Source organism: Hordeum vulgare, chromosome 3H (genome assembly GCF_904849725.1).
Source record: "Hordeum vulgare subsp. vulgare chromosome 3H, MorexV3_pseudomolecules_assembly, whole genome shotgun sequence".
Classification (NCBI taxonomy): Eukaryota; Viridiplantae; Streptophyta; class Magnoliopsida; order Poales; family Poaceae; genus Hordeum; species Hordeum vulgare.
The window spans coordinates 316,595,214-316,667,302 of NC_058520.1; the positions used below are offsets into that span (position 1 = coordinate 316,595,214).

Genomic DNA, 72,089 nt, shown 5'->3' on the forward strand with positions numbered 1-72,089 from the left:
TCTCGTTCAATCCTCTCATATCCCAGTTTCACCTAAGTCTCGAAAAACTTCATCCACACAAAACTTGAAAAGAACTCGTGAGATAGGTTAGTACATATAAGAATAAATCAACACTTGAAGTACTGCGAATACAAGTTGCATAATAATTTAAAAATATTAGGTACTATATACTATCATTTCCAAAATTTATATCCACTAATACAAGCGATGAAAACTCTAGGATAAGTAGATAACAAAACTATGACACCAACTGTCCAAACAGAATAGTGTGTAGCAATAGATTTAAACAATGTACTTCTGTAACACCCAAAATTTGAAACTTTAGGATGTGAAAAAAAATTGTATGAAAGTACTGTGATAAAATTTCAGATTCTTTCCATGTTCCAGTAAAGTCTGATAATTCAAATACTACTACAAAAGTTTATGTTTTGGTACAACACACATCACACATGCAATTCAAGCACTCTAAAGGCGATTCTTGGAACTTTTTATTTAAAAATATATTATAACTAATATCTAACAGAGAAAACAAAATAAAATGATGATCCAAGAAAAACACATATCATGTGACGAATAAAAATATAGCTCCAACTAAGATATACCGATAATGTTTGAGACGTAAGAGGGGGTGCCTTCGAGGGCATCCCCGAAATTGGATGCTTGATTCTTCCTTGAATACTACCTTATGGGTGCCTTGGGCATCCATGAGATTAGGTTATTTATGCCACTTATTCACCTCATATCTGTATCTCACCCAAAACATGAAAACCTCAATCACACGAAACATAACGGAACTTCATGAGATGGCTTAATTTAATAAAGAGAGATTATTCACTTAGGCAATGTCAAGATAAGATTCATAATTGTTATTGCATGATACATACTGTATTTTATCATTACCATAATTTATATCACTAAATATAATCTATGGAAACTCAAAAAGAGGCAAACTATGCATTCAAAACAAAAATTGTCAAAAACAGAACACTCTGTGAAGATCCGAATGAACTCCATACTTTCATGACTCTACAATTCCGAACAATTAGGACAATAGATAGAATTTTCATACCAAAACTGTGTACAAAAATTCAGAATTTTTGGACGTTCCAGTAAAATTCGAGAAATTCGGGGAAGTGAGCCTAGCTCACTTGGCTAGTGGAGTGGATGTACAACCCAGCCACCCAAGTTCAAGTCCCCACGGGCGCGAATTTGGGTTCTTATTATTTCAAAAAAAACTCGCTGTGGGGGGTTTCCCTTACATTTTTCCTTCAAAAAAAATAGAGAAATTCAGCACTCGACGTATAAGTCTCTGTTTTTGCACATAATCAAACAAACAAGTATCGACACTATCCCAAAGGCTTTACCTAGTACCTTATTGTAATAACAGACACAAACACGATTAATACAGTAGCGTAATCATGGGATAACACAAAAACAGGAAGTAAAAGTGGTTGGTTGTGTCCTAATAAGCGCTTTTCTTTAATGTCTTCTGCTAGGCATGATGATTTCAATGATGCTCACATAAAAACTCGGAACTGAAACATGCAAGAGAGCATCATGAAGCACACGACAAACACATTTAAGTCAAACCCACTTCCTATACATAGACATTTTTCAAGAAAACAATTTACTGTATCAATAACCAACTTGCAAAGGAAAACAAAAACAAGCATGACTTCAAAATTTTGAACATATAGGGAAGAAACTTGATATTATTGCAATTCCTACAAGCATATGTTCCTCCCTCATAATACTTTTTAGTAGCATAATGAATAAATTCACCGACATAACTGTCACATAAAGCATTATTTCCATGATGCACAAGCATAGAATTTTTATTACTACCCACACAAGCAAAATTGTTATCATTCATAGTAGTGGGAGCAAACTCAACAAAATAAGTATCAGGAGATGCTTGATTGATATAATCCATGTGAAAATTAAAATCATGATGACAAGTTTCATGGTTACCCTTATTCTTTATACCATAATTTCATCACAATAATCATCCTAGATAGGAGGCGTGATTTCAAAATAATAAATTTTCTGGTCAAAACTTGGGGGAATAAAAATAACATCTTCATTAAACATAGCATCCCCAAGCTTGTGGCTTTGCATATAATTAGCACCATGGGTATTCAGAGAATTCATTCTAATTATATTACTATCATGCTTATCATTCAGGGAATTCACATTAAACAATTTCATATATTCTTCCTCTAACAAGTGAGCACAATTTTCCGAACCATCATTTTCACGAAAGACATTATAGAGACGAAGAAAATGAGGCAACCTAAATTCCTTTTTTGTATATTTATTTTATAAAATCAAACTAGTGAAAAACAAGACACCAAAATATTTAACTGCAAGATCTCAAGATATACCTTCAAGAACTCACCTCCCCGACAACGACATGAGAAAAGAGGGTTTAAGCTTCTGTCACTCTAGCGACCCATCATCTAATAACTACTCCACAATGCATTCCCTTAGGTCCAAATATGGTGAAGTGTCATGTAGTCGACGTGCACATGACACCACTAAGGGAATCACAACATACATACCATCAAAATATTGAACACATATCAAGTTCACATGATTACTTGCAACACGATTTGTCCCATGGCCTCAAGAACAATAGTAACTAATCACAAATGATAAACATGCTCAAGATCAGAGGAGTATTAATTTGCATAAAGGATCTGACATTTTGTCTTCCACCAAATAAATCATATAGTATTCAACTAAAAGATATAATCAACACTACTAGCCCTTCACAAGCAAGAATATAAGGTTTCGGTGCAAAGATTGAACACAAGAGATGAACTAGGGTTTGAGAGGAGATGGTGTTGTTGAAGATGTTGATGAATATCGGCCTCCCCAAGATGAGAGGGTTGTTGGTGATGATGATGACGATGATTTGTGTCACATCCCTGGAACCCTAACCAAAGTATACCATTGTGCTCATATCTTCTTTGCATTGCATCCAAGAAAATTGCAACAAGATCAAAGCAAGTGGTGAAGAAAAACTCAAAAACCCTAGCCACTTCTCAATTTAAAGGAAATTTCAAACTAGTTAAAATCAATGAACCCAAAATGGCCTCAAGAAAAGTTCAAATTTTCTGATAATTCTTGAAAGCAAATAAGCAGTGAAGAAAACTATTTTCATAACCCTTTTGGCATTTTATTTAAATGCAAAAAAGCCACTGGATTCAAGTTTAAATTTGAATTCAAAAACTTTAAGTTTTCAAAAATGTTGAAAACTTCAGGAATGGTTGGATATATTCCAACTAATATTCTCGTGTGTTCAAATAAATTTTATAAACTATTTTGGAGCTGAAATAAATAGCAAATCAAAATAGTTAGTAAATCAGAAAAGAAACAATAAAAGAAAGGCAAAACACTTACCTGTCGCTTACCTGGCCCAGGCCCAGCTCCCGTGTCGTCTTCCTCCTCGCTAGTAGGCAGCAGGAGGTGGCCGCCGCGACGCCCGGCGCCTCCACGCAGCTCCCTGCCTGCCTGGCCGCCGCTTCGTGCTAGCACGCGAGGGATAACCCTCCCGAGACGTGCCCGAGCTCATCCTCTCCTCATTCTTCCCTCTGCTTCGTTCCCCACTGCCGCCATTGGAGCCCGAGCCGAGGTCGAGCTCGCCGTCGTTCTAGCCTACCTCTTTCCCTCTTGAGCCGCGCAATAGATCCGCCGCAGCTCCCTGAAGCTTTCTAGCCACGAGCCCGATGCCGACACGCAGTGAATCGACGAGACGCATTCTTCTTCTCCCTCGGGTCACCGAAGTTAATCGTCGGTGTTCTCCCTCTCCAGGCCGTCCCTGAGCAAGCTAGCGCCACCACTGCACTCCCTGTGAGCCTAGCAAACTTTCCCCCAAGCTTCCCCCTTCAATCTCTTCCTCTAGCCCTGATTTCACCGGAGCCCGACGAGATCCGCCGCGGGAGCTCATCGTCGGTAGCTCTCCGGTGAACGGCTCGTCCTTCTGAGGCCACCAGCAGCTTCAGGCCATCGAGTAGTTGCCGTAGGTGCTCAGCCCCGTGCCTATCTCCTTCGGATTCGCCTAGCCCGACGATGCCTGAGCTTCGGCTGCCGCCATGCTCATCGCCGCCGTCATCTCCGGCCAGATCAGCCCCGACTAGGTGCAAAAATGAACATGCGGGAGACGTGTCATTCCTGTGGTGCACTCCGCGCAGAGTTTGGTCGCCTGTGCACCGTTTCCGAGCCCCTCCGCCATTCTGGTGGTCGCCCGAGGCTCACCGCCGGCGAGGACGACCTCGCCGCCGGTGGATCTCAGCTGACCTGAGCCATTGATGCGTGGGGCCAGCCTCTGAAGATTATAGTTAATAAAAATAAAATTAATTAAACTAATAAGTCACTGACATGTGGGTCCAGTGCTGTTAATTAGCTAATTAAGTTTAAAACTAATCTAAAACTGACCAGCGTCACTGACCAATGGGTCCCACTGGTCAGGTTTGACTTTCAACGGCCAGTTGGAACTGTTGATGCCATGCTGATGCAATAAGTAGCTTTTCTGATTTAAAAGAATTCCAGAAAATGCCCAAAAATTCTAAAAATCATAGAAATTAATCTGTAACTCCAATGGAAATAATTTATATATGAAAAAGTATCAGAAAATCCAAGGAATCTGAATATGTCATTTGCAAACATGTTTGAAAATGTTACTGGACCAAACATGTAGAATAATGAATAGGTTAAATTTAATAAATGCTTTGGAGTTCGAATTTGAAAATCATTTGGATTCCACTTCAAATGTTATGATCAAACATTGTGCATTCACAACCATCAAGTTAACATATCATTCCCATGCATGTTAAAAACAAGTTGATCTGAGCATCAGGTCAAATCAATTAAAATGGTATTCGAGAATACCTCGTTTGAAGTGATATTTGAATCTGATTCAAATCAACTCCAAACTTAATAAATGATAGCTATATTAGCATACCACCATGCATCCTCATGCCATGCTCATGCATCATTTTGTTGCATATGATTGTTATTGATTGATGTCATTTCTATCGGTAGGCTCCGCTCCTCCGGATTCCACCGAATATCCGACTGACGAATATTGTCCCTCCTCTGAGCAACAAGGCAAGGAACCATTTTGATCATCCCAATAAATCCCATGTTCTCGCTGCTGCACTTACTTATTGCATTAGGATCAAATGCTTCAAATGCTTTTGCCACGTTAGTTGAACCCACTTCCTTTGCATGACCTATCTTTGTCACAGTAAATAGCTGAACCTTGCAACCTAGCATACCTGGTAGATGCTTGAGCCATGATGTGCCTTATCCTGCTATGCATGCTATGCTTAGAGTTGTGTATGGTCTGTCATTTGGGAGATGAACAGAATTGTGAGAATGTGTTCAGTAAGTAAAGGTTGTGTGTTGAACCTGATTTGGTAAAGGTACCGGTGAAAGGCTATGTAGGAGTACATAGCGGGTTGTTTCATTGGAACCGTCCTTAGGAACTGAATTCCGTGTATGTAATCCAAGACGAGATACTACCACATGTTGGGCCCTAAAATATGACCCCGCTCGACTTATTAATCGCCTAGTACTCGGTCCAGGAGTTGCAAGTAGTTTCTGGTGTTTATAGTCATGATGGAGGCCGTGCATAGCGCTGATCTGAGAGGTGGGCTGTGATGCGGTAGGCAGTGGCACGGTGTACCAAGTGGCACCCGGATGGTGGGCTTGGGAACCCTGCGCACATCGTTTGGGGCTGTGGCGGAAACATCGGCCGGACTTCCGTGCGGGTTACCCTCAGATAGGCGATAGACCTGGACTAAGTACTAGTGTGGTTAACGGTCGTGGCCAACTCCCTCGCTGGGCTTCCGCTTGAAGGTTGCCGAGATGCATGACGTGCACATGGCAATAAGTGGTGAGAGCGTGTGTGAAGAAGTACACCCCTGCAGGGTTATGATCTATTCGAATAGCTACGCCTGCGGATATGGACTACTTGGAGACATATGTTGTTCATAGATAACTTCAATGGCTACTCATAAAATTGTCAAGATAAGCGTGAGTGTCGTGGACGGCATTCCCGTGTGGAGACGGAATGATTCCACGATGGAGTATTGTTGTGGTGTTAGTGGACTCGTGTGCGAGAAATCAATGTTGTCAAAATTATTTAAAAATGCAAGTTGTCTAGCCACGAGTCAAATGCTGGCTTTCCGCATGAAACCCAACAATTCCTTATTGATACTTTGCATGAGTAGATAGTTATCCTAAAGTCTTGCGAAGTACTCTTGTACTCATCTTTGCTTAATAATTTGTTGCAGAGGTTGTTAATGACCCTAATCGAGGGTTCTTCCTAGACATCGATGACGACGAGTAGCTGGTATCCCAGCTACGATCTGGCCCTAAGGTGGGTCTGTAGTATAGTCAGGCCATGTGCCTTCTAGTTTCATCTGACTGTACCCAGACAGTTTATCTACTTCCGTTGGCTTGTAACTTGAATGACTGTTATGATGGGTCGTGAGACCCCTACTGTGTAATATTATGTGTGAGGCTCTTCCGAGCCTTTTAAATAAAGCTTGTATGTTCATGGTTAGGTTATGATGCCATCGATGTATCTATACATATCAGTAGGCCATGCGTACGTGTGTTGTACTTGATATGTATGGGGTTCGATTACCTAGCCGTAGGCTTTAGTAGCATTCCTTACAGGAAAATGCCCCTTTGTGATCCAACGAGCCATGGTGGTTCGCTACTGCTCCGGACACATTGGTTGACCGGCATGTGTCCTTCTTAGCTGCTGTGTCTGTCCCCTTTGGGGAAATGTCACGCGATGTAATGGAGTCCCTGTAGCTTGCTACGACTCGTCAACATTCGTTGGTGACCAACACCTGCTTTGCTGGGTCATGTATGCCTGTCCCTGTGCGGAACTGCCGCTTTGGTTTATGACTAGACATGTCGATCCGGGTTCTCTGTCACTGGATTGCTAGCGACACAATTGCATATGCGAGTCAAAAGGCGCAGATGGTCCCGGCTAAGGAAAGGCTGCAGCCGTGGGGATAACCGTGCATGAGACCGCAAAGAGATGCGATGTGTTACAGGCTGGATTCCTATGACTTAGGATCGGGGTCCCGACAATTTGCCCCTCCGGGAGGGAAGTTCCCCTGGCGGAATCGCACCGCCGGAGTGCAAAAGATCTCCTGTCCAAGTTCCGCCTCAATATGGTGGTGCTTCGTCCCAAAAGTCCTCCTCTATATTTTTTAGGTCAACACCAAATATGTACGGGAAGTGGGGCACCGGAGGTGGGCTCGGCTGAGCACCACCCACCAGGGCGCACCTGAGGGGCCTGGTGTGCCCTAGTGTCTTGTGCTCACCAGGTGGCCCCCCTCTGGTAGCTCTTTGCTCCAGTATCTTTTATATATTCCACAAAAAGTATCCATGAAGTTTCAACTCATTTGGAGTTGTGCAGAATACGTAACTTTACGTGCCTTTTTCAGGTCCAGATTTCCAGCTGCCAGTATTCCTCCCTTTTGTGCAAACTTTGCATATTATGAAACAAAATGCATTAAAAATACTCCCAAAAGCATTATTATGCATAAAACATTATAAATAACATTAGGAAAACATGATGCAACATGGACATATAAACTCCCTAAGCTTAGACCTCGTTTGTCCTCAAACGAAAAACCAAAATCAAAAAACATGTACGCATGCTTAGAGAGAGGTGTCGATAAATACAGAATATGGGCATAGAAGCATCATCCATATTATCATAGCAGAAATAAACTTATTCATAATACTTCATAACAAAACTTTATCATATGAATTCTCATGAACAAGTAACAATTCATCACAATATCAGAGTAGAAGCATAAACTTTATTGAAAACCAACAAACCATGTTCTGAGTCAACTTTGCAACTACAATTCATCATCTTTTTAGGAAGGGTCTCATGTCGGACCGTTTTGGAATGTCCAGATGCTCAACCATCATATAATCTTGTATGATTGCTAACAGTCACCGCATACACATGAGCAACAAGATTAAACCGGACATATATTTTTGCCTCCCAACATATTCACCTCAAGGGTGATGGCAACAATAATAACTCGTGCTCACCCATATTGAACTGCATATATGTGCCTAGATCTTTGCTCACCACATGATTCTTGCAAAAAGATAAGAATAAAAAGGAATAGAAGAAAATACTTTGACTCTTTGCATGAGAATAAAAGATATGCCCTTCGCAGAGGGAAGCACAGGTTGTCATGTGCTTATTTGTTTGTATGCTAAATTCCTTAATGCAAAAGAACATCACGTTATATTGCCTCTTGTGATAGCAACCTTTATTGTGCAGTCCGTCGCTTTTATAACTTTGCCATCACAAGTTCGTACAATGCTCAATTTTCTCTTACACTAAATGATCCAACACATTTAGAAGCAATTTTTATTTACTTATTGCACCAATGACAACTTACTTGAAGGATCTTACTAAATCCATAGGTAGGTATGGTGGACTCTTTCGAATAAGATTTGGGTTTAAGGGTTCTTGGATGCACAAGTAGTATCTCTACATAGTGCGGAATGTTTGGCTAGAAAATATATTGAGCAAGCACCACATGTTAAAGGATCCATGACAATATAACTTCAGTGTGAATATAAGCAAGCATAAATAATTAAGTCTTCCTTGTCCAACGTCAACCGTTTTGGCATACAATATTTTGATGGGGCTCACAATCATAAAAGATGTCCAAGATAATATATTTGCATGTGACTCTTCTCTTCCCATATTAACCGTTTCATGAGTTGCATTATTGACCAATTCTATGTTTGTCGATCCCCAACAGATTTTACTACTTATATTCTTCCTTATGTAATGCCATTACTCTACATAAGACTAGCATATGATCTTATGTTATTTACTTTCCTTTATTTTGATTGCAACATAGAATTAAAGAAGGTAAAACTTGAACTAACCTTATTATATCTCGCACACGATCACAAAGATAGATCACTAAGCAAATACTCGAAAAAAAGGATCGAACTAAACTTTTTATTCAACTAAATCATAGGAAAACTAAGGATCAAACTAAAGTAGATAAAAATAAAGATAGTGGTGTGATACGATACCGGGGGAACTCCCCCAAGCTTGGCGCAAGCCAAGGGGAGTGCCAATACCTGATACTCAATCCTCCTTGGGTGCTGAAGTTGGAGTAAGATTGCACTTCACTTCCAAGCGGTATTGTAGTCTAAGAATGATGCTTCGGAGGGCGTTGTTGTACTTCTGTAGCGTATCACGTACCTCCTATTTTTCACGATTCTGGAGTGTTCGGGAAGGTTTCCCTTATGTTTTCCTCCGGTGTCATGGTTTGAATAAATTTGTTTCAACATTAATGGGCGTACCTAAGATGTAGTGTTTAATTCTTTGACCATTGACCACCTTTGGGTTATTACCTTCGGCATTATTTATTTTGATAGCTCCAGAACGATAAACTTCTTTGATGATATAAGGTCCTTCCCATTTAGAGAGAAGTATTCCTGCAAAGAATCTTAAACAAGAGTTGTACAAAACAACATATTCTCTCACTTTAAATTCCCTCTTTTGAATTATTTTATCATGCCATATTTTAACTTTTTCTTTAATTTTTTTGGCATTTTCATAAGATTGGGCTCTCCATTCATCTAGCAAGCTAATATCAAATAACATCTTTTCACCAACAAGTTTGAAATTGTAGTTGAGTTCTTTGATTTCCTAAAATACTTTGTGTTCTAACTCAAGAGACAAATAACGAGCTTTTCCATAGACCATTTTATAGGGAGACATACCCATAGGATTTTTATAAGTTGCTTTGTAGGCCCAAATTGCATCATCCAATTTCTTAGACCAATTCTTTCGAGACCTATTGACAGTTTTTTGAAATATCAATTTTATTTCTCTATTGCTAAGTTCAACTTGTCCACTATATTGAGGATGATAGGGTGATGCAATTCTGTGGTCAACATCATACTTAGCAAGCATTTTATGGAAGGCACCATGAATAAAGTGTGAATCACCATGAGTCATTAGATATCTAGGGACTCCAAACCTAGGGAAAATAACTTCTTTAAGCATTTTAATGGAAGTGTTATGATCAACACTACTAGTTGGAATAGCCTCTACCCATTTAGTAACATAATCACCAACAACGAAAATATGAGTATACCTATTAGAGGAAGGAAATGGTCCCATATAACAAAAAACCCAAAAATCAAATGGTTCAATAGAAAGTGAATAATTCATAGGCATTTCTTGATTCTTACCGATATTACCAATTCTCTGACATTCATCACAAGATAAAACAAACTTACGCGCATCCTTGAAGAGAGTAGGCCAATAAAAACCAGATTGCAATACCTTGTGAGCAATTCTATCTCCCGCATGATGTCCTCCATAAGCTTGAGAGTGACATTTCCATAGGATTTGTTCCTCATCATGCTCGGGTACAAAATGTCTAATAATACCATCTACTCCTTCTCTATAAAGAAGTGGGTCATCCCAAAAGTAATGTCTTAAATCATAGAAGAAAATTTTGTTTTGTTGGTATGTGAAACTAGGTGGTATATATTTGGAAACAATAAAATTAGCATAGTCAGCATACCGAGGTGTGTAGTGAGAAACATTTATTGCGGCTAATTGTTCATCAGGGAAACTATCATTGATAGGTAGTGGGTAATCAAGAACATTTCCTAACCTAGATCAGTTATCAGCAATGGAGTTCTCAACTCCTTTCCTATTAGTGATGTGCAAATCAAATTCTTGTAGCAAGAGAACCCACCTAATGAGTCTAGGTTTAGCATCTTCCTTTTCCATGAGATATTTTATAGAAGGATGGTCGGTGTGAACAATTACTTGGGAATCAACAATATAAGATCTGAATTTATCACAAGCAAACACAACTGCTAAAAATTCCTTTTAAGTTGTAGCATAATTCCTTTGAGCACTGTCTAGAGTTTTACTAGCACAATATATGACACTTATTTTTTTATCAACTCTTTGTCCTAGAACAGCACCAACCGGATAGTCGCTAGCATCACACATAATTTCAAAAGGAAAGTTGGAGTCAGGTAGTTGAACAATGGGTGTAGTGGTCAAGGATTTCTTAAGTGTTTCAAAGGCTTCTACACAATCATCATCAAAAACAAATGGAACATCCTTTTGTAAAAGATTTGTAAGAGGCCCAGAAATTTTAGAGAAGTATTTAATAAATCTCCTATAGAAACCAGCATGACCTAGGAAACTACGAATAACTTTGATATCTTTAGGACATGGCATTTTCTCAACTGCATCAACTTTAGCTTTATCCACCTCAATGCCTCGTTCGGAAATTTTATGAACCAATACAATACCTTCATTAACCATGAAGTGGCACTTCTCCCAATTCAAGACAAGATTAGTTTGCTCACATCTCTACAAAACTAGATGAAGGTTCCTCAAGAAATCATCAAAAGAAGTCCATAAATAAAAAAATCATCCATGAAAATCTCAATAATCTTTTCACAAAAATCAAAGAATACCACAGTCTTATATCTTCGAAAGGTAGCAGGTGCATTGCATAAACCAAAAGGCATGCGTCTATAAGCATAACTTCCAAAAGGACAAGTAAAAGTGGTTTTATCTTGATCATATTATGAAATAGGTATTTGAGAGAAACCTGAATATCCATCTAGGAAGCAAAAAATGTGTGTTCTTAGAGAGTCTTTCTAGCATTGGATCGATAAAAGGTAGAGGGTAATGATCCTTTCTAGTTGCTTTGTTTAATTTTCTGAAATCAATTACCGTTCTATATCTAGTGAAAATTCTTTGTGGAATAAGTTCATTCTTATCATTAGGAACAATAGTAATACCTCCTTCCTTAGGGACACAATGAATGGGGCTTACCCATTTACTATTAGCTATGTGATATATTGTACTTGCTTCTCGAAGCTTTAATATTTCAGTTCTTGCCACTTCTTTCATTTTAGGATTCAACCAACCTTTGGTGATCAACAACAGCTCGGTGGTTCTTCAGAACATTCAATAATATTTCTTCTTCATGTTCTCAAAGGTTAGCACTAATAAGAACATGATATATCTTCTTTTCATCAAGATAAGTATATTTCAAAGTATGAGGAAATTTTATCAGTTCAAACAAAGGGTCACCTTTAGGTGGAGGAGGACCTCCTAGAGTTTCAATAGGAAAATTGTGTTTAAGCAGAGGTTGTTGCTCAAAGAAGATGTTATGTATTTCATTTCTTTCACGCATATGCATATCATTTTCATGGTCTAGAAAGTATTGTTCTAAAGGATCAGTAGGAGGCACGACAATATAAGCAAGACCAATTATATCATCTTTATTAGGCAACTCTTTCTTATGATGTTTTCTATTAAACATGGAAAAATTAAACTCACGAGAATCACCACGAAAATTAAGACCGACAATTTGTTTATGAGAATCTATAGTAGCATTAACGGTGTTCAAGCAAGGTCTACCAAAGATAATGGGACAAAAGTCATCTTGTGGGGAACCCTCCACAAGAAAATCAGTAGGATATTTTGTTTTCCCACATAAGACTTCAACATCTCTAACAATCCCAAGTTTTGCGATGGTGTCTCTATTAGCAAGTTTAATAGGAACATCTATGTCTTCTATTTCAATGGGTGCTATTTCATCCATAATTTATTGATACAAAGTAAAGGGAATAAGACTTACTCTAGCACCTATATAATAAACTGTGGTAACGATGATCTCCTATTTTAACTAAAACGACAGGCATGCCAACAACTGGTGTATGTTTATCTTTCCCATGAAGGTTAGCAATTCTAGCAGTTTCACCACATAAGTAGATAACATGCACATCAATATCTTATTCCAAGAGATCTTTAACCATAGCAACATTAGGTTCGACCTGAAGTTGTTCAGAAGGTTTAGGTGCTTTAATATGACTTTTTCGAACAATAGTTGAAACCTTAGCATGTTCTTTTATCTTAACAGGAAAAGGAGGTTTTTCAATGTAAGCGGTAGGGACAACTGGGTCAACATTAAAAATGATAGTTTCTTCTTTGTCTATTATTGGTTCTTTAATTTCTTATTTAATAGGGGATGATATTTTATCCACTTATCCTTAGGGAGATCAACATGAGTAGCAAATGATTCACAAAAAGAGGCTACCATCTCAGAGTCAAGTCCATATTTAGTGCTAAACTTTTGAAAAGCATCGGTATCCATAAAAATTTAATACAATCATACTTAAGCTTAATACATGAATCTTTAAATTTCTTGAGTTCTCAATCTTCAGAGTTGCGTTTAATTCATTCTAAGAGAACCCACCTGAATCCAATAGTCTTCTTGATAAAAGAACCAGTACAAGAAGCGTCGAGCATGGTTTGATTATCACGAGAAAGCCGAGCATAAAGGTTTTGAATAATTATTTATATTGAGAGATCATGATTGGGGCATGAATATAACATTGAATTAAGACTCCCCCAAGCTAGAGCGATACTTTCTCCTTCACGAGTCCATATATTATATATATAATTCCGATCACGGTGAACCATATGCATAGGATAATGTTTTTTGACGAAATTACATTTGTAATCGATTCCAGTTCAATAATCCAATATCATCACATAGCCTATACCATGCCAAAGATTTTCCCTTTAAAGATAAAGGGAAAACCTTCCTATTAACATCATCTTCGGGTAGACCTACAAGCTTAAATAGTCCACAAATTTCATCCACATATATCAAGTGCTTAACAGGATGTTCAGTTCCATCTCCTGTATAAGGATTAGCTAGCAGTTGTTCTATCATACCCAAAAGATTTTCATAACTAATATTTTTAGTACGTGTAGTAGGTTGAGGGGCAACTAATTGTGCCTCCAGTCGAGGTGAATATACCCCGAACAAACCCCTCAAAGGATTGTTTTCCATAGTAGCAAGTGACAATAAATTTCAGCACGTAGCAATACATTTTCCTTAACGATTTCCACTTACCAAGAGCGCTTCACTCCCCGGCAATGGTCCTAGAAAATATTCTTGATGACCCACAAGTATAGGGGATCAATCGTAGTACTTTTGATAAGTAAGACTGTTGAACCCAACGAGGAACTGAAGGAAATGACCAGTGGTTTTCAGGAAGATAATTTCAGTAAGCACTGAAATAGCGGTAACAAGTTGTTTGATAGCAAGACAGATGTAAGAAGTAACAAGTAGCAAGAGTAACAATAAGTGCAGCAAGGTAACCCAATCCTTCTGTTGCAAGGCACACGAAAAAGTGATTTCTTATAATAGGCAAAGCGTTCTTGAGGGCACGCGGGAATTCCATCTAGTCACTTTCACCAAGATAGCTTGATTCGTGTTCGATATTTTGATAATATCATATGTGGGTGGACCGGTGCTTCGGTGATGTTCTTACTTGAAAAAACCTCCTACTTATTATTAACTCCCTTGCAAGCATCCACAACTACGAGAAAAGTATTAATATAAATATCTAACCATAGCATTAAACTTTTGGATCCAAATCGGTCCCTTACGAAGTAGCGTATAAACTAGGGTTTAAGCTTCTGCCACTCTAGCAACCCATCATCTAATAAATACTCCACAATGCATTCCCTTAGGCCCTCATATGGCGAAGTGTCATGTAGTTGACGTTCACATGACACCACTAAGGGAATCACAACATACATACCATCAAAATATTGAACACGTATAAATTTCACATGATTACTTGCAAGAGGATTTCTCCCATGGCCTCAAGAACAATAGTAACTACCCACAAATGATAAACATGCTCAAGATCAGTGGATTATTAATTTGCATAAAGGAACTATAATTTTTTCTTCCACCAAATAAACCATAGAGTAATCAACTACAAGATGTAATCAACACTACTAGCCCTTCAGAAGCAACAATCTAAGGTTCTGGTGCAAAGATTTAACACAAGAGATGAGCTAGGGTTGTAGAGGAGATGGTGCTATTGAAGTTGTTTATGAAGATTGGCCTCCCCAAGATGAGAGGGTTGTTGGCCTCGAGACGGCGGCGCTTTGTCCTGAAATTCGTCCTCTATATTTTGTAGGTCAAAACCAAGTATATGCCAGAAGGGGGCACCGGAGGTGGTATGGATTGAGCACCACCCACCAGGGTGCACGTGAGGGTTCTGGTGTGCCCTGGTGTCTTGTGCACACTAGGTGGCCCCTGTCGGGAAGCTCTTTGCTCCAGTATTTTTTATATATTCCACAAAAAATCTCCGTGAAGTTTCGACTCATTTGGAGTAGTGGAGAATAGGTAACTTGACGTAGGTTTTTGTGGTCCAGATTGGTAGCCGCCGGTATTCTTCCCTTTTGTGAAAACCTTGCATATTATGAGAGAAAGTGCATTATTATGCATAAAACATACTAAATAGTAGTAAGAAAACATGATGCAAAATGGACGTATCTCGCCTCCAAGCGTAGAGTTCTGTAGGATAGTAGCATTTTTCTCTCATGTGGATGACCTAAGGTTTATCAATCCGTGGGAGATGTAGGATGAAGATGGTCTATCTCAAACAACCCTATAATCAAATACAAGAAAGCTCTTGTGTCCCCAGCACACATAATACAATGGCAAATTGTATAGGTGCACTAGTTTGGTGAAGAGATGGTGATACAACTATAGTATGGATAGTAGATATAGATTTTTGTAATCTAAAAATGAAAAAACAGCAAGGCAACAAGTCTAAGACAAAGAGAAAAACATTGTATAAATGCTTGGTAATAAGGCCTAGGGTTCATACTTTCACTAGTGCGGTCTCTCAATAATGCTGACATAATAGAATCATATGATCATCCCTCAACGTGCAACAAAAAATCACTCCAAAGTTCCTATCTAGCGGATAACAATAAGATGAAATTGGTGTAGGTAGTAGAACCACGTCAGAGTTATTCTTTGTGATGAATCTTTTGAGCTATTCCTATAAGTGTCAAAAACAGTCGTATAGTTCGTACAAGAATAACACCCATGATACTTATAAATCAACCCTATTGTCACCAAGATATTCCAATGTCACCACAAGTATCCGTGGATAAATTATGCGACATGCATCAAACAATTTTAGATCTATCATATTCAATCCAACACAAAGAACTTCAAGGAGCACCCCAAGATTTCTTTCAGAGAACATAGTATGAAAACGTGCAATCAACCCCTAAATAGATCCCAAGGTCACCGGAATCCTTAAGTTAATGCCTTAACATATATCAAGTGAATCACTAAAAAACCCCAATGTCACTAAGGGTATCCGCATGCAAGACATACAACAAGTGTTCTCAAACCAAAATATTCAATCCAACATAACGAGATCTTAAAGGGAAATATTATATACATCACATAAAGGTAGAAAGGGAATAACATCATATGATCCAACTAGATTAACAAGGCGTATGATATATTAAGATCATGCCATCTCAAGAACACGAGAGAGAGAGAGATTGAATACATAGCTACAAGTACAAACCTCCAAACACGAGCGTGAACTCCTCCTTGTCATGGCCTCCGCTAGGATGATGAAGATAGCCACCGGAGATGATTTCCCCTCTCTGGCAGGGTAGGGAAATGCTCTAGATGGGTTTTTCTTCGATACAAGGAGTTGCGCCCTGTTGGCTTTGTTGGAAATAGGGCGCGCCTAGGGGGGTTGCGCCCTAGAGGCAATAATAAATTGGTTATTATTATATTTACTTGTTCATGATAATCGTTTATTATCCATGCTAGAATTGTATTGATTGGAAACTCAAATACATGTGTGGATACATAAACAACACACTGTCCCTAGTGAGCCTCTAATGGACTAGCTCGTTGATAAAAGATGGCCAAGGTTTCCTGACCATAGACAAGATTTGTCATTTGATAACGGGGTCACATCATTAGGATAATGATGTGATGGACAAGACCCAAACTATCAACTTAGCATGTGATTGTCTCAGTTTATTGCTCCTATTTTCTGCATGTCAAGTATCTGTTCCTATGACCATAAGATCATGCAACTCCCAGACACAGGAAGAATACCTTGTGTGTATCAAACGTCGCAACGTAACTGGGTGACTATAAAGGTGCTCTACAGGTATCTGTGAAGGTATCTGCTGGGTTGGCGTGAATAAGGACTGGAATTTCTCACTCCGTATGACAAAGAGGTGTCTCCAGGGCCCACTCGGTAATACGACATCACAAAAAGCTTGCAAGCAATGTGACTAAGGAGTTACGCATGAGATCTTGTATTACGAAACGAGTAAAGAGACTTGCCGGTAACGAGATTGAACTAGGTATAGAGATACCGACGATCGAATCTCTGGCAAATAACATACCGATAGACAAAGCAAATAGTATACGTGATTGATTGAATCCTTGACATCGTGGTTCGACCGATAAATAACTTCGTAGAATATGTAGGAGCCAATACGTACATCCAGGTCCCGCTATTGGTTATTGGCCACAGAGTGACTCGGTCATGTATGCATAGTTCTCGAACCCGCACGGTGTGCACACTTAAGGTTTGGTGACGATTTGGTATTAATGAGTTATGTGTGGTAGTACCGAAAGGTTTTTGGAGTCCCGTATGAGATCCCGGATGTCACGAGGAGTTCCGAAATGGTCCGGAGGTAATGATTTCGATATGGGAAGTCATATTTTGGCTAGGAGAAAAGTTTTGGGTTTTTCTAGTATTGCATCGGGAAGCTTCTAGAAGGTTCCGAGAACTTCCGGAGGAGTCCGGAAGTCCACCAAGGGTTCTACGACGTCCCAAGGGTTTGCATGGGCTGATGGGAGACGTTGTTGACTTATTGGTCCAAGCACACAGGTCCCTCAAGGCCCATCCAGTCGGGAAAGGTGGAAAGTCCACCTTTGTATGGAAGGCAAGGAAGGGGACTAGGATTCCACCTCCTCCCCCCTTGGATGCGCCCTAGGGCTTGGAGGGGCTGTTCCCCACATCCTTCGCCTATATATAGAGAGAAGGGGGCGCCCCGAGATCACACACGAAGCCCTTGGCGCCCCTCTCTCTACCTATAGCATTTTCTCCTCCATTTACAGTTTCAGTAGCGCTAGGCGTAGCCCTGCCGGGATAGTACTCATGGGGAACGTTGCATGGGAAACAAAAAATTTCGTACGCACACGAAAGACCTATCATGGTAATGATCATCTATGAGCAGGGAGATCGGATCCACATACCCTTATATATCGCTAAGCGAGAAGCTTTAAGAAACGTGGTTGATGTAGCCGAACGTCTTCGCGATCCGAATCGCAAGCGTCCCACGAACTTCGTCCCAATCTAGTACCAAACGGACGACACATCCATGATCAGCACACATAGAGATCGATGACGATATGTGCCTTCTTGATACAACAAGAGAGATGAAAAGGTAGCCTGATTCTCCGGAAGCACGACGACGTGGCAGTGATGGTGGTGGAGCTACTCCGGCAGGGTTTCACCATGCCGTATCGAACTAGCTATGGGGTGTCACGAAGTGGTGCAGTGAGAGAGGGCCGCACAATAGCTTGGGGTGCAAAAATCCTCTCAAACCTCCACTATATATAGGAGGAAAAAGAGGGAGGGTTGGCTTGGCTCCTACTCCAAGGAGGAGCTTCGGCCGAGCCCAAGAGGGAGCAGTCCTCCTCCAATTCGTTTTGGTGGAGGACTCCTTCCATACTTGTCCACCTCCTTCCTTTTTTCCTTTTCCTATTTTTGTGTTCAGCCGAAATAGGTTTATTGGGCTGGCCTCACCAGCCCACTACGGGCTAGTGCGCCACCCATGGGCCTATTAGGTCCTCTACCGGGTGGGGGCCCTCCCGATAAAACCCCAGAACCCATTTGTCACTCCCGGTACTTTACCGGTAATGCCCGAAATCTTTCCGGAAGCCAAATGCAACATTCCTATATTTCAATCTTCGTTTCCGGACCATTCGGGAAACCCTCGTGACGCCCGGGATCTCATCTGGGACTCCAAACAAATTCGGTTACCAACATCAATAATTCAACAATACTGAAACGTCACCGAACCTTAAGTGTGCAAACCCTTCGGGTTCGAGAACTATGCAGACATGACCGAGACATTCTCTAATCAATATCCAATAGCAGGACTAGGATTACCATATTGGATCCTACATGTTCTACGAAGATCTTATCGGTTGAACCTCTATGTCAAGGATTTAGTTAATCTCGTATAATGTTCCCTTTATCCTTCGGTATGTTACTTGCCCGAGATTCGGTCGTCAGTATCCCCATACCTATTTCAATCTCGTTACCGACAAGTCTATTTACTCGTTCTGTAATACAAGATCATGTGGCTACCTCTTTGGCCACATTGCTTGCAAGGATTGTTTGTGATGTTGTATTGACGAGTGGGCGTCGACATACCTCTCCGTCATACGAAGTGACAAATCCCATTCTCGATCCATCCTAATTCAACGGATACCTTCGGACATACCTGTAGAGCACCTCTATAGTCACCCAGTAACGTTGCAACATTTCATACACATAAGGCATTCCTCCGGTGTCAGTGAGTTACATGATCTCATGGTCATAGGTATGTATACTTGACATGGAGAAAACAATAGCAACAAAATGACACGATCACATGCTACATCTATAGTTTGGGTCTTGTCCATCAAATCATTCCCCTAATGATGTGACCCCGTTATCAACTGACAACACTTGTCTATGGCCAGGAAACCTTAACCATCTTTGATCAACGAGCTTTCAACTAGAGGCTCACTAGGGACATTGTTTTGTCTATATATCCACACATGCAATTGTGTTTCCATTCAATACAATTATAGCATGGATAATAAACGATTATCTTGAAACAGGAAATATAATAATAACAATTTTATTATAGCCTCCAGGGAATATTTCCAACAGTCTCTCACTTGCACTAGAGTCAATGTAACAAATCTAACACCCCTACATTTCTGGTGTTGATAATGTTTTGCTCGTGGAAGAGGTTTAGTCACCGGATCTGCAACATTTAGATCCGTGTGCACTTTGCAAATATTGATGTCCTCTTTCTTGATGTAATCGTGGATGGCATTGAAGCGTCGTTTTATGTGTCTGTTCCTCTTGTGAAACCTTGATTCCTTGGCTAGAGCAATGGCACCAGTGTTGTCACACAACAGATTAATTGGAGCCAGTGCACTCGGCACAACTCCAAGATCTGACATGAACTAATTCATCCACACACCCTCCTTAGCCGTCTCCGAGGCAGCTATGTACTCCGCTTCACATGTAGAATTGATACGTCTCCATCATATCAATATTTCCAAACTCTTTTTCCCTTTTTTGGTGTGGGGACCCCAACTTACGAGTCGAGACCGCCGTGCTCAGTGATCCCAGAGATCAATGCTCACCGAACACAGATACCGAATAAAAGAGTCTTACATCCATACATACCGTTTGATACAATAAATGACCACTTCGGTCGAGTCTTACATATATAGGGCCTTATAGGCCAACACTCCAAACTGGACCAATAGCGGAATTATTGGTTGAAAGCGTGAACCCATGCCACCAGCCTTAACCTAGAGGCATTCTGACTGGGAAGCGTCCTAGCTCGCAAGAACGTCACCGAGTTAATCTTCACCAAATCCTGTTCTTTCATACCTGGTCAATGAAATAAGCAGTGGCAAGCCAATGAGTACTTTGAATGTACTCGCCAACAGCCCATGATATGAACAATGAAAGTGAAGGATAACAATACCATGCATCTCTAGTGTAACTCATCTGGGTGGAATGATCATGAATATGCATCAAGTTAAAGAATTACTCTTGAAGAACAGGTTACAGATATCAATATATCTGCCGAGGGCTGAACCATCCGGGTCACCCTTTATGCCAAGTCACCGAACTTGGTCATATCATTGCTATCATAGCAACACCTCTCTCATCACCACACACACACACAACTCACGCACACTTGGTTTATGCGGAAATACCAGGACGTAGTTTAAGCAGGATTACCCAACTGTCCTTGACCGTGGACACGACTATTCGAATAGTTTACACTCTGCAGAGGTAGTACGCTGGACCCACGAGATCCGGGAAACTTCCGTGTCATCCACGACTCGTGGTATATCACATACCCGAGGTAACTACCGATCAATGCCTTTCCCCTGACGATACTAGACAAAGAGGTCCGCTCGATTGGTACCAACCCACATGTTGTACGTCTTACGAGCACCAACTTTGGACAGTACCAACCATGCGGGGACCAACGGTGTGACTGGAACTCATAAAAATGGCATAGTCGTCCTACCCGGCACGACCCATCACGAGAGTGACCACACATCACTCCCGCCACTAGTAATGTGGCTCTTTGCTAGCACCGACCAGAGTAATTAATGTATCCCCGTCCCATAAGGGGTAACGTGGTCGTACTGGTAAGGTTGGGACGGTCGACACATCATAAATCTAATCTGATTTCCGAAACCTTACTCACACAAATACCGGGTGCATCACTTCACCGAAAGTGACCACCTAACTCATCATCACCCTCGGGCATTAGTGGCACCCGACGGTGTTTTCATAAACTCTTGCTTTATGACAACATCATGCTTATGATAATACTACTTCTATCTTTACTTGTCGACATGGTATTAGCATGACCCTCAAGGGGTAGGGTCAAGCTCAATGCATGTGCTCCGGGGGAGCCTTCGGTAAAATCATATCAAATGATTACCGGCACTTATGATCACATGCAACGGGAATACTTACTATTTAACATGCAAAGTAACATATGCTCAGTCATGGTCAAAGGGATGCTTGCCTTGCTCACGTAAGTCCTCGGGGTCTTCGAGGTCTTCCGCTCCAACTCCGAATACTCCGCCTACCCGTCAACTATCGTCGGAAACAACCACAGTAAGCCACACATCAAGCAGAATAAAAGTGTTCTATAAATAGAAGTTTTATTTTTCTTGGACCTCTCTGGTCATAACTAAAATACCTGAAGCTTGATATAGGAGAATTGGACCATCAGGGAATTTTGAATGGATGAAAGGAGCAATAAGTGATCATTGAAGAAGCCAACAGAATTCATTCTGTTAAAAATGAGTGAAGGCACCCATTTAACAGAGCATGATTTGAGAAACTTTTAGGAAGTGGTTTCACTTGATTTGGAGTTGGTATGAATATTCTAGGGGTTTTATAACACGGAATAAATAGCAAAGGGGACTATTTATTTTATGCAACAGAAATATGGCAAGCAAAAATATTTAATAAAGTTAGACATTTAGAACAATACTCTAGGAGTCTCTGGAATTTTGAATCACTCCATTTGGAGTTGATTTGAATCTTCTAGGAATTTGCAAAGATGGTTTTAAAATATCTAAATGGGAATTTAGATATTAATAACACAAGGAAGTATTTTGGAAAAAGGTGCAATGCTCAAATCTGGATAGAACGGGATTTTAGAAACCTGTAGAATTTTGAATCATCAAGTTTGGAGTTAGTATGAATTTATGAGGGAATTTACAACTTAAGGAGAAAATGAAAATAAGAAGAGCTCAGCCTCTGGGGGGGTTATCTTGCGCCACCAGCGCCAGATAGGTCTTCGGGCCGGCCCAGTGGCTCGGGCCACCAGCGAGGGGCCACGCAGGAGGTGCCTTGCGGGAAATGCGCTTTCTATGCGGGGTGACGGCATCCCACCGAGGCGCGGCCACTTAAGTGGCACGGCCCACTTGGCGGCCTTGCCATCCGGCTGACGCGCGGGCCCGCGGCCTTCTTCAACCTCCCGTCGCGGGAGAGAGCAAGGGAGGCCGGCGGCGGCTGCAGGAGCTACAGGGCACGGCTCCCAGCGCTCCAACCATAGGAGAGCTCAGGGAGGCGAGCCGCACCCGTTCCCCTGCTCAGCACCTGTAGGGGAGGGCTGCAAGGGAGCCGGCGACGAGGCTACAGGGAGGCCGTCTACCCCCTGGTTTCGGCACCAGCGGCGAAGGGAGAGAGCAGGAGGTGTTGCGGAGGAGTCGCGGTGGCCTGGGATCTCCGACAGGGGTGGAAGGAGGCGAGGGGAGGCTCCGAGCGCGCCAGCCCGTGCGGAGGCCGGATCTCTACCCCGCCGCCATGGAAGAAGTAGGAGGGCAGGGAGGCTTAGGGGAGAAGGGAGAGCTCGAGGGGGGTTCACAGGGGAAGAGGAGGAGGATCTGAGGGAACCAGATAGGCCTGGGGGTGAGGAGATATGGGAGGGGAAGGCCGAGAGAGCTCGGGAGCTCTCTGGAGCCCTCAGTGCATGGTCACCACGCTCCCCAGGACGAGCTTGGAGGCTAGCTGATGGTGGGGAGCGGTATGAACGGTCAAAATCAAGGGCTGAGACATACTGGGACATGTTGGCTCGGCTAGGTGTGGTCTGGAGGAAGGAGACAAGGTGCAGAGCTCTCTAATTGTAGGTCAGGGTGGTGGTCACCACAACCACTTGTTCCTAGGGGGTCCCAATGACCAGTCAAAGATGTCTGGGAGGTGAGGCATGCTACCTGGAAGGTGAGTAAGGAGTTTGGACCCTAGTGGAGTTGATTTGATGAGGTTTGGACACTGGTTTAGCTTGCAGCAGTAAACTTGGGGCTGGCATAAGTGGTTTTCACAGGAAGGTATGGAAGGTGAAACCATGTCCTGGAGCATGTGGTATGGAAGGACTACACATCTGCAAATATTCAGCTCAAGCAAACATGTGTAGCTAGCACTTGCTCTACAAGCTACCTTTTTGCCAGAAATGAACTTGTAGATGTGCTGCTCATTTTCTCCACATGAGCATGCCATATATTGGTTTGAAATGAAGCCTTGACACACTAGAGAGGCTCTGGAAAGAATTGGGGTATTAGCTTAAGCAGAAGTATGGGAAGAGAGGTAAATTAGTGATTCCAAGGGTAAAATGAGAGATAGTTACAAAGCGTCCTTCTCCAATAATTGACCAGTGGCCATGGGAATGTTACTGGAGGTAAAATGTAACTATGTGAGGCAGTGGTAGAAGGTTGAGCTCAAGGGTAAAAGTGGAAGAGATCAAAGAGGCCAATTTAGTGAGTGCACACAAGGTGTTTGATCTGTGGTTGGGCTACCAGATGGATTCCAATTGCTATGAAACTGAACATGATCAAATAATGGATGAAAATAAGCTTGCACACCAAATTTGAGATTTGCTGGAGAATTTTTCCAATGTAGACTTGGAAAACCCTTGAAATGGGCAGAAATGGCTTTCTGCTTACAACCCTATTCAAATAAATTCCCACAAATCCAATATTTGGTGTAGGGGCATTATTTGAGCATTAAGGCATGCACAAAAACACTACTACAGGAATTAGCTTAGGTAACACATCCCAGTAACAGAAGAAAAAATATGTTACTGCGTAAAAGCGCTGTAACACAACATTTGTGTCCACAACTAAGTTATAACACATTCTATGGGAAGTGTTACAAATTTGTAACACATATTCCTCATGCGTCGAATGTGTTACGATGTTGTAACACATTATTAATGTCGGTCGAGAGAGTGTTACAAAAATGTAACACATATATGAGATGTGATGTTGTGTTACAAGTTTGTAACACATGTGAGCTACCTAGGTAAATGTTACCAACGTAGTAAACATTTAATATAGTTTTTCTTTGTTGTCATGAAAATAATTGTTGCAACATACATGCGATCAATTCTCAGGTCGATTCCATCATAGCACACGACCTCTGGGTTAATAGTTACGGGCTTGCGTCATTCACATGCTAGCTACACAAAAGTTTACGGGACATGTGTTTGCTTAAGGACCGAATATATTAGGATAAAAACATTAGCGTAGCCTAGATACGAAATCCCATAGAAGGCACGACTTAAATAAAAAAATGTTTTTTTCATGTATGTAATTCTACTAAAATGAGATTATTTCCATGTATGTGCATACATACGACCCTTTTTCTAAGACTAGATAAGAGAGAGGGAGGGAGGGAGAGAGAGATAATGTGTTTGTAATCTCGTAAAAAAACATTCTCATCTTAATATAAAAGACGTGCAACTCTTTTGGATATTCTAAAAAATAATGTTTTGTGCTTTCAAAATTTGCTAAAATTAAAAGGTGTGCTAGCTTCTTTTAAGTAATTCTGGACTTAATTAATATTAATATGCTTTGACGATTTTATTGATCCGTTTATTCTCTTATAAAGCATAAAAGTATGTTGATGTCTTGTAATTAGGAAGTGTTTTTGATAAAATATATTGTACGTTGACATGTTATATCTGTGACTTTTTTTATTAGTTGGACTACCTTAATCCACAATCATGGGTAAAACAAGGAAAAAAATATGAGAAAGCTGAGTGTCGTTGGAAGAACTTTGAACTTTTAACTTAGTAAATGAGACTTTATTCATATTACTTAAGAACTCCCACTCAAAAAGTACATCTCTCTAGTCATTTGAGTGATACATGATCCAAATCCACTATCTCAAGTCCGATCATCACGTGAGTCGAGAATAGTTTCAGTGGTAAGCATCTCTATGCTAATCATATCAACTATACGATTCATGCTCGACCTTTCGGTCTCATGTGTTCCGAGGCCATGTCTGCACATGCTAGGCTCGTCAAGCTTAACCCGAGTGTTCCGCGTGCGCAACTGTTTTGCACCCGTTGTATGTGAACGTTGAGTCTATCACACCCGATCATCACGTGGTGTCTCGAAACGACGAACTGTAGCAACGGTGCACAGTCGGGGAGAACACAATTTCATCTTGAAATTTTAGTGAGAGATCACCTCATAATGCTACCGTCGTTCTAAGCAAAATAAGGTGCATAAAAGGATTAACATCACATGCAATTCATAAGTGACATGACATGGCCATCATCATGTGCTTCTTGATCTCCATCACCAAAGCACCGGCACGATCTTCTTGTCACCGGCGTCACACCATGACCTCCATCATCATGATCTCCATCAGCGTGTCACCATCGGGGTTGTCGTGCTACTCATGCTATTACTACTAAAGCTACATCCTAGCAAAATAGTAAATGCATCTGCAAGCACAAACGTTAGTTTAAAGACAACTCTATGGCTCCTGCCGGTTGCCGTACCATCAACGTGCAAGTCGATATAATATATTACAACATGATCATCTCATACATCCAATATATCACATCACATCGTTGGCCATATCACATCACAAGCATACCCTGCAAAAACAAGTTAGACGTCCTCTAATTTTGTTGTTGCATGTTTTACGTGGTGACCATGGGTATCTAGTAGGATCGCATCTTACTTACGCAAACACCACAACGGAGATATATGAGTTGCTATTTAACCTCATCCAAGGACCTCCTCGATCAAATCCGATTCAACTAAAGTTGGAGAAACTGACACCCGCCAGTCATCTTTGAGCAACGGAGTTACTCGTAGCGATGAAACCAGTCTCTCGTAAGCGTACGAGTAATGTCGGTCCGAGCCGCTTCGATCCAACAATACCGCGGAATCAAGAAAAAGACTAAGGAGGGCAGCAAAACGCACATCACCGCCCACAAAAACTTTTGTGTTCTACTCGAGAATACATCTACGCATGAACCTAGCTCATGATGCCACTGTTGGGGAATGTCGCATGGGAAACAAAAAATTTCCTACGTGCACGAAGACCTATCATGGTGATGTCCATCTACGAGAGGGGATGTGTGATCTACGTACCCTTGTAGACCGTATAGCAGAAGCGTTAGTGAACGCGGTTGATGTAGTGGAACGTCCTCACGTCCCTCGATCAGCCCCGCGAACCGTCCCGCGATCAATCCCACGATCTAGTGCCGAACGGACGGCACCTCCGCGTTCAGCACACGTACAGCTCGACGATGATCTCGTCCTTCTTGATCCAGCAAGAGAGACGGAGAGGTAGAAGAGTTCTCCGGCAGCGTGACGGCGCTCCGGAGGTTGGTGATGATCTCGTCTCAGCAGGGCTCCGCCCGAGCTCCGCAGAAACGCGATCTAGAGGTAAAACCATGGAGATATGTGGTCGGGCTGCCGTGGCAAAGTTGTCTCAAATCAGCCCTAAAACCCCACTATATATAGGAAGAGGAGGGGGAGCCTTGCCTTGGGGTCCAAGGACTCCCAAGGGGTCGGCCGAACCTAAGGGGGAAGGTCTCCCCCTCCCAAACCGAAATCTACTTGGTTTGGAAGGTGGAATCCTTCTTCCCTTTCCCACCTCCTTTTTTTTTCCTTTTCTCTTTGATTTTTCTTCCAATGCGCATAGGGATCTTTTGGGTTGTCCCACCAGCCCACTAAGGGCTGGTGCGCCACCCCCAAGGCCTATGGGCTTCCCCGGGGTGGGTTGCCCCCCCCCCCCCCGGTGAACTCCCGGAACCCATTCGTCATTCCCGGTAACTCCGAAAACCTTCCGGTAATCAAATGAGTTCATCCTATATATCAATCTTCGTTTCCGGACCATTCCGAAAACCCTCGTGACATCCGTGATCTCATCCGGGACTCCGAACAACATTCGGTAACCAACCATATAACTCAAATACGCATAAAACAACGTCGAACCTTAAGTGTGCAGACCCTGTGGGTTCGAGAACTATGTAGACATGACCCGAGAGACTCCTCGGTCAATATCTAATAGCGGGACCTGGATGCCCATATTGGATCCTACATATTCTACGAAGATCTTATCGTTTGAACCTCAGTGCCAAGGATTCATATAATCCCGTATGTCATTCCCTTTGTCCTTCGGTATGTTACTTGCCCGAGATTCGATCGTCGGTATCCGCATACCTATTTCAATCTCGTTTACCGGCAAGTCTCTTTACTCGTTCTGTAATACAAGATCCCGCAACTTACACTAAGTCACATTGCTTGCAAGGCTTGTGTGTGATGTTGTATTACCGAGTGGGCCCCGAGATACCTCTCCGTCACACGGAGTGACAAATCCCAGTCTCGATCCATACTAACTCAACGAACACCTTCGGAGATACCTGTAGAGCATCTTTATAGTCACCCAGTTACGTTGTGACGTTTGATACACACAAAGCATTCCTCCGGTGTCCGTGAGTTATATGATCTCATGGTCATAGGAACAAATACTTGACACGCAGAAAACAGTAGCAACAAAATGACACGATCAACATGCTACGTCTATTAGTTTGGGTCTAGTCCATCACATGATTCTCCTAATGACGTGATCCCGTTATCAAGTGACAACACTTGCCCATGGCCAGGAAACCTTGACCATCTTTGATCAACGAGCTAGTCAATTAGAGGCTTACTAGGGACAATGTTTTGTCTATGTATCCACACAAGTATTGTGTTTCCAATCAATACAATTATAGCATGGATAATAAACGATTATCACGAACTAAGAAATATAATAATAACTAATTTATTATTGCCTCTAGGGCATATTTCCAACAGTCTCCCACTTGCACTAGAGTCAATAATCTAGTTCACATCACCATGTGATTCCAACGAATCCAACACCCATATAGTTATGGGGTGTGATAACGTCTTGCTCGTGAGAGAGGTTTTAGTCAACGGTTCTGAAACTTTCATATCCGTGCGTTCTTTACAAATCTTTATATCATCTTATAGATGCTGCTACTACGTGCTATTCGGAAATGCTCCAAATATCTACTCTACTATACGAATCCGTTTCACTACTCATAGTTATTCAGATTAGTGTCAAAGCTTGCATCGACGTAACCCTTTACGACGAACTCTTCAACCACCTCCATAATCGAGAAAAATTTCTTAGTCCATTAGTTACTAAGGATAAATTTTGACCGCTGCTAGTGATTCAATCATGGATCACTCTGTGTACCTCTCAACAGACTTTGAGTCAAGGCACACATCAGGTGTGGTACACAGCATGGCATACTTTGGATTCTACGGCTAAGGCATAGAAGACGACCTTCATCTATTCTATTTATTCTGACGGGGTCGGATTTTGAGTCTTACTCAAATTCACACCTTACAACGCAACCAAGAACTCCTTCTTTGCTGATCTATTTTGAACTCCTTTAAAAACTTGTCAAGGCATGCATCTTGTTGAAACTTCCATTAAGCGCTTTCGATCTATCTCCATAGATCTTTGATGCTTAACGTTTAAGTAGCGCAATCCAGGTACTCCTTTGAAAACTCCTTTCAAACAACCTTGTATGCTTTACAGAAATTCAACATCACTTCTGATCCACAATATGTCAACCACATATACTTATCAGAAATTCTATAGTGCTCCCACTCACTTTTTTGGAAATACAAGTTTCTCATAAACCTTGTACAAACCCAAAATCTTTGATCATCTCATCAAAGTGTATATTCCAACTCCGATATGCTTGCACCAGTCCATTGAAGGATCACTGGAGCTTGCATACTTGCTAGTATCTTTAGGATCGACAAAACCTTCTGGTTGTATCACATACAATGTTTGCTCAAGGAAACCGTCGAGGAAACAATGTTTTGACATCCTACGTGCAATATTTCATAAATAATGCATCAACAACTAACATAATTCTAACAGACCTTTAGCATCGCTACGAGTGAGAAAGTCTCATCATAGTCAACTGTTTGATCTTGTCGAAAACATCTTTGCGACAAGTCGAGCTTTTCTTAATAGTGACTTATCACCATCATCGTCTGTCTTCCCTTTAAAGATCCATCTTTACTCAATAGTCTTATGACCATCAAGTATCTCTTCTAAAGTCTACACTTTGTTTTCATACATGGATCCTCTCTCGAATTTCATGGCCTCCAGCCATTTGTCGGAATCCGGGCCCACCATTGCTTCTCCATAACTCGTAGGTTCACTGTTGCTCAACAACATGACCTCCAAGACAGGGTTGAAGTACCATTCTGTAGTAGTACGCGACCTTGTCAACCTACGAGGCTTGTAGTAACTTGATTCGATGCTTGATGATCACTATCATCAGCTTTCACTTCAATTGGTGTAGGCGCCACAGGAACAATTTCCTGCGCCCTGCTACACACTGGTTGAAGTGATGGTTCAATAACCTCATCAAGTTCTACTACCCTCCCACTCAATTCTTTCGAGAGAAACCTTTCCTCGAGAAAGGATCCGTTTCTAGAAACAAACACTTTGATTTAGGTTCTGAGATAGGAGATGTACCCAACTGTTTTGGATATCCTATGAAGATGCATTTACCCGCTTTGGGTTCGAGCTTATCAGACTGAAACTTTTTCACATAAGTGTCGAAGCCCCAAACTTTCAAGAAACGACAATTTAGATTTCTCTAAACCTCAGTCTATACTGTGTCATCTCAACGGAAACACGCGGTGCCCTATTTTAAAGTGAATGCGGTTGTTTCTAATGCATAACCCATAAACAATAGTGGTAATTCGACAAGAGACATCATAGCATGTACCATACCAAATAGTGCATGGCTATGACGTTCAGACACATCATCACACTATGATGTTCCAGGTGGCATGAACTGTGAAACAATTTCCACATTGTCTTAATTGCGTACCAAAACTCGTAACTCAGATATTCATTTCTATGATCATATCGTAGACAGTTTATCCTCTTGTTACGACGAACTTCACTCTGAAACGGAATTGAACTTTTCAATATTTCAGACTTGTGATTCATTAAGTAAATACTCCTGTATCTACTCAAATCGTCAGTGAAGTAAGAACATAATGATATCCACTGCGTGCCTCAGCACCCATTGGACTGCATACATCAAAATGTATAACTTCCAACAAGTTACTATCTTGTTTCATCTCAATGAAAAACAAGGCCTTGCTCATGTGGTATGATTTGCATGTCACTAGTGATTCAAAAACAAGTGAGTATAAAGATCCATCAGCATGGAGCCTCTTCATGCAATTTATACCAACATGACTCAAGCGGCAGTGCCACAAGTGGTACTATCATCATTACCTCGTATCTTTTGGCACCAATATTATGAACATGTGTAACACTACGATCGAGATTCAATAAACCATTGAAGGTGATTATTCAAGGAAATAGAGTAACCATTATTCTCTTTAAATGAATAATCGTATTGCGATAAACACGATCCAATCATGTTCATGCTTAACGCAAGCACCAAATAACAATTATTTAGGTTTAACACCAATCCCGATGGTAGAGGGAGCGTGCGACCTTTGATCATATCAACCTTGGAAACACTTCCAACACGTATCGTCACCTCGCCTTTAGCTAGTCTCCGTTTATGTCGTAGCTTTCATTTCGTGTTACTAATCACTTAGCAACCGAACCGGTATCCAATACCCTCATGCTACTAGGAGTACTAGTAAAGTACACATCAACATCATGTATATCAAATATACTTCTTTCAACTTTTGCCAGCCTTCTTATCTACCAAGTATCTAGAGTTGCTCCGCCTCAGTGACTGTTCCCCTCATTACTGAAGCACTTAGTCTCGGGTTTGGGTTCAATCTTGGGTCTCTTCATTAGTGTAGCAACTGTTTTGCCGTTTCACGAAGTATCCCTTCTAGCCCTTGCCTTTCTTGAAACTTAGCGGTTCTACAAACCATCAACTATTGATGCTCCTTCTTGATTTCTACTTTCGCAGTGTCAAACATCGTGAATCGCTCAAGGATCATTGTGTCTATCCTTGATATGTTATAGTTCATCATGAAGCTCTCACAGCTTGATGGCAGTGACTTTGGAGAACCATCACTATCTCATCTGGAAGATTAACTCCCACTTGATTCAAGCGATTGTCGTACTCAGACAATCTGAGCACACGCTCAACGATTGAGCTTTTCTCCTTTACTTTGTGGACAAAGAATCTTGTCGGAGGTCTCGTACCTCTTAACAAGGGCACAAGCATGAAATCACAATTTCATCTCTTTAGAACATCACTTATGTTCCGTGACGTTTTAAAACGTTTTCGACGCCTTGGTTCTAAGCCATTAAGTATTTTGCACTGAACTATCGTGTAGTCATCAGAAACGTGTATGTCGGATGTTCACAGCATTAACAGACGACGCTTGAGGTGCAGCACACCGAGTGGTGCATTAAGGACATAAGCCTTCTGCGCAGCAACGAGGACAACCCTCGGTTTTACAGACTTAGTCTGCCAAGTTTGCTACTATCAACTTTCAACTAAATTTTCTCTAGGACATATAAAAAACAGTAGAGCTATAGCGCAAGCTACATCGTAATTCGCAAAGACCATTAGACTATGTTCATGACAATTAGTTCAATTAATCATATTACTTAAGAACTCCCACTCAAAAAGTACATCTCTCTAGTCATTTGAGTGGTACATGATCCAAATCCACTATCTCAAGTCCGATCATCACGTGAGTCGAGAATAGTTTCAGTGGTAAGCATCTCTATGCTAATCATATCAACTATACGATTCATGCTCGATCTTTCGGTCTCATGTGTTCCGAGGCCATGTCTGCACATGCTAGGCTCGTCAAGCTTAACCCGAGTGTTCCGTGTGCGCAACTATTTTGCACCCGTTGTATGTGAACGTTGAGTCTATCACACCCGATCATCACGTGGTGTCTCGAAACGACGAACTGTAGCAACGGTGCAAGTCGGGGAGAACACAATTTCATCTTGAAATTTTAGTGAGAGATCACCTCATAATGTTACCGTCGTTCTAAGCAAAATAAGGTGCATAAAAGGATTAACATCACATGCAATTCATAAGTGACATGATATGGCCATCATCATGTGCTTCTTGATCTCCATCACCAAAGCACCGACACGATCTTCTTGTCACCGGCGTCACACCATGACCTCCATCATCATGATCTCCATCAACGTGTCGCCATTGGGGTTGTCGTGCTACTCATGCTATTACTACTAAAGCTACATCCTAGCAAAATAGTAAACGCATCTGCAAGCACAAACGTTAGTTTAAAGACAACCCTATGGCTCCTGCCGGTTGCCGTACCATCGACGTGCAAGTCGATACAATCTATTACAACATGACCATCTCATACATCCAATATATCACATCACATCGTTGACCATATCACATCACAAACATACCCTGCAAAAACAAGTTAGACGTCCTCTAATTTTGTTGTTGCATGTTTTACGTGATGACCATGGGTATCTAGTAGGATCGCATCTTACTTACGCAAACACCACAACGGAGATATATGAGTTGCTATTTAACCTCATCCAAGGACCTCCTCGGTCAAATCCGATTCAACTAAAGTTGGAGAAACTGACACCCGCCAGTCATCTTTGAGCAACGGAGTTACTCGTAGCGATGAAACCAGTCTCTCGTAAGCGTACGAGTAATGTCGGTCCGAGCCGCTTCGATCCAACAATACCGCGGAATCAAGAAAAAGACTAAGGAGGGAAGCAAAACGCACATCACCGCCCACAAAAACTTTTGTGTTCTATTCGAGAATACATCTACGCACGAACCTAGCTCATGATGCCACTGTTGGGGAACGTCGCATGGGAAACAAAAAATTTCCTACGCGCACGAAGACCTATCATGGTGATGTCCATCTACGAGAGGGGATGTGTGATCTACGTACCCTTGTAGACCGTACAGCAGAAGCGTTAGTGAACGCGGTTGATGTAGTGGAACATCCTCACGTCCCTCGATCCGCCCCACGAACCGTCCCGTGATCAGTCCCACGATCTAGTGCCGAACGGACGGCACCTCCGCGTTCAGCACACGTATAGCTCGACGATGATCTCGGCCTTCTTGATCCAGCAAGAGAGACGGAGAGGTAGAAGAGTTTTCCGACAGCGTGACGGCGCTCCGGAGGTTGGTGATGATCTCGTCTCAGCAGGGCTCCGCCCGAGCTCCGCAGAAACGCGATCTAGAGGTAAAACCATGGAGATATGTGGTCGGGCTGCCGTGGCAAAGTTGTCTCAAATCAGCCCTAAAACCCCACTATATATAGGAGGAGGAGGGGGAGCCTTGCCTTGGGGTCCAAGGACTCCCAAGGGGTCGGCCGAACCTAAGGGGGAAGGTCTCCCCCTCCCAAACCGAAATCTACTTGGTTTGGAAGGTGGAGTCCTTCTTCCCTTTCCCACCTCCTTCTTTTTTTCTTTTTCTCTTTGATTTTTCTTCCAATGCGCATAGGGCTCTTTTGGGTTGTCCCACCAGCCCACTAAGGGCTGGTGCGCCACCCCCAAGGCCTATGAGCTTCCCCGGGGTGTGTTGCCCCCCCCCCCCCCCGATGAACTTCCGGAACCAATTCGTCATTCCCGGTACATTCCCGGTAACTCCGAAAACCTTTCGGTAATCAAATGAGGTCATCCTATATATCAATCTTCGTTTTCGGACCATTCCGGAAATCCTCATGACGTCCGTGATCTCATCCGGGACTCCGAACAACATTCGGTAACCAACCATATAACTCAAATACGCATAAAACAACGTCGAACCTTAAGTGTGCAGACCCTGCGGATTCGAGAACTATGTAGACATGACCCGAGAGACTTCTCGGTCAATATCCAATAGCGGGACCTGGATGACCATATTGGATCCTATATATTCTACGAAGATCGTATCGTTTGAACCTCAGTGCCAAGGATTCATATAATCCCGTATGTCATTCTCTTTGTCCTTCGGTATGTTACTTGCCCGAGATTCGATCGTCGGTATCCGCATACCTATTTCAATCTCGTTTACCGGCAAGTCTCTTTACTCGTTCTGTAATACAAGATCCCGCAACTTACACTAAGTCACATTGCTTGCAAGGCTTGTGTGTGATGTTGTATTACTGAGTAGGTCCCGAGATACCTCTCCGTCACACGGAGTGACAAATCCCAGTCTCGATCCATACTAACTCAACGAACATCTTCGGAGATACCTGTAGAGCATCTTTATAGTCACCCAGTTACGTTGCGACGTTTGATACACATAAAGAATTCCTCCGGTGTCCGTGAGTTATATGATCTCATGGTCATAGGAACAAATACTTGACACGCAGAAAACAGTAACAACAAAATGACACGATCAACATGCTACATCTATTAGTTTGGGTCTAGTCCATCACATGATTCTCCTAATGATTTGATCCCGTTGTCAAGTGACAACACTTGCCCATGGCCAGGAAACCTTGACCATCTTTGATCAACGAGCTAGTCAACTAGAGGCTTACTAGGGACAGTGTTTTGTCTATGTATCCACACAAGTATTGTGTTTCCAATCAATACAATTATAGCATGGATAATAAACGATTATCATGAACTAAGAAATATAATAATAACTAATTTATTATTACCTCTAGGGCATATTTCCAATAGTTAGCTACTCTGCACGAAGCCACCAAGCAATTCTGTACCAACACAAAGCACACATGCCACCACCCCCTCTATGCCTCCATGTAGCATGCAGTCGAAACCTGTAGCATGCAGCAAAAACATGAACAAGAAAATAAAAAAACACTTTCTGCTACTTTTATCGCTAAAATTTCATATCTAACATGAAAGCGTCAACCCAAAATTAAATAAAGAATGCACAAAACATAATTGAAGAACATCAAGACTGAACAATACATTTTATTAGAGGTAAAAATCACATCTCAAATGTTGTGTTACAAATGAAATATGGATCAACCTATATGAGTGCACTGTTCAAAGCCACATATTTAGAAACATTAACATAATTCATTAATTTATGAATGGGTTGATCAGAAGTTCAAACAGTCATACTATTACTTTCATACAAGGACATTTCTAGGAGAAAATAATATACACGTCATCTTTATGACAAAAAATACAAGAGCATATTCAGAAAGCATAACTATATTACCTCAACATAGTGCATACCTTGTTGCTACTAACCTCAACTATTCTTCGGTGCTCGAAGCACTAGTAGCATCCACTATTGTCCCCTCAACGTCTGTTCTAACCCAGTGTTGGTCATTGTTCTTTCTTTTCAAAATCTCTCCAAGCTGTGAAACATGAAATGGCTGGTTTTCTGTCTCCTCTTCCCATTCCAAGTTACCTAAGTCATATACATCTCTAGGCTTTGGCAACTTCATTATCACAAACCAACCTAGATTCAATTCATCTTTCACATAGAACACTTGATTCGCCTGGTTAGGGAAAATAAAAGGCTCATGCTCAATCTTTTCTCCTTTGTGTATTTGATGTGAGAAATTGACAAGTGTGTAACCGTACTTGTCTTTTTTCATTCCTTTTTCTGAGAACACATTAACCCATTCATATCTAAACAACACCACTGAAAACTGTTCAGAGTAGTTTAGCTCGACAATATCAATTACCCTCCCATAGTATGTCACATCCTGTAAAACTGCATTAGCATCGCGTGCTGAATCATAACGAGATGTTTTTGCAGTTACCATGACTCCACTATTTTGTGTCTCTTTATCCAAGCGTTTAGGCCTAAAATGGTAGCCTCGGGAGTTGAAAGCGCAATATCTTTTGGCTGCATTAACTGGTCCCCGGGCCAACAATCTAATATCCTTTTTCAATACTATGGACGCCATTTTCCTTCTCCAATTTCTTTATCTGAATATTTATAATATGATTAAAACTAAATGTAGTGATGTGTGTATAGTATATGCAGAATATGGCACTTACATGAGCTTGAAACCATTCGTGGAACTTATCGTTTTGAATCCTCTCAACAACATCAATGTTTAAATTGCGTCCATTAGTTATCTCATCAGCATGAGCTCTGCAAAGTAGTTAACAAATAGAGGTAAAGTAGGGGAAAGGGTAACTAAGACAATTTATAAGCATAAGATATTACCTAAGGTATGAGTTCACATCGGAGCAATTGAACAAGACATATCTATGTGCGTGTACTTTAGCCACACCGCTCAGAACATAATTTCTAGGCCTTCCAAGTGGATTGCCAGAATGAGGAAATAATCTTCATCCATGTGCAATATCATGATTCCCAACCCACTCCTCGTCATCTTCGTTCCTCGAAGCCAAGTTATGCTTAGTCTCAAAACCGACAATATATCTTGAACAAAATGTCATGCACTCATCTGCTAAAAATGCTTCGGCAATAGATCCTTCAGGATGAGCTCTGTTACGGACATTCGACTTCAACTTACCTATATACCTACATAAACACAAAGAGAAGAAAGAAGAAAATTATTGAATAATCTTTTCCTACAACGATATGTAATGCATCCCCATATTTATATAAGAAGCTAGCATACCTTTCCACAAACCACATCGAACAGTAGCACACTGGGCCACCTACTTTTGCCTCTGTTGCTAGATGCATAACCAAATGCACCATAACCGTGAAAAAACCTGGCGGGAATATCATCTCCATATGACATAATGTCATTACGATTCGCTCCTCCAACTTCTCAAGCTCGCTGATGTATAGGACTTTTGCACTCACTTCTCTAAAATACCCACACAAGTCAAACAACACAGACATGACATGATCTGGGAGTAGACCTCGGATAGCAAGTGGCAGGAAATGTTGCATTAGTATATGACAATCATGACTTTTAAGGCCTGAGATTCTCCCTTGAACAACATTTGCACATCTTGAGATGTTTCCTGAAAACCCATTCGGACCCCTTGCACCATGAAGGACTTTACAAAATTGTTGCTTCCCTTCTTTAGATAGGTTAAAGGAGGCAGGTGGGAGATAATACTTATCATTAGGTTTTTTTTGTGGATGTAACTCTCGTTTAATGTTCATATGTTCATCGCAGTCATTCAGTTGAGACCCATTATCTATGTTCCCGAAAACATCATGGACTAGTTGGCACATATTAGAGTTTATGCCTCCCTGTTTTGACCTTTTTCGTTTGCTAGAGGAGATGTATCGTGCAGTTTCACCATGACAACCCCAAACTGTGTACCCAAGTAGCATTCCATTACACACCAAATGATCATATACAGTGTTTCGCTTCAACAAAAACTTATTGACACATTTGATGCATGGACAACGGATCTTGGCATCTGTACTTTTTCCAGTGTATGCAAAATCAAGAAAACCTTCTATGCCAGCCAAGTAGTCTGCACTTGGTCTAGGAGAACACAGTAACTTTTTAATATTTGTTAGATCCATCTGACTAGCTGTGTTAAAGTAGCAAATGTCATTGTATATCTTATCATTGTATGATGCGAATTAACAAGCAGATATTAAACAAAAACGAAAACAACTAATGTAATAAATCTTATTGCAATCACCAGTTACAGTCTGTCTTTGTATATCTCAAACACCAAATAATTTAATAAATCTCATGGCACTCAGCAGATAGTCTGTCTTTGTATATCTCAATCTACAATCTTATGGCAATCACTAATTTAATTGTATGATGCGAATTAACAAGCAGATATTAAACAAAAATGTATGTACAATACTATGTTTTAATCAATCAGCTCACCTCAAACAGCGACTGCGTCAGGCTCTTAGGAGTATCGGGAATAATTCACTATGACCTGCATGGAAAGTCAGCATGAGGACATACCGATATTAGAGCCCGATCGATTGATGGATCGATCGAGTGGCAAACCGAACCAGCGCGAAAATATATTGCAGGAGAGGCACAACAGCGAGTTCTGAAGCTCGAGCCCTCAAACCTGAACCAGTTCGGTCTGACGACGATGTGGAGAAGCAGCGCGCTGCCCACAGATTGTGGAGAAGCAGCGTCCAAGGTAATTGGGCGCCCGGCGATGTCCTTCGCTCCCGCCATCTCCTTCTCCCGTTCGTGGACTCGGGCGGCAGATCTTGCCGCCGGTGAAGGTGTGGATTTGAGCGCCGAGAGGAGGCGTCGTGGGCTGTGGTCTAGAGTGGCCGGTGGAGGTATGGAATCGAGAGGATGCAAAGCTGGGAGTGGAATCGAGGGGCCGCGGCACGGCCTCGCGGCGGCGCAGTCAGCGGCCAACGCTCTGGTCAGCGGCGGCGGAACACAGGACCGAGGTAAGAGATGAGAAAGGAATCGATATATTCTTCTACTACGAGATAAGAGTCCAGAAAACAAAGCTTACCTACGTACACAACACAAGTTCTTTTTATTTTTGCATCGACGTACACAACACAAAGTACATGGATATATAACAAGGAAAACGGGGTCCTCTGTGGTATATAATAAGCATATGTACGTACACACCACAAATACATGGATGTATAGAGTAGCGCATGTCATTTTTTTTGTGGAAAATATTTCGATATATTCATCATCAACCATGAAAGTACAACGAGTATCAAAAATAATAAAAATTATATCTAGATTCTTAGACAGTCGAGAAATCGTCGCATTAAGGTCTTATAAAAAAAGAGCAACGGAATAAAAACCGTCATCATTGAAAAGAACTGTAGATCGAAAGGATGGAATTTGTAGACACATGAGCATGGACGAACGAAGATGCCGACAGGAGGCAGAAGAACCCTAGCGTCGGCTGGGCGTCGTGGGTACGAGGGAAGGTCTGAAAGGAAGGTTATGTCATATTATAGTACACTACAAGCAAGTAACTTTATTAAATTTAAAGCAAAAAAGCATTACATTCATTAGAACAAGTTGCATGAAAATTGAATTTTAGTTAATCAATTTTGATGGGAAGGAATATCGATTTATAATAGAGCACCAAGGCAGTTGACGATAGTGCCATGGCGAATGGTAGCGAGTGTTGGGGACACCGACAAGACCTCTGCCAGGAAGGGGTCGTAACGGTGGCTACCAACGAAGATGAGACCGAAACTTGACAGGTTGGGTAGGGGGTGCGGGCTCGCTGGCAACAGAGGGTGGCATTTCCTTCAATGTTGGGGATATCGTTTATCGGGAACTTATCGATCGATGCATGATAAGGGGTAAATCGATCGATTTATCGGCAAATTAAAGCGGACGATTTATCGGCATATCCGCCAATTTATCATCTTATTTATCTTATCGATCGAACAAGGGTAAGCGCGATTTATCGACATATCGGGGGATATCTTGAAGAGTGATTTTCGTAAGTGGTACATGAGGCAGTTTGGGAAAGAAGTTGAACAGGGAAGATATGAGGTCGAACAAGGTGATCTACCGTTAATTTTGCATCAATGGCTCAAAAACAAAATCGACTGACCCAAAAACAACTTTCAGTCGACTGTCCTCTAATATATCCCTTCTTATTAACAAAATTGATCGAAATATATAAGTCATCTCTCGCGTGGATAACAGTGGTGATGGAGCACATCAAGAGGATCGATCTGACGAAGATCAAATCGACTGATCCATGGTTTAATACGTGGGTGGTTCGAAGTGTTTAACCTAGTTCGCGGAAACGGGCACGAGCTCCCGCAAAAAGTTCCCTTCAGAACGCATTGGATAAAATTTGGAGCTTAATTTCCCTCCTCGTCGATGAAAAAAAATGTAGGAGTAGTATTCATTTTTTCCCTTCGCGAAAACTCCCCAATTATTCCCGCTTAGTTTTCCCTCCAGCTAACTAACAACAGGCTAAATAAATCGGATCTGTACATAATTTTGTATTGCATCAACCTCGCCGCCCTCCATAACCCACCTCGGCGGCCTGCGTTGCCGCCCTTCAGCGCCGCCTGCTCGCCCACAACATTCTCGTCCAATGCCGCCTGCTCGCCCATCCGCCTGCTCGCCCGCCTGTTCGCCCATCAACACTGGATTGAACCGGCGCTGCCCAGATCTGCCTTGGTGTGGTTTGCATCTTTGGAGCGACGACATCCTCGATCTTCAACTCCGGCAGCTACATCCAAAAATCCCCGCGGCTGGTATCGATCTACTCCCATCTCCCTGCTATGAATCCTGACTAATTCTCTTTCTCCTCCCTGTGTCTGTCTTCCTCTCTGAATTTGGTAGTAGGTGTTCGTGCATATTATGTAGTACATCAGCCAATGGTGAATCTAGGATAAGAATGGAGGATGGGCTGAAATCACTAGTCATTATGCTAAACTGATACACGTATGATTCCTAGTCTGAATTGTTGTGCACGGCAAAACACTACCATGATCTCTGCATATCCGAAAGATATGTGTGACGTTGGCTGCAGTTTTTCCCTCTTTACAGTAAGACGTTTCAGTCTTTAATCCCCTGTTTCTTGATTAGTACTGATGTATGGAATACTTATACAGATCTTATAGTCTGAAATTAATAATACATCTTGTACAATACTGATAGTACTCTGATTAGTTTAGCCTATAATGAGAGATTCAGAGTTATAAAAAATCTGATTATGGACTGAAATCAGAGTACTGATAGGCTCTGAATAAGAGTACTATCAGATATATTATTAATGATTTCAGCCCATAATGAGAGATACAATACTGATAGGCTCTGAATCACCATTGGCTGATGTAAACCTTGTTAGTACTGCGGTTCTTGTTATTACTCTGTTAAGTAGTGCATTGACCTTACATTTTTATTATAACAGGCAGTAAGCGCGAAGAACAAAACAAGTCGTTCAATGGTGAAGACAAGACATACAGCAGGGACAAAGAGTTTTGCTCGTTGGGCCGAGGACCTTGTGAGTTTCTGTTTGTGTGTGTGCGCGCGCGTGTGTGTGTATGTGTTCTAAATATTCAGAGCATGCTCTTTACATACGAATGTACTTCTGGTTTTGCAGCGTCAAGAGGATCCTGAAAAGAAACAATCACATAGAGCGAAGGTTTATTTAGCAACTCATAGAATACCAAGAAAAGCCAAAGATAAAAATAAGCTTGTGGTAGGTTATATACATTCAAGTTTTACACAATCAAGTTAGCACTGAATCCAACAAGTATAATATGTCTTATTCTTCTGTTTCAGGTTGAGTTGGAAAATATAATTACTGAACACCCAGAGTTGGCTCAAAGTGAGCACGGAAGAGTTGCGTGAAAAGGTGATGCCTTGCACAAAGTTTTGGGGAATGAAAACTTTGTGACATGGCATGGGTTTGCTTCCTGTTCCTAACCAAGTGTATGGTCGAAAGTCTCGTTATCTCAAGAACATCAATGTGACTACAATAGATGGTTCATCACATGACGGAGGGGCTGATGCCATGGAGGAAATAGCGAAGCTCAAGCAACTCATAGAACAGCAAGACAAAATTATTGATGCATTAAGAAACAATGATGGATTTCGTGGGGCCAACGAAATTACAATGATAAATATATATATTGTTGCATTCATATAATTAGTTTACTAAAACTTGTTTAATTTCAATTGTAGGAAAATTCCCAAACAATACGTAATGGTGAATCTCATCCAGAAGTACTACATGATAATAAAAGAAAGGTATTATCAATATATTCAACATGTGCTTGTTCATTTTCAAATCTCTTTACATATTTTACATTTTGCAGAGAGTTCAGGCCAATGGACCCGGTGAAGAAAACACCATGATCAAACCCAGAGATACAGTAATGGTAAATTTGTGCATTTATCACTACACTTTGTAAGTCATACTAACTAATGCCTCAAATGGTAAAATGCAGAAGGAAATTCACCCAGATCTTGAACACGAGGATTGCAATGAATTCTCATATCAAGAACCATCCTCACTAGCGAACCATGTCTCTGATGTAGAGGTAATGGTTACCTCTTGAGAAATCTTCTTGCTAGACAGTGAATTATCAGAAGATTTACAGTAATTATGTTCATATAGTAAAACAAACTATAAATTCCAGTGGAAACCACTTAAAATTACACTGTAAAACAGATTTGCAGTAGATTTACAGTGATTTTGCAGTAGATTTACAGTGAATTATCAGAAGATTTATAGTAATTATGTTCAGAGTAAAATAAACAATAAATTCTAGTGAAAACCACTTAAAATTACACTGTAAAACAGATTTGCAGTAGATTTACAGTGAATTATCAGAAGATTTACAGTAATTATGTTCACAGTAAAATAAACAATAAGTTCCAGTGAAAACCACTTAAAATTACATTGTAAAACAGAATTGCAGTAGATTTACAGTGATTTTGCAGTAGATTTACAATTCATTAGCAATAGATTTACAATGAAGAGTTACAGTGTAAGTACACTGGTAGCGAAACTTACATAGAATAAATTCCAGAATGAAAAATACACTAAAAGTTTGACTGGAATTTTCAAAATACACTAGACTGATATTTCAGTTACAAAAACCTCTTCCATGTCCAATCTACAGAGACCAAATGTACTGCAATTGGAGTGAGTTACAGTGTACATACATTGTAAAAAGAACTGCAAGTACACTGACATTACACTGTAATTTACACATGATATATTACAAAATGGAAATTACACTACAATTTGGACTGGAATTTTAAGGACACGGCACTGTAATTCAGATCTTTGTTGACACTGTACATAGGTCAAAGAAAACACTAAAAGTAAATCAAAAAACAATAGCTTTGCTTAAGAATGATACTGAGTGCTAGATACATCATCTACATGCTAGATACATCATCTACATTGTTAACACAGAAGGGATACACAGCGAAAACAACAGGAGGGATTGAACTCATATAGGAGCTACTAGTCACGGTGACAGCTACAGAGGCGATCGGAAACCCAAAATCAGAAACACATGAAGGATCCACCATTACATATGCATCTAACAATACTCCCTGCAACATCCAACCCTTCTAGGGATCCGCTGGTACACAGGAAAACATCACAACACTATGGTAGATCTAGCAAAAATCATACAGAAAATAGAAGGGAGGTGAACACAGAGGGAAATGGATACATACACAGGAGGGGAACACGGGGCTAGCAGATCAGCACGGGGGGCCTAGACGCCTAATCTGTCGCCATGACTGATCAGGGACTCGGATCTCAAGCCAAAATCGCCATGGCTCTCCTCTGCCTTCAACCTCTCACCGCTCAAAATCATTGTGATGTCAATAGATGTAAATGCATTATGAACTTTACATTGCATAATCGTAAGGATAAATCATTTTCTCCTCTTATGTTTCTTTGTAGATAAGAAAGAGCAAGGAGAATATGATTGAAAATTTGACTAGACTAAGCAAACAAAGCACTCAAGACAAGTCTCTAGTCCATGTCTCCTGTAAGCAGAAACGTGGTCCTTCCATGAAGGTAAAATAGATAGTGTGTTCATACTGTATTTGTGTTCACAAAGTTGTTTTGTATTATTTCGTACATAATTTCAATCTCATTTCAGGTTGGCACACAAGTAATTCTGAAGTCTTCAACATATCCAAACAAAAGACATGTGGCACATGCTACTATTTTGGGTTGCAAATCAAAACAACTGGTTGGTGGTGTTGAGCTAGGTCGCCAGTTCATAGAAGCGCAAGTTGATCAACCTATTGATGAATGTGAGCTCTTGGTAAGGGAAAGGGAAAACTGTAGAACAGTTGGCGATGCTTTCACCTCTGGATTGACAATTGCTTGGCCTTCAGCATGTGTATGTTAATATTTAACTTTTTCACTTTTGTTAAATTAAATTTGGGATGTACTTAATTGTAATTCTCATTGTATTTTTTTCAGATTGAGAGGTTCAGTGGTTGAGTTGATTCGGATGCTTCTGCTCAGGAGGAATGCTCAGGAGGAATCAAGATGCGAATATGATATATTTGTTTAAGAAAGATTTGGAGGGTGCATTTGGGTGAACATTAGTAGGGGTGTCACACGCTTTTAGTGATAGGAAATCTTTTGCATATTATAGTTTACATTACGAGGTTGAGAAATGTAATTTGTTGCTACAACATGGATCTTCTATATATTCACGTTACAAGTGCTATTGAATGACATGAACCATATTTTTTATTTTATATCCCTTTTCTCGTGCATGTATAAATTTACTTTACATCCATGATCTTTTTATAGTATACAGTGTGTCATATGCTTATCGATTTCAATATGAGGAAGTGCTACAGGAAAAATATTAGTACAATATTTCATACAAAGTTGTTGTAACAGAAAAATGGACTGATTATGTTGTGTTACGATAGTTAGGAAAAGGTGTTACTAGGTTTGCTACCAACCATCACAAGAGATGTTACAACATATACAAAATTATGTTACTATTCTGTTGCTACCATAAAGAAAACGTGTTGGTGAATTATCAAAGTGTGTTACAAAGGCCTAGTGTAGTTACTGCCAATCATGAATAATTGTGTTGCAATTTTCCTTACAACGTGTTACTAACCATGTTGCTACACCAGGAAAAGCATGTTACAAAGTGTGTGCCTATAGTTATATAAGTGTGTTACCAGGACCGGCGGTAACACATATGGCTTGTGTTGCAAAAATACAATTGTAACACCTATAAATACATATAGGGACAATTCTTATGTGCTACAATAGATACCACTTAGTAACATAGCCTACAGGAACACCAACAAAAATGTGTTACTACGCGCCATAGTAACACAATACCTAAGATAAAGTAACACATCAACGTGTTACAAGAGATCAATCCTGTAGTAGTGAAAGTTTGCGGTCAATTGGGGAAACTTTATAATGTAAAGTTTACCAAAGTTAGAAATCTACACAGAGGGTTTTGAGGGTCTTAGGACAAGTTCTTATATTCTCCTTGAGGTACCACTTGGTGTGGATGCCTTATTGGAGTATTAGAACATGTCCACCAAATTTAAGCATAATTGGAGACACTTCACAATGTAGAGTTGCTCAAATTTGAATCTAGACAGATAGGGTTTTAAAATAGTTAGTGGAGTCAAATCAACTTGGGTTGAGATTAAACTTGGCAAGATCATCAATAATATCATAGATGACATGCTAGAATTTTTACTGGAATTTATTGAGAATATTTCTAATATAAATATTTCAAAAGCTTGAAATAGGCAGGAATGGTTTTGGAGGGGTTTGCGTGATATTTTGAACATGACCATGTGTTGAAACTCATAAATATGGAATAAATATATCCACTGAGTTTCCCTAAATTTTCTTAAATATTTTGAAAGCAATAAAAATAACTTTCCTTCATACGAGACCATTTCTGGCCTCATAGAAAGGCATTTAAATAAAATAATAAAATAACTTTTAAAATAATAATATGGTGGTTTTTGGAAGACATTTTGATAATAGGTTTTAAATAAAATAATTGGTGCAAAATAAATTCCCTAGTTTGAGGACTTGTAGTACAAACCTCATCTGAGGGGTTTGAAAGTTTAATTCAAAGAAATGCTTTTTGGTGAAAATATATATTTATCCTAAACACATGGCATGATCATAGGTAGGGGTTCATGGAATGAGGAGGTGAGTTGGAAGATAGAGAGGATTATTGGGGAGCAATCACGTGCGTTCAAGCAAACAGGCAAACAATAGTCACTCCAAGCATCACAAGCATTCACAAAAAAAATTAATTGGTCCTAAATTTTGGAATAAGTTAATTAGTCACGAAGGCTAAACATAGGGTATTATATTTGGACTCTAATTTGAATGATTTGAATGGAACTAACCCCGACTGACGCTGTTTTCAGCAGAATTTCCTTCGTGTTATTTTTGTGCACAAATAAAAGTTCCTAGATTGACCTAAATATTTACGGAGAACATTTTTGGAATTAATAAAAAATATTGGCGAAAGAATCAACCGGAGAGGGGCCACCACCTGGCCACAAGCTTGTAGGGTGCCCCCCACCTAGGGCGTGCCCTTGGCTTGTCGGGCCCATGTGGCTCCACCAACCTCGTTTGCACATCTACATATACCTATCCGGGGAGAAAATAATCATGAGAGGACTTCATCGCATTTTACGATATGGAGCTGCCGCCACCTCCTGTTCTTCTTTGGGAGGGCATATCTCGAGTCTGATTTGGGCTCCAGAGAGGGGAAATCGACGCTGTCGTCATCACCTACCATCCTTCATCACCAATTTTATGATCTTCTCCACCGTTCCTGAGTAAATCCATCGTAGGCTTGCTGGACGGTGACGGGTTGGATGAGATATATCATGCAATCGAGTTAGTTTAGTTAGGGTTTGATCCCTAGTATCCACTATATTCTAAGATTGATGTTGCTATGACTTTTCTATGCTTAATGCTTTTCAGTAGGGACGATGTGCCATGATTTCAAATATGAACCTATTATGTTTCCATGAATATATATATATGAGTTCTTGATCCTATTTTGCAAGTTATAAACACCTTTCACGAGTTATGATCCGCATCCCCCCAGGGTGACAATAACTGGGATTCTTTCCAGTGATTACCGTAGTTTGAGGAGTTCATGTATTCACTAAGTGCTAATGCTTTGATCCGGTTCTCTATTAAAAGGAGTCCTTAATACCTTAATTTCCATTAGGACCCCGCTGCCACGGGAGGGTAGGACAAAAGATGTCATGCAAGTTCTTTTCCATAAGCACGTATGACTATATATGGAATACATGCCTACATTACATTGATGAACTGGAGCTAGTTTTGTATCACCCTATTTTGTGACTATTACATGGTGAATGCCATCAAACATAATTATCCATCACTGATCCATTACCTACGAGCTTTCCACATATTGATCTTTGCTAAGTTACTTTTCCGTTTCTATTGTTACAATCACAACAAAACTGCTACTGTCACATTTGCTACTGTTACCGTTACTTCCATACTACTTTGCTACTAAATACTTTGCCGCGGATAATAAGTCTTTCAGGTGTTGTTAAATTAACAACTCATCTGCTAATACTCGAGAATATTCTTTGGCTCCCCTTGAGTCGAATCAATAAATTTGGGTTGAATACTCTACCCTCAAAAACTGTTGCGATCCCCTATACTTGTGGGTTGTCAAGACCTTTTTTGGCGCCGTTGCCGTGGATCATAGCTTTATTCTCTGGGTCACTTGGAATTTATATATGTTGATCACAATGAAGTACGTGAAAGAAGCTAAAACCAAGATATACCCCTCAACTACGAGGACGGGTAAGGAACTGCCATCTAGCTCTGCACTTGATTCACCATCTATTATGAGTAAATTCGCGACACCACCACGTGCTACTGAATGTAATATGTCGCAAGTAATTGATGATGCTACTTGTCCTATGCATGATTCTTATGATGATACTTTGCTTGATACTATTGTGCCACTTGGTGAATTTCTTGATGAACAAATTGCTAGAGTGAATGCTGAAACTGATGATATTGCTGAATCTGATGAAATTGAATACTATGATTCACCCGCTAGACTTAGCTCTCCTAGATATGAATTGCCTAATATACCTGAGGGTTATGTGATGGAAGGATAAGTAGCTAGAGACTTTCTTGTTTGTAAGGATAGATATGATCTTAAGAAATTGCTATGCAAGTGGAAGGAAAAATCTTTGAATGCTAGAATGCAATATGATCCCAAGTTTGCTACTTCACCTATGTGTGTTACTGATAAGGATTATGAATTATCTGTCGATCCCGAGTTAACTTGGTAGAATCTGGTCCTTTTCATGGTTATGAATCTGAAACTGTTGTGGCACACCATACTAAACTGAATGATATAGCCACCCTATTTACTCATGATGAAAAAATTCGTTATTACTATATGCTTAAGCTGTTTTCGTTCTCATTAAAGGGTGATGCTAAGATATGGTTTAATTCTCTTGCTCCTCATTGTGTGCATAGTCCCCAGGATATGATTTAGTACTCTGAAAAATATTTTCCTACCCATAAGAAACAAGCTGCCTTGCAGGAAATATTTAACTTTGTGCAAATTGAAGAAGAGAGTCTCCCACAAGATTGGGGGAGGCTTCTCCAATTACTTAACGCTTTGCCTGATCATGCTCTAAAGAAAAATAAAATACATGATACATTTTATAACGGACTAACCGATGCTTCTAGGGATCACCTAGCCAGTTGTGCTGGTTGTATTTTCAGGGAACAAACTGTTGAACAAGCTAAACTACTATTGAATAATATATTGAGCAATGATAATGATTGGACTATTCCTGAACCACAACCAAAACCAACTCCGAAGAAAAGAGGTATTCTATTCCTCAGTCCTGAAGATATGCAAGAGGCAAATAAATCTATGAAATAAAAAGGTATTAAAGTTGAAGATGTTAAGAATCTACCGCCTATTGAAGAAATACAAGGTCTTGATAACCCTACACAGGTAGTAGAGGTGAATTCTCTTTGTAGATTTGATGAAGGTGACATTCCTTATATTAAGTCTGCAAGCCAATGCTTGGATGAATTTGATAACTTTGTTGTTAAACAAGAAAATTTCAATGCTTATGTTAGTAGACAATTGAAGCATAATGCTTACATGCTTGATTGCTTGGGTTATTATATGAGTAGAACTATTAAAGACCTTAGGCTTATTAGTAAACATGATTCCATGGTAACCACTCAAGTAGAACACGTACTTAAGGCTCAAAATGATTTGCTCAATGAGATCATTAGTAAGAACAATGGCCATTATGTTTGGGTTGTGACTAGAGGTGGTAGAATGACTCAGGAACCTTTGTATCCTGAGGGACATCCTAAGACGGTTGATCAAGATTCTCAGAGAGTTAATATTGATGTACCTCGTCCTTCTAATAAAAGGAAAAAATGATGATAGGACTTTGCATGCTGCTAGTGAACCTGTTGTAGAGTCACATGAAAACCCAAATGATATCTCTATTTCTCATGTAGAGACACAATTTGTTAATGGACATGAACATAGATATAATATTAATGATGTTGTTCATGTCAATGCTCAACCTACTAATGACAGTGATGTGGAGGTTGAACCTGCTGGAGTTCTTGATAACCCACAACCTAGGAATGAGAGATATGATAAAAGGGATTTTATTGCCAGGAAGCATGGTAGGGAAAGAGAACTATGGGTTCAGAAACCCATGCCCTTTCCTCCCAAACCATGCAAGAAGAAGGATGATGAGGATTTTGAGCGCTTTGCTGAAATGCTCAGACCTGTCTTTTTACGTATGCGCTTAACTGATGTTCTGAAAATGTCTCCTTATCCTAAGTATATGAAAGATATTATTACAAATAAAAAAAGATACTGGAAGCTGATATTTCCACCATGCTTGCTAATTATACTTTTTAGGGTGGAATATCAAAGAAACTAGGAGATCTCGGAGTACCTACTATACCATGCTCTATTAAAGGGGATTATGTGAAAACTGCTTTATGTGACCTCAGAGCTGGTGTTAGTGTTATGTGGTTCTCTTTATATTGTAGACTTGATTTGAATAAGTCGACACCTACTTAAATCTCTCTGTAAATGGCTGGTAAATCAACTGCTTTACCCATTGGTATTTGTGAGGATGTGCCTGTTGTGGTTGCAAATGTTACTATCCTAATGGACTTTGTTATTCTTGATATTCCTAAGGACGACACTTTGTTGATCATCCTTGGTAGACCCTTTCTGAATACTAAAGGGACTATTATTGACTCCAACAAAGGCAATGTCACTTTTCATTAATGATAATGAGCATACGATACACTTTCCGAAGAAACAACCTCAAGCTCATTGTATCAACTCCATTGTAAAAAGCGTTAATTAGCCGTTTGCTCTCAGTGGTGTCTCTGTGCTTAGTTTTGCCCCTCGTCTGGGAGGTCGATAACCGCCACGTCGCCCCCGTCGTCGTCGCCGTCGCCAACGTCACCATCATCGTTGCTGCTACACAGAAGCCAGTCGTCCTCCTCCGCCGCCGCCTCCAACGCCACTGCCTGCGCTTCGTCCAAGGCCTCCTCCGCAGCCGCCCGCGCGGCCTCCTCTGTCGACTGCGCTAGTGCTGCCAGCAACCCAGGCGTTTCATCGGGGTTGCCGTCCTGGTGTAGCGCCGCCTGCTACCGAGAGAGCGGGACCTCCGGCGAGGCAGGAGGGGCGGCGGCGGCGGGCGCTGATGCGCGGCAACGGGAAGGGCTGGGGGTTGCGGGCGCGGGTGAGCTGCGACGGGAAGGTCCGGTGGTGGCGGGCGCGGCTGCGCGGTGACGCGAAGGGCTGGCCTCCCATCGTATGTCCCCGGCGGGGAGACCACGAGCGACGCGCCTGAATGCGCTGATGACGTCATCGAAAATTTTACATGTCCAGAAGCGGCGGGGGCATCTCCTGTCGTACCGGCCACCGGGGTGCCTCCGGAGTTCCCCCCTCAACGCCGGTGGACCGAGGTTTGGGTGACCGTCAGCGGAGATTCGCCACGGGAGTGGTAACCTTGCCGATGGAGGAACGGGCAACCCGAACCGGGCCAGATCTTCGGTCTCGGCGACGGTTAGGCTGGACAGCTAGACGCCGCTCGGCGCCACACCGTCGCTGTCGGACTCGCTTGTTATCCCGGCCACGGCAGAGAGAATCGTGGCGAGAAGAGAGAGAGGAGGAAGGGTTGGTGCTAGCCGGGACGGGGTCGGCATCGGCTTTTATAGCCCCACGGGCGCAGGCGAGGCGTCGGGCATCCGAACCGCGCCGTTAATGCGCACGATAGGCAAGGCGTTAGGCGACCGAGGCGTGGGGGCGGCCGAACTATTGCATTACTGCACGCGGCGGAGCCAGCGTGTGGCAGCCGAGGAAGGAGGCGGCGGTGCCAGCACATGGCAGCCGAGGAAGAAGGCGGCGGTGCCAGCGTGCGGCAAGCAACGCGGCTGGTTGGTCAGCGGGCGCGGTAGTCGAGGTTGAAGCGGCACGCGAGGCGATCGGCTGGTCTGCGGGCGCGGTAGTCGAGGAAGAAGGCGGCGTTGCAACGCGCGATAGTCGAGGAAGAAGGCGGCGGAGGAAGAAACCGCTCCCGCACATGCATGCCCACGCCCGCCTCCCCCGCATGCATGCTCACATCGCCGTACTACCCATGCATGCATGCGTGGAAATCGCACAACCAATCAGATTGTATCTCGCGGATCGCCCTCCTCCTCCCTGCAGATCGACGGTATTTGTTTGGCGCTAGCGTTAGATGGACGTTCCTTGTTCATCGCTAGGGTTAGCGGGGTTTGGGAGGGGTTTGGAGGAGTCAAAGTTAGATTTGACCAAAATTCAAATGGGCATAAAAATTCAAAAAAAAAGAAAAATTAAAAACCTGCGCACATAGTCTTCTTATGTCATATACTAACGATTTAAGTTGATAAACAAGGTCTACATACATTTAAACGACAAGTCCACGTGTCTTATGTGATATCTCAAGTATCTCGAACTTTCTTGTATAAAGTGAAGAGAAGGGTTTTGGGGAAATGAACATGAAAAGTTCAAAAACCTCATCACAACTTCATTTTGGAGTGACCAAGAAGGATCCATGGTTAGTTTTTCATTTTCATGTTTTAAACTTGTTTAAAGTTAGGTTTGACGAGAATTCAAATGGGCATAAAAATTCAAAAAAATAAAAAATATGAAAACATTTGCATATAGTCTTCTTATGTCGTATACTAACGATTTAAGTTGATAAACAAGGTCTACATACATCTAAACGACAAGTCCATGTGTCTTATGTGATATCTCAAGTATCTCAAACTCTCTTATATGAAGTAAAGAGAAGTGTTTTGGGGAAATGAACGTGAAAAAAACAAAAACCTCACCACAGCTTCATTTTGAAGTGACTAAGAAGGATCCAAGCTTAGTTATTCATTTTGATGTTTTAGACTTGTTTACATCTTGGTCAAAGTTAGGTTTGACCAAAATTCAAATGAACAAAACAAATTCAAAAAAGGAAAAACCAACGCACATAGTGTTTGTATATGGAATATATGTGTAGGAAAGTTATTTGGCTGATTTAGACAACGTCGAAAAAACCTTGCTTAGAAATGAGGTCATTTACCCTACCTTCGGAGCTCTTTTTAGCACATTTTTCATTAATGTGAGTTTACCCTACCAAAGTTTCGAAATAAGTGCAACATCCAAATAGCATGTCAAATTTGAAGTTCCAACATAGGTCCAGCCTCACTCAAACTCTCTTGTATGAAGTGAAGAGAAGTGTTTTGAGGAAATGAACATGAAAATTTTCCAAAACATCACCACAACTTCATTTTGGAGTGACTAAGAAGGATCCAGGGTTAGTTTTTCATTTTCATGTTTTTAACTTGTTTAAATGTCGGTCAAAGTTTGGTTTGACCATAATTCAAATGGGCAAAAAAATTAAAAAAACAGAAAAATAAAAAACCATCGCACATAGTTTTCTTATGTCATATACTAGCAATTTAAGTTGATAAACAAGGTCTACATACATTCAAATGAAACAATTTGACATATGAAGTGAAGAGAAGTGGTTTGGGGTTTGGAACATGAAATTTTAAAAGACCTCACCACAGCTTCATTTTGGAGTGACTAAGAAGGATCGAGGGTTAGTTTTTCATTTTGATGTTTTACACTTGTTTAAATGTTGGTCAAAATTAGATTTGACCATAATTCAAATGAGCAAAACAAATTCATAAAAAAACTAGCGCACATAGTTTGGTGGCGGCATAGGTGGCGGTGGCGGCGGCGGCGTAGGACGGCCGGGCGGCAACGGGACAGAGTGGCGTCGAGTGGCGTGGTTAGAACAATAGGATTGATTTGGGGACGTTGTTGCACGGTCCCACATGTCAGCTCCGGACCCACGTCCACGCGGTCCCACGTGTAAGATCCGGACCCATTACCACTAACGCTGACAGACGGAATGGACTCAAAACTGCTCGTTTGGCCTCGTCATAGTAGTTGCGCACAAAATAGGTGCAAAACTGAGAAAATGGACACCACTGATTGCAAAAGGATAATTAACCCTTGAAAAATTCTAATAGTTACTATTGGAGACTTTGAATTCCCTCTCCCTACTTTCAAAAAGAGATATGATATACTTATTGTTGGGGACATGCATATCCCCATTGAGGTAAGTTAGTGTTATTTGAAAATTCTTTGGTTCCATGTCATTCCAAAAAAAGTTAGCCAATAAGACTTGATCAACCATATTGATGGATTCCTTTTGAAAGCACAACCTTCTGTACCCAACTTCCATTTTCTGTTCCTTAGTTTCAATTTAGTAAAAATGATACTATTTCTCCATTTTCCGTTAAATCCATGCAACAGAAAAATGACGTGAAAATTAAAGTTCTCAAAACACCCTGAAAATTTAGTATGATTTTGCTAGAATATTTAAGAATTTTTGGTACTTAGAATAGATGAGGGGGATGCATGAGTAGGCCACGAGCCCGCAGGGCGCGACCAACCCCTCGGCGCGCCTCCCTGGCTTAAGGGTCGCACGTGGCCCCCTTCACTCATTCCAGCACCCATCCACTTCGTCTTCCTCCAGAAAAAATACCACCATTGCTCAAACCCGTGTCCTATCTCATCTTGGTGCCATTTTCAATCTCCTTGCTCAAAGCTCCATTAGCAAAACTATTTTAGGGATTGTTCATCGGTATGTAACTCCTCCTATGGTCCAATTAGTTTTTGTTCTAGTGCTTTATGTACTGCAAAAAAAAATCTGCTGTAGTGACCTTGTTCTTGAGCTTGCATGTCAAATTTGTAGGGTCCCAAGTAGTTTTGATGCATGATATATCTTCTAGTCACTTGAGGGTGTAGTTGCTACAAGTTTTCATTGAGCTTTTTCACCCTTATTTGGAGTCACTAAAAATTCCAGACTTATTTTTTAGAGAAAGAAAAATGTTAAGGAAAAGATATCAAGGTGATTCCTCGATCAAGAAGACCCCGAGACTCGTGACACGCTACCCTGATGTGACGCCCTCGGCTTAATCGTACGCTAATCATACACGCAAATGCGTACGATCAAACCCAAGGACTCACGGGGAGATATCACAACACAACTCTAGACACAAAAAAAATAACATCAGCTTCATATTACAAGCCAGGGGCCTCGAGGGCTAGAATACGAAAGCTCGATAAGCACACGAGTCAGCGGAAGCAACAAATATCTGAGTACAGACATAAAACATGGGGTGCCTTAGAGAAGGCTAGCACAAAAGATACAACGATCGAACGAGGCGAGGCCTCCTGCCTGGGAACCTCCTAACTACTCCTGATCATCAGCGGCCTCCACGTAGTAGTAGGCACCGTCGGGGTAGCAGTCGTCGGCGACGGGGACCTCCATCTCCTGGGCTTCATCATCTGGTCGCAGCAAACGGATCAAGGGAACAAGGGGGGAGCAAAGCAGCGGTGAGTACTCATCCAAAGTACTCGCAAGTCTTACATCAGAACTATTCTAATAATGCATCAGTATCAAAGAAGGGGGTTATATGTGGACTGACTGCAGCAATGCGAGAAAAGAGAGAGAATGCCTAGTCCTATCGAAGACTAGCATCTTCAGGGTCTTGCAGCAATAGACGAGAGTAGAACACGGGTAAAACATTAATAGTCATATTGTTGCAGCAATATTAAAGTGAGGTCACGCCTGAAGATCCTCCCTCGACTCCCTGCGAGGAAGCAATCCCGAGGCAAACTAATTCCAGTTAAGTAACAATTGTAGTTGTATAAGATCGGGGCACAACTCCAAGTCGTCCTGTAACCGTGGACACGGCTATCCGAATAGTTAATTTTCATCCCTGCAGGGGTGCACCACATGTCCCGTCACGCTCGATAACACTCTGGCCGGACATACTTTTCTGGGTCCTGCCCGGCCTCGGAATATCGACACGTCGCAGCCCCACCTAAGACTAATCAGAGAGGCCAGCCCGCCGGTCTAAATCCTAAGCACAAAGGGTTCATGGGCCCAGTTCCCCTTCACGCTCCTGCACGTGGCGTGGGCGGCCGACGTCAGTCCTAGCATCCCTTAATCACAAGCGCGATGCATCTCGGGACCACTCGGGCGCGCGCCGCTACACTGCTGGCATCTGAAAAGCTTCGTCTGATACCGCGACGTCGAGTACCCATAATTCTTCCCGCGTAGCCGGTTAGTGCGAAAAGGTCTCCGACCAACCCAAATCAAATACCCAAATCCATTAGCATTTTAATTAGGCCAGCAACACAGTCTCACGGGAATCCACCCGGCTTACAACTAATCACCGAAGATCCCAGTAACATGGTCGAGTAACTGTGTGGTTGTAACATCGGGGGAATCCGAGGTATCACCCTCGTTGGATTCCGAACGATGTACCCGTCAAGGTGGGCTTAGAGGAATCACCCTCAGAGGTCCCACACTCGCGGGGTGGCACGACAGAGACGTCATCGGGAATGGTGAAAGAGGAATCACTCTCGATAACCACGACCGACTAGCTATACTACAGAGATATCATCAGGAGTACTTAGCGAGGTGTCACCCTCGGTACCCGATAGTATCCCTGTAGCGTCATACAACGAAGGGGGGTGAACGTGCTGTGTCGGGTCTGGCTCGTCGATCGGAGATCGAGATTGAAAAGCAAGCGGGGCAACTGAACTACGGGGTCAGAGGGGATGACTGCTCCACCTATACTAAGCAAGTTAAAGGTACAGGACTGAAAGTAGCAGTTCATCAAAAACAGGCTATGCATCAGATATAGGAGCTAACTACAACAGTAGCAAAATACTAATGCAAGCAGTAGGAAGAAAGACATAGGCGATATAGGAATGATCAAGGGGAGTTTGCTTGCCTTGCTGCTCTGCGGCAAAGGACTGATCGGCAGGGTCGTAGATGTACCCGGCAGCAGCGTCAGTCTCGGGGTCTACCGGTAAGAAGAGGGGGAAGAAACAATAAATAATAGCACCGATGCAACACAAAACACGACATGGAAATATGCAGGCTAGGCATGAGCTAACGCAGGAACATCCGTCATAGACGGGTCGGAAGAATATCTGACGATATTTTCCGGGGTCTCGGGCTACTACCGGTTACACTGGAAACGATGGAAAAGTTCCATGTTTGCTATGCTAGGGACGCGTGACAGACGAATGGACCGTGTATCCGGGTTCGTCTCGTTTTGCTGATCAACTTTCATGTTGAAATTATTTTGATCTGACTTACGGATTATTTAATATTAATTTTCAAAGTTTTATTAATTATTTAGGAATTAAAAAACAGATTTAAAAGATTTAGTAAAATCCTATTATGACATCATCGCGATGTCAGGCTGACATCACATTTGACCGGTCAACTGACCAGCGGGTCCCGAACGTCATAGGCACAAGTTTTTATTAAGATTAATTATTTATTAATCAGATTAATTCAACGAGGGACCCACGTGCCATACTCTAATTATGTTAATTAATTATTTTAACTAATATATCTATTTATTTATTTGTTTAAGAAAAACATTATTTTTAATTATCGCGTGGGGCCTCCGTGTCATTGACAGCGGTGCATTGGCCCCACCGGTAAGTGGCCTAAGGTTATTTTCTCATTTATTTTTATTAGATACCTAACCGTGCAAATACCGTATTCCTCTAAATATCCAAATACACAAATACATTCTTCACATCTCATACATACATACGGAATACAACCTTTGTTTTTATTTCTTTTTTCTCAAAAACTCTCATCTCTCATCTCTCTGTTAACAGAGACAGAGAAGTTCTTTTGCTACTCCACCTAGAAGAACACAAACTTCGAATCCTTCTACCGGAGTCCACCGTCGACGGATCGAGGCCCCGTTTGCCGGAACGGAACCGGGACGTCGAGGAGAACGACACGGTGGGAGGAGCCTGAGGAGGGGCTCACCGACGGTGACGTGACGGCCCGGTGAAGCCGGAGTTCGCACGAAGATGTCGGTGGAGACGGACGTGGAGGCGGTGACGGTGCCGACGAGGGGGAGCCGGTGAGGAGGGCCCCGGTGAGGAGAGGCCCCCGGAGGTGGAGCCGCCGACGGGGAGGGGCTCGGCCGGCGGGGCTCCCGGGGTCGGCCGACGGGATGGGGAGGGCCCCGGCCGCCGGACCTGGAGGGGGGGGCCAAGGTGGCGCGCCGGCCGGGGAGGGGGGGGGCTCGCCGTGAGGTGGGGGGGGGGCTGCCGGGTTGGGTGGCCCGGTGGAGGAGGTGGCCGCCGGGGGGGCGACGGGGGAGCTCGCCGCGGGAGGAGGGCCGGTGGAGGGAGGAGGTGGCCGTGGGGGATGGAAGGAGGCCGCCGGCGGGAGGAGGGGGTGGCCGCCGGCGTGGTGAGGGGGACCGAGGGGGGGCCGCCGTGGGAGGGGGCGGTGGAGGGAGAAGGGGCGACGGGAGTTGGGAGAGGAGGGAGTCACGGGAGCGAGTTGGGGCGAGATGGGGGGGGGGTGTCGGTGGGGTGGGGAGGGTCACGAGAGGGGAGGGAGAGGTGGCGGCGTGGGGGTGGGGCCCCCCACGAGGGGGGCTGGCGGCGGCGTGGGGAAGGGGGGAAGTAGCGAGGGGTGGGAGGTTCTGGTCGCCAGGGGAGGGCGCTCTAGGGTTTGGGGAGGCCGGCTGGGCCTTGAGCCCAGTTGGGCCAGGGGGGGGGTTGTTTCCTTTTTTTTTGATTTGTTTTATTTTGTTTTTATTTTACCTTTTTCCTTTTTTTATTATTTCTTTCTTTCAGTTTTCTTTTCTTTCTTTTAGCATTATTATTTCTTTAATACTTTCTTTTTTTATATATGTTCTTTTAATATTTGTAATGAACCGATAAAGTGCTTCCCTTTGCTTTCAAATCATCGACCCGGACAGACGCGAATCCACGCAGGTCTGTGATGGGAATTCGATGACGTGGCATCATTAGCGGTTGATCACTGTAGCTTAATTACAATCACTACTGTAGCAAAAGTCGAGGATGTCACACCTGACTTTGAACACCCAAGGGAAGCTCAAGTGCGACTTGTGAATGACCGTTGGAATCATTCATGGTCCAGGACGGATTCAAGGAAGAATTTTACGCGTACGTACAAAATGTCGGCCTTGAAGATTTTGTTTCAGACCAATGCAAGCAATATTACCAACTCACCGATTCCTTCGTGCGGAGGTTTGAATATTCATCCAGGCGTAATTCGCATTCCATTCTATTTAATCTTTATGATGAATCTTACTATGGACCTAGAAGATATTAACCATGCATGCAAAATTCCACAATGGGGTTGCCATAGTGATCCTCACAAAGCCGAATATAATGATTTTCTTACCAGCCTTATTTTGGGAGAGACTAGAGGTATTACACAAGCTACCTTGGGGAGCATTCACTTTCCTGCCATACACTATCGTGCTCTCTTCATAGGTAGATGTATTAATGGTAAACATGAGTATTGCCACCTTTGCGTACGTGACCTTAGTATTTTTAAGAGTGCGGTCATGGGTGATAAATGATATAACTTAGGAGCTATTATTGCTAGGAAGGTACATTTATTTGGTGGAATTTATTCGACCCGTGTAGCTAATTATCTTGGGATAGAATCCTATCGAGTTACCGCTTGCTTTTCTTGATTATGAAGCTATGGTGTGCTACCAGTTCCTTAAGAGAAATGAACAACACCTCCTATACCGCTAATTTTTGATATACACCATGCTTTCCATATTACCCTTCCTACTCCTGCCTTCTTTAACTTTCAGAAAAAATGGAGGTACTTTTTAACCACAGAGGAGGCAGACTAGTACGAGAGAGGGGCGAAGGCCACTCGCCTCCACGCTGAAGCCGTTTAGGTGGCAGTTGCAGCAGCCCTGTACAACCCCAACTATTACTTTGGATATTACCAGGGCCAGCCATGGCCTTAGACCAACTTAGGCCAAAAGCCTAAGCTTAGGGGAGTACGTATTTCCCACGGACATTACATTCATGTTCACACACTCACTCGAGTTGTCGGTGTTCATACTTCTTCATTGTACCATCCATGGTAGTTTATTTCTTCTTTTTTTTTTGTTCTTGTGTGTTTCATTAACCTTAAGAAAATCCAAAAAAATTAGTCCTAGCTTTACCTTCTAGTTTGTTTAGTTGTAGTGTTAAAGTAAAACCCAAAAAGATTTTTCGTTCATCTTTTTCTTGTTGGGGGCTTTCCCGTGTAAATAGTTTTTCTTTCTTCTTTTGGTCGTAAGGAGAAGACCATGATGAGATGCTGATTGGCTCTCATATTCATTATTGTTTATCTATCAGTGAGCCCATACTTCCTTGTCTTCTCCTTTGTGTTAATGTTTGCAGATTCCATCTTAGTCCAATGCACGTGCACTCTTATTATTATTATTCACACCGTTCGGTCGTGCAAGTGAAAGGCAATAATGACGATATATGATGAACTGACGGAGATGGAAAAAATTTGGTATGAACTCGACATATTTTGTTTTTGTAAATATGATTCGCTCATTGCTTGGGATTCATCTCGTTATGGATTGAACATGTGTCCAATGCCAATTAGGGATTATAGTTATTTATGCCATGCTTAATTAGCTAGGAGTGAATAATGGTTTGTCTTGAGTGCCAACATGCATATTAAAATGGTGATGTAGTATGATAGAATGGTATACTCCTCCGGATGATTTGAGTGGCTTGACTTGGCACATGTTCATGCATGTAGTTGAAACAAAACCAACACAACCTCCATGATGTTTATGTTCATGGTGATTTATATCCTACTCATGCTTGCATCCAATGTTGGTTAATCTCAAATCATGTTTATAACTATTGTCGCTCTCTAGTTGGTCGCTTCACAGTCTCTTGCTAGCCTCCACTTGTACTAAACGGGAATACTGCTTGTGCATCCATTTCCATTAACCCAAAGTGGTTCCATATGAGTGCACCTTACCTGCCTATTTGCAGTAATTACCTGTCGACCCAAATAATTTGCATGTGCCATACTCTAAACTTCAAATAAATTTTCTGTTTTGTAGTGACTATGGGTTGTCAGTATCTTCCATGCTAGGTGGGTTATTCTCAAGATATGTGTTGATTCACTATAATTCACGAGAAAGTGGCTGCTAATTGGGATGCCCAGATCATGCTCAAAAGTCAAATCAATTATAATGAAACAAAACTCCCCCAGGAATGTTGTTGGTATGGACGGTACCCGTGGATTCGGCTCGTCGTGGAGTGTGATTGATTGGTGGAGGGGGAGTAAAACCTTTACTATTTAGTTTGGGAACCGCCTATAATGTTTCTAGCGTGGAAGATATTGAGATCTCTTAGTTGTTATGTTGACAATGAAATCATACCGCCCAAACTTTTGTTTCATCCCTGTTTTAAAATCTCGAGCTCTAGCACCTGTGTAAATTAGTGCTTCCCTCTGCGAAGGGCCTATCTATTTTACTTTACTGCCGAGTCATCATCTTCTTATAAAAAGGCACCAGTTAGAGAGCACATCTGTCATTTGTATGCTTTGTTATTAATTGATATTGAGTATGAGTATGACTAGATCTCTTTTACCATGAATTACAATGTTTAGTGAGGCCTTGTTCTTCGAAGGTGCTCTGCATTTATGTTTTGCGGTCTCACAAAGGGCTGGCGAGATACCAGTATATCATATTGTATTATGATTCTTTTGATAAAATTGTTGTCATCTGAGGCTTATTATTATCGCTCGCTAGTTGATTATGCCATTGATATAAGTAAATATGAGACCTAAATATAATTGTGAACGTGGTTAGTCTATAATCTGAGCTGAAGATCTGAACATAAGTTAGACATATTTACAACAACAAGATCAAACAGAGTTTGTAAAACTTTTTCTTTATCACTTTCAGTTTATCAACTAAATTGCTTAAGGACAAGCAAAGGTTTAAGCTTGGGGGAGTTGATACATCTCCAATGTATCTACTTTTCCAAACTCTTTTGGCTTTGTTTTGGACTCTAATTTGCATGATTTGAATGGAATTAACCCGGACTGACGCTGTTTTCAGCAGAATTGCCTTGGTGTTATTTTTGTGCACAAATAAAAGTTCTCGGATTGACCTGAAAATTCACAAAGAACGTTTTTGGAATTAATAAAAAAATTGGCAAAAGAATCAACCGGAGAGGGGCCACCACCTCGCCACAATCCTGCAGGGCGCCCCCCCTAGGGCGTGCCCCTTCGATTGTGGGGCCCCTGTGGCTCCACCGACCTCGTTTCCACTTCTATATATTCCTATCCGGGGAGAAATAAATCAGGAGAAGAGTTTATCGTGTTTTACGATAAGGAGTCATCGCCACCTCCTGTTATTCCTCGGGAGGGCAGATCTGGAGTCTGATTTGGGCTCACGAGAGGGGAAATCGATGTCGTCGTCATCACCAACCATCCTTCATTACCAATTTCATGATCCTCTCCGCCGTTCGTGAGTAATTCCGTCGTAGGCTTGCTAGACGGTGATGGGTTGGATGAGATCTATCATGTAATCGATTTAGTTTAGTAGGGTTTGATCCCTAGTATCCACTATGTTTTGAGATTGATGTTGCTATGACTTTGTTATGCTTAATGCTTGTCACTAGGGACCGAGTGCCTTGATTTCAGATCTGAACCTATTATGTTTTCATGAATATATATGAGTTCTTGATCCTATCTTGCAAGTTATAAACACCTATTACGTGTTATGATCCGCATCCCCCAGGGTGACAATAACTCGGATTCCTTTCAGTGATTAATGTAGTTTTAGGAGTTCATGTTTTGACTAAGTGCTAATGCTTTGGTCCGGTTCTCCATTAAAAGGAGTCCTTAATATCCCTTAGTTTCTGTTAGGACCCAACTGCCATGGGAGGGTAGGAAAAAACATGTCATGCAAGTTCTTCTCCATAAGCACGTATGACTATATATGGAATACATGCCTACATTACATTGATAAAATGGTGCTAGTTCTGTATCACCCTATGTTATAACTGTTGCATGATGAACGCCATCCATTGTCTACGAGCTTTCCACATATGGATCTTTGCTAAGTTAATTTTCTATTTCTATTGTTACAATCACTACAAAACTGCTACTCTCACGTTTACCACTTTTACCATTACTTCCATACTACTTTGCTACTAAATACTTTGGTGCAAATATTAAGTCTTTCAAGTGTGGTTGAGTTGACAACTTTTTTTGGCTCCCCTTGAGTCGAATCAATAAATTTGGGTTGAATACTCGACCTTCGAAAACTATTGTGATCCCCTATGCATTTGTGTTATCAAGAATCAGCTACGACATTTTACTTGGAACTGCACCAGCTTACCGTACCCCCATTAAGAATAAACACGTGTCCGATTTGTGACTTAGAGTCATCCGGATCAGTGTTGAAGCTTGCATCAATGTAACCCTTTACGACGAGCTCTTCATCACCTCCATAAATGAGAACTATTTCCTTAGTCCATTTCAGGTACTTTAGAATATTCTTGACCATTGTCCAGTGCTCCACTCATGGCTTACTTTGAAACCAGACCGCAACACTTATGACAAGGCTGACATCCGGTCTTGTGCACAACATTGCATACATGATAGACCCTATGGATGAAGCATATGGGACGACACTCTTCGTTTCTCTATCTTCTGCAGTTACTGGGAATTGAGTCTTACTCAACTTTATACCTTGTAACACAGGAAGAACCCCTTCTTGGATTGTTCCATTCTGAACTTCTTCAGAATTTTATCAAGGTATGTGCTTTGTGAAAGTCCTATCAGGCGCCTTGATCTATCTCTATAGATCATAATGCCCGATATGTAAGCAGCTTCTCCCAGGTCCTTCATTGAAAAACTTTTATTCAAGTAATCCTTTATGCTTTGTGAAAGTTTCACATTATTTCCAATCAGAAATATGTCATCCACATATAATATTAGAAATGATAAACCCGAACGTGTTGATCACCTCATCAAAGCGTTGATTCCAACTTCGAGATGCTTGCACTAGTCCGTAAATGGATCGCTGGAGCTTGCACACTTTGTCAGCATTCTGTGGATCGATAAAACCTTCCAGATGTATCATATACAAGTCGTCCTTACGAAATCCGTTAAGGAACGCTGTTTTGACATCCATTTGCCAAATTTCATAATAAAAAAATGCAGCTATTGCTAACTTGATTCTGATGGACTTAAGTATCGCTACGGGTGAGACAGTCTCATCATAGTCAACCCTTTAAACTTCTGAAAAACCCTTTGCCACAAGTTGACCTTTATAGATGGTGACATTACCGTCGGCGTTCGTCTTCTTCGTAAAGATCCATTTGTTCTGAATGGCCTTTCGGACTTCAGGTAATACTTCCAAACTCCATACTTTATTTTCATACATAGATCCTATCTCGGACTTCATGGCCTCTAACCATTTGTTGGAATCCGGGCCCACCATTTCTTATCCATAGCTCGTAGGCTCATTGTGGTCTAACAACAAAACCGATAAGACAGGATTCCAGTACCACTCTGGAGCAGTACGTGCCCTTGTGGTCCTACGAGGTCCGATAGAAACTTGATCTGAAGTTTCATGTTCATCATCATTCGCTTCCTCTTCAACTGGTGTAGCTTCGACAAAAAACTTCTTTCTGTCCTGCGCCACCATCTGGTTGAAGCAAAGGTTCTACAACCTCGTCAAGTTCTATCTTCCTTCCACTCAAATCTTTCGACAGAAACTCTTTCTCCAGAAAATCTCCATTTTTAGAGACAAACACTTTTCCCTCGGATCTGAGATAGAAGGTATACCCAACTGTCTATTTTGTGTAACCTATGAAGACACACTTTTCCACTTTGTGTTCCAGCTTTTCAGGCTAAAGCTTTTTGACATAAGCATCACATCCCCAAACTTTCAGAAATGACAACTTTGGCTTCTTTCCATACATAGCTCATATGGTGTCGTGTCAATGGATTTTGACGGTGTCCCAGTTAAAGTGAATGTAGCTGTCTCCAATGCATAGCCCCAAAACGATAATGGAAAATCGGTAAGAGACATCACAGAATGCCATATCTAATAACGTACAATTACGACGTTCGGACACACCATCGCGCTGTGGTGTTCCAGGCGGTGACAATTTTGAAACAATTCCATATTGTCTTAAGTGGGCACCAAACTCGTAACTCAGATACTCACCTCCTCGATCAGATTGTAGGAATTTGATCTTCTTGTTACGATGATTTTCAACTTCACTCTGAAATTGCTTGAACTTTTCAAACGTTTCAGACTGGTGCTCCATCAAGTAAATATAACCATACCTACTCAAATCATCAGTGAAGGTCAGAAAATAACGATATCCACCGCGCGCCTCTACGCTCATTGGTCCGCACACGTTAGTATGTATGATCTCCAACAAGTCACTTGCACGCTCCATTGTTTCGGAGAACGGAGTCTTAGTCATCTTGCTCATGAGACATGGTTTGCATGTGTCAAGTGATTCAAAATCAACTAACTCCAAAAGTCCATCAGCATGGAGTTTCTTCATGCGTTTTGCACCAATATGACCTAAGCGCCAGTGACACAAGAAAGTGGCGCTATCATTATTAACTCTCCATCTTTTGGTCTCAATGTTATGGATATGAGTGTCATCACTATCGAGATTCAACTTGAACTCCTCACACTGGGTGCATGATCATAAAATATATTACTCATATAAATAGAACAACCATTATTACTCTGACTTAAATGAGTAACTGTCTCACAATAAAAAAGATCCAGATATAATGTTCATGCTTAACGCATGAACTAAATAACAATTATTAAATTCATCACTAATCCCGAGGGCAACTGAAGCGAGATCGTGCCGACGGCGATCAAATCAACCTTGGAACCATTTCCCACACGCATCGTCACTTCATCCTTCGCTAGCCTTTGTTTATTCCGCAGTTCCTGTTTCGAGTTGCAAATGTGAGCAACAGAACCAATATGAAATACCCAAGCGCTACTACGAGAGATGATGAGGTACACATCAATAACATGTATATCAAATATACCTTGTTTGGCATTGGCCGCCTTTTTTCCGTCAGATACTTGGGGCAGTTTCGCTTCCAATGACCAGTTCCCTTGCAATAATAACACTCAATTTTCGGCTTAGGTCCAGCCTTGGGTTTCTTCGTCAGAGGGGAAACATCTTTGCCGCTCTTCTTGGAGTTACCCTTCTTTCCTTTGCTGTTTTTCTTGAAACTGGTGGTCTAATTGACCATCAACACTTGATGCTCTTTCTAGATTTCTGACTCTACGACTTTCAGCATCGCAAATAGCTCGGCGAGTGACTTATTCATCCCTTGCATGTTATAGTTCAACACGAAGCTCTTATACATAGGTGGCAATGACTGAAGAACTCTGTCAGTGATAGCCTCTAGCGGGATATCAATCCTCAGCTCAGCTAGACGGTTAGAGTACCTAGACATTTCGAGTAAGTGTTCACTGACAGACCCGTTCTCCTCCATTTTGCAAGCATAGGACTTATCAGAGGTTTCATACCTCTCATTTCGGGCATCCTTCTCAAAGATAAGCTTCAAATCCTGGAACAGCTCACATGCTCCATGCCATTCAAAATGTCTTTGAAGTCCGGTTCTAAGCCACACAAAACTGCACATTGAACTAATGAGTAGTCATCCTTACGCGATTGCCAATCATACAAAATGTCTTGGGTCGCCATATTGGGTGGTGCATCACCTAGCGCTGCATCAAGGACATATTTCTTTTGGCCAGCCGTGAGGGTAAGCCTCAGATTACGAGCCCAGTCAACAAAGTTGCTTCCATCATCTTTCAGTGTAGCTTTCTCGAGGAACGTATTAAAATTCACGGTGGCTACTGCGCGAGCCATTGATCTACAACATAAAATTTTGCAAAGATTACTTAGACTAGGTTCAAGATAATTGAGTTTACCTAATCATATTACTAATAAACTCCCACTCAAATTGACAGTCATCTAGTCATTCGAGTGTGGCCCGATCCAAATTCACAAACTCAAGTCCGATCATCACATGAGTTGAGTATAGTTTCAATGGTAAACATCTCCATGTTGATGATATAAACTATATGATTCATGCTCGACCTTTCGGTCTCTTGTGTTCCGAGGTCTTGTTTTGACATGCTAGGCTCTCCAAGTTTAACCCGAGTGTTCTGCGTGTATGTGAACGTTGAGTCTATGACACCCGATCATCATGTGGTGTCTCAAAACGACGAACTTTCGCAACGGTGCACAGTCAGGGAGAACACAATTTTATCTTGAAATTTTAGTGAGAGATCACCTTATAATGCTACTATCGTTCTAAGAAAAATAAGGTGCATAAAAGGATTAACATCACATGCAAATCATATGTGACATGATATGTCCATGAACTTGTGCTTCTTGATCTCCATCACCAAAGCACCGGCATGATCTCCATCATCACCGACGCCGCACGATGATCTCCATCATCATGATATCCATCATCGTGCTGTCATCGAGGTTGTCGCACTAACTATGTTGTTACTACTAAAGCTACTTATATAGATAAAGCAATGCATCACCAAGCGCAATTTTTAAAGACAACTCTATGGCTCCTGCCGGTTGCCGTAGCATCGACGTGCAAGTCAATATTTTACTATTACAACATGATCATCTCATACATCCAATATATCATATCATGTCTTTGGACATATCACATCACATGCATACCCTGCAAAAATAAGTTAGACGTCCTCTAATTTGTTGTTGAAAATTTTACGTGGCTGTTATGGGTATCTAGTATGATCACATCTTACTTATGCATAGCAACAACTGTGATATGCAAATTGCTATTTAACCTTCTCCAAGGACCGCCTCGGTCAAATACGAATCAACTAAAGTTGAAGAAACAGACAACCGCTAGTCATCTTTATGCAACAAGTTGCATGTTAGTCGATGGAACCGGTCTCCCGTAAGCATACGAGTAATGTTGGTCTGGGCCGCTTCAATCCAACAATACCACTGAATCAAGAAAAGACTAAGGAGGGCAGCAATTTGAACATCAACACCCACAAACTCTTTTGTTTTCTACTCAAGATATCATATACGCATGAACCTAGCTCATGATGCCGCTGATGGGGAACGTTGCATGGGAAACAAAACAATTCCTACACACACAAATGACCTATCATGGTAATGATAATCTACGAGAGGGGAGATCGTATCCACAGACCCTTGTAGATTGCTAAGCGGGAAGCATAAAGAAATGCAGTTGATGTAGTCGAACGTCTTCGCGATTCAAATCACAAGCGTACCACGAACTCCATAGCGATCTAGTACCGAACGGACAACACCTCCACTTTCTAAACACGTACAGTTCGATGACGATCTCTGCCTTCTTTATCCAGCAAGAGAGACGAAGAGGTAGCTGAATTCTTCGGAACAGGAAGGCGTGGCGGTTATGGTGGTGGAGCTACTCCAGCAGGGCTTCGCCGTGCCGTATCATACTAGCTACGAGGTATCACGAAGTGCTGGAGGGAGAGACGGCTGCACAATGGCTTGGGGTAAAAAAATCCTCTCAAACCTCCACTATACATATGAGGAACAAGAGGAAGGGTTGGCTTGGCTCCTACTCCAAGGAGGAGCTTCGGCCGAGGCCAAGAGGGAGGAGTCCTCCTCCAATTTGGTTTGGTGGAGTACTCCTTCCCTACTTGTCCACCTCCTTCCTTTTTTTCCATTTCCTTTTATTTTTTCTTTTAGCCCAAATAGGTTTATTGGAGCCTGACCAGCCCACTAAGGGCTGGTGCGCTACCCATGGGCCTATTAGGTCCCCTCCCCGGTGGGTGGCCCCTCCTAGTAAAACCCCGGAACCCATTCGTAACTCCCGGTAATTTACCGGTAATGTACGAAATCTTTTCGGAAGCCAAATGCAATATTCCTATATATTAATCTTCATTTCAGGACCATTCCCGAAACCCTTGTGACATCCGGGATCTCATCCGGGACTCCGAACAACATTCAGTTACCAACATCAATAATTGAACTATACCAAAACGTCATCGAACCTTAAGCATGCACACCGTGCGGGTTCGAGAACATGTAGACATGACCGAGACATTCTTCGGCCAATATCCAATAGCGGGACCTGGATGTCCATATTGGATCCTACATATTCTATGAAGATCTTATTGGTTGAACCTCTATGTCAAGGATTCAGTTAATCCCATATGATGTCCCCTTTGTCCTTCGATATGTTACTTGCCCGAGATTTGATCGTCGGTATCTCCATACCTATTTCAATCTCGTTACCGGCAAGTCTCTTTACTCGTTCCGTAATACATGATCCCTTGGCTAACTCTTCAGCCACATTGCTTGCAAGGCTTGTTTGTGATGTTGTATTACCGAGTGGGCCTCGAGATACCTCTCCGTCATACGGAGTGACAAATCCCAGTCTTGATCTATGCTAACTCAACGGACACCTTCGGAGATACCTGTAGAGCACCTTTATAGTCACCCTGTAATGTTGCGACATTTGATAAACATAAGGCATTCCTCCGGTGTAAGTGAGTTACATGGTCTCATGGTCAAAGGAACATATACTTGACATACAGAAAACAATCGCAACAAAATTACACGATCATAGTTTGGGTCTTGTCCATCACATCATTCCCCCAATGATGTGATCCTGTTATCAACTGACGACACTTGTCTATGGCCAGGAAACCTTAACCACCTTTGACCAATGAGCTAGTCAACTAGAGGCTCACTAGGGACATTGTTTTGTCTATATATCCACACATGCATTTGTGTTTCCATTCAATACAATTATAGCATGGATAATAAACGATTATCTTGAAACATGAAACATTACTAGGGAAAACCCTAGCAGTAGCGCGGGTATTTGGTTTATCAGTAGCACGGGTAACTGCACTACTCATAGGGCGCTACAGCTAAAGTTTATCAGTAGCACGTTTTGACACACGTTGCTGCTATCCCTACTTAGCACTAGCGCTTTATGTACTGGCGCTACTGCTATGTGTATGAGTAGCGTGTTTTGACATACGCTACTGTTATTTTTGCAGTAGCGTTTTCCTGTCTAGCGCTAAAGAGCGCTACTACTATATTTTCTCATATCATTTTTTTGCTACGTATTTACGATGTTTCTGTACAAGTATCATACAATGCTCTAATCATATCATAAACATGCAATATGCTCATCATATCATACACATAATAGTCTCATCATATCATCCAACACAAATCATGTCGTCACGTCATAATCACGATATAGGTATACAAGTTACATGACATGTCTCGTCATACATAATGTAGTACTTCTTGAGGCATCGGTTCGTATCCCTCGCTCGCACTAGTGTGAACCTAAACTAACTACTGGCTGTCGATCGGAAACCGGAAACCGGTACACCTGGGCCTGACACTCCGGCCACTCGTCGTATACTCCGGGCATAGCACTCTTCGCCATCAATGATCTATGCACCTGCATGTTGATGATATATTACATATATAGTTGAGCAAGAGAAAGAGACAGACTTGGCAAAAATATAAGCAACATATAATAAGCATAAAAAGTTCACCGTACCTAAAATGCCCTAACTAGAGTGATCTTTTCGTTGTGCATAACTCAAAGTTTCGTCATAGAGAAAGTATGGACTAAATGGACACATTGTCATATATCGTCAATCACTCCAACATGTCGTGCCATCCATGCAAGTCAGGGAGATAGTCCTTGAGCGTAGTGAAAGGCTTCAGGTCCAGACGCTGAGCGGCCACGCGTGTTCGAACGTCTTCCCGCGACATTTGCACTTCTTCATAGAACATCCCTATTTTTTCGAGGACCTCCTTCATGATGATTTTGGCAAGTTCACGCTGAATGTGATAGAACTCAGCTCGGAGTCGATGATCCAGGATATCTCCTAGGTTCTTTGCCCATTGCAGAATATGGGCATCGCCGGATCTAGGTGACATGCGAAGGTTCTGCTGATCCCGTTTGAACTCCTGCATGTGGTGGAGGACATAGAATCCATCACTAATAGTACCACTCAGTTGCTAGATGCAGCAGAAGTCGGTATTATGGCCGAAGCAGGGCGCGCGGTTCCTTGTCTTCCTGTGCGAGATCTCTCCACCCCGTACGCCGTAAGTAAAGATAGCACTCTTGAGAACAGATTTGATGGGGTGTAATCCTTTTTCTTTATGTTCTTCGACGAGTTCAAGTAAACATCGTGGGAGACTCGGGGGTAAAGGATGATGAGGACGGCACGCCCATCGCTGCGCAAAATAAGTACACCTCAAATTAGCCTCCACGCGTGCAAATGAACTGATCGAAATCGAAGGAAGGATATCCGCGCAGATGACTTACATGGGATGATAAGGCATGAGAATTGTCTCATTGTCCTTATTGCTAACCATTAAATCGGCGATGTAGTTACTCGCGTATTCATGGTGCTCTTTATAGGCTGCGAGAAGCTCTCGTGCATGAAGTACGGGTCAGCGACACAAATATAAGGTATTTGCTTAATCCTGATGATGTAGTTCATGTGCAAGGCAAAATGGCGGACAAACGTAAAATCCAGCTTTTTCACGTGAAACATATCGAAGATGTAATCGAATCGAAGGAAGAACTCCGCGGGGAATGTGTCGACATACAACCTTTGCTGCGGCACGGTAACCACGTAGAGCGGGTATCCTAGATTTTACGAGGTGATCAAGATTTTCTCTCTCCGCAGCACATCGTCATGAAGTCTCCTGAGATCATCATATATGTCCTCTAACGCTGCCATAGATAGGATTGGTTCATCCGGGATATGGTATTTTGCCGCACCCATGACAGGTATACAGTCTTGAACCCGAGGCTGCGGAGGCGACTGGATCATAGAAGCAGCTTTGTTGCCTTTCCTCGCTCTCTTCCTGTGCTTCTTTGCTACTGGTAGGTCGTCTATAATATGTTCAGCCTCTGGAGGCATCAATTGAGGCACCGACTCATGAAGCTCAAACCCTGAGTACTCATACTGCTGAGACATCAATCCTCCATCGTCATAGGCGCCAGTATTGAGATACTGTAGAGTGTCATCGTCATCCTCATCAATGGCATCGATATCATGGGTTGCTTCTTTGGTGGCGGCGACATCATCAGCGACTAATGGAGCCTCTTCCTCAACCCGTCCACTATCATCCGACACAACATGTGACACTAATTGGGTAGGTGGGGTGTTGATGTTCATACCTTGCCGAGGCTGCGTGGTCGTGGGTGTGCTCTCGGCTGCCTCCAAACGAAGTAGACTCTTTGGTCACAATAGGACCCACCTCTTGCAATCGCCAAGCCGCCGCGGGGTCTCGTTGTCTTCTCACTCTAGTAGCGGAGGAGCCAAATTCTCATGGCCCGATTTGACACTGGCCACAAAACCCTTGAAGGCATCAGGGGGATCGGACGGCTGTGGAACAATTGTTCCTTCGGCTTCACTATCGTCACCTTCCCCACGTCCACCTTCTTTCCGCTGATGGTTTACAATATGGTGCACGGGATAACGTCAGCCTACAAAGACATGTTTGCGACGTGAGACCTCCGAAAGGCAACGAAAATGAGAGATTACACATTTATTGAAGATGGCTAGTGTGATAGGTACCGTGAGGTCATCGAGCTTAGCCAAAGACGAAGCACCGCCGAGCACGTCCGAGATGGAGGACGGGCTTCTATGAGCAGGTGCGGGAGCCAGTGCAGGAGCTGGTGCATGAG

At 42.0% G+C, this 72,089-nt stretch overlaps 2 protein-coding genes across 4 annotated transcripts; one reads left to right on the forward strand and one right to left on the reverse strand.

The window, feature by feature from the left end:
- Window positions 1-35,979: 35,979 nt before the first annotated feature.
- LOC123443728 lies at window positions 35,980-38,556 on the reverse strand. Of its 3 annotated transcripts, none has more exons than XM_045120235.1 (6): window positions 38,464-38,556; window positions 38,268-38,322; window positions 37,077-37,952; window positions 36,656-36,976; window positions 36,484-36,580; window positions 35,980-36,411 (listed from the first exon to the last, which is right to left on the reverse strand). In XM_045120235.1, the coding sequence occupies exons 3-4, from the start codon at window positions 37,946-37,948 to the stop codon at window positions 36,781-36,783; spliced, it is 1,068 nt and encodes a 355-aa protein (XP_044976170.1). In that variant the 5' UTR covers window positions 37,949-37,952; window positions 38,268-38,322; window positions 38,464-38,556; the 3' UTR covers window positions 35,980-36,411; window positions 36,484-36,580; window positions 36,656-36,780. The 3 variants fall into 3 exon arrangements, with proteins under 3 accessions (XP_044976170.1, XP_044976169.1, XP_044976168.1); XM_045120234.1 differs by having other exon boundaries at window positions 37,077-37,956; XM_045120233.1 differs by having other exon boundaries at window positions 37,077-38,322.
- A 2,710-nt stretch (window positions 38,557-41,266) lies between these two features.
- On the forward strand, window positions 41,267-44,600 carry LOC123439906. Its single transcript, XM_045116527.1, has 8 exons — window positions 41,267-41,358; window positions 41,458-41,556; window positions 41,640-42,107; window positions 42,176-42,238; window positions 42,308-42,400; window positions 43,786-43,902; window positions 43,988-44,233; window positions 44,317-44,600. Exons 4-8 carry the CDS (start codon window positions 42,212-42,214, stop codon window positions 44,335-44,337), a joined length of 504 nt encoding a protein of 167 aa, XP_044972462.1. The 5' UTR covers window positions 41,267-41,358; window positions 41,458-41,556; window positions 41,640-42,107; window positions 42,176-42,211; the 3' UTR covers window positions 44,338-44,600.
- The last annotated feature ends 27,489 nt before the right edge of the window (window positions 44,601-72,089 follow it).

Bases quoted from the DNA above. Each gene is read 5' to 3' on its own strand.
- LOC123443728 (XM_045120235.1), bottom strand. From the start codon at position 37,948: ATGGATCTAACAAATATTAAAAAGTTACTGTGTTCTCCTAGACCAAGT. The intron at 36,977-37,076 runs GTATGCTAGCTT...GTGTTTATGTAG, and splicing joins TCGATGTGGTTTGTGGAAAG to GTATATAGGTAAGTTGAAGT.
- LOC123439906 (XM_045116527.1), top strand. From the start codon at position 42,212: ATGATCAAACCCAGAGATACAGTAATG. The intron at 42,401-43,785 runs GTAATGGTTACC...GTTTCTTTGTAG, and splicing joins ACCATGTCTCTGATGTAGAG to ATAAGAAAGAGCAAGGAGAA. The intron at 43,903-43,987 runs GTAAAATAGATA...ATCTCATTTCAG, and splicing joins AACGTGGTCCTTCCATGAAG to GTTGGCACACAAGTAATTCT.